The sequence below is a fragment of the Helianthus annuus genome, chromosome 17, assembly GCF_002127325.2.
Source record: "Helianthus annuus cultivar XRQ/B chromosome 17, HanXRQr2.0-SUNRISE, whole genome shotgun sequence".
NCBI lineage: Eukaryota > Viridiplantae > Streptophyta > Magnoliopsida > Asterales > Asteraceae > Helianthus > Helianthus annuus.
This window is the reverse complement of record NC_035449.2, coordinates 5838650-5910738: the sequence shown is the minus strand read 5'-3', so window position 1 is coordinate 5910738 and position 72089 is coordinate 5838650. Positions and strand designations below refer to the sequence as shown.

The 72089-nt window shown below is 39.3% G+C and overlaps 1 protein-coding gene and 1 long non-coding RNA gene across 2 annotated transcripts; one reads left to right on the top strand and one right to left on the bottom strand.

Annotated features, from left to right (window-relative positions):
* The first annotated feature begins 32365 nt into the window (after window positions 1-32365).
* Window positions 32366-33190, top strand: LOC110919457. Its single transcript, XM_022163722.1, has 3 exons — window positions 32366-32473; window positions 32569-33110; window positions 33184-33190. Exons 1-3 carry the CDS (start codon window positions 32366-32368, stop codon window positions 33188-33190), a joined length of 657 nt encoding a protein of 218 aa, XP_022019414.1.
* Window positions 33191-65074: 31884 nt separating this feature from the next.
* LOC110915995 lies at window positions 65075-67015 on the bottom strand. Its single transcript, XR_002579413.2, has 2 exons — window positions 66326-67015; window positions 65075-65590 (listed from the first exon to the last, which is right to left on the bottom strand). It is a non-coding gene; the product is annotated as an uncharacterized LOC110915995 (long non-coding RNA).
* Between the last annotated feature and the right edge of the window lie 5074 nt (window positions 67016-72089).

Sequence of the window (72089 nt, the reverse complement as noted above, 5' to 3'; positions counted from 1 at the left end):
ATAAGGAGTTTAAAATTCGGACAAGAGTTGGAGATTTGAAACTCAGAACAAGTAAGAGTTTCTCAAAACTCAGATCCAGAACCAATCTCCGGACTATCTCCCCAATGTGACTTCACACTGGTTCAACAATACCCCGGAGACACAAACACAGAATTTAAACCACGGACAAATCTTCCAAGGATCAAACTCAGGAATCTTTTTCAACTTTCAACACTGTATGAACTAGAACCAAAACCCCTGTAAAACCCAGATGAAGAACAACACTAAAAATCACCAAACTACTCAAAATCCATCATCAAATCACTAGATATGAATGAAGAATCATGAATAAAATACAAAAACTCACTAAACACTCACTAATCCTATCAAAGTTTGAACTTTTCTCACAAAAACCTTCAAACTAAGAAACACCTACAGTAGTATGAGCACACTGCTCTGATACCACTGTGAAAGCACCGGATCGATGACGAACATCAAACATTTCACTTGATTTATGACATGAAGAACAAAATAGGGTAGATGAAGAAGAAGATACAAGCAAACTCATTCATTTCAATACAATCAACACAGATTACATACCAAACGAGTATACATCATCTTCTACAAGCTGGTTTAGATCACAAAGATCTAAACCCTAGCTTTCTCTCACTAACACATAGTCTCTCTCTCTAGAATTCACACCAGGAGAATGAACAAGTTGGGAGAGGTGCACAAAGCTTCAAGAGTTGCCCTAATCTACAAAATACACACATATATATAGGCTAGGGACTAAACCCGGACAAAACACATTGTCCGGGATACAAATCAATACAATAATCCGAAACACTAAAAAGTCGTCCGGAATGTCTTCAGCAATTGATAATCTTCATTATCATTGACTTTAACTTGGACTTCTGCTTTGGTTGACACAGAACCGATAAGCGACAGTTACCCGGCAGGAACTGCACTTACACTAATAATCTTAAAATACAGATATAATTCAAAATTTGTCATTTATCTAATTGCAGTTGTCTTTCTGGTGGTTGTTTCTCTTAGGAAATATCTTTCTTCCTGGAGTTCTCTGTGTACTACAAGTATCAGTTTGAAAATTATATATTGCTGGACGACGTCGTTGTAGTTTTATATACATGTTCCTCTCTTGGTTTTATTTATCATTGTCATTGATATTACAACAAAGAATGGGATCAGGCAAGATAGAGAACACCATCAAGTAGTATGTATATTATTAGATTACTTTTGTTTTCAACAATCTTCCTACATCCACATAAAACCGATATGGCAAGGGATGGATTCAAGGTACACACCAAACACTGAAATAAACATGGCTTATAGTTGTAGCTAGCTAGCTAGCTTGAATTAATAAAAAAAGAAACCCTTACGGGCAGGCTTCCTTTTCGGATAATCCACAAGCACAGCCGCCCCATGGCCACCATACAATTTGTCCGCCTGGTAGAATTCTACCACCATGTCTATCTTCTTTGCTGGTACTTGTTGCACCAAATAACACTTTTGTTGGTGCACTTGTGTCTGTACTTTGTCTGTATTCGGTCATGATGTAAAACGATGTCCTTGTTAGTCCTGTAAGTTTGACCAAGTCAACCATCCTCCTGGTTTGACTTGGACAAACAGTTGATACATGATTGTAATTTGTCTGTCTCGAAGGATGAGACATCGAAGGTTGATTTAGATCCTTCGATGAGCTCGAAAGATGTCCTTCGATGGATGCTGATGGACCTCGAAGGATATACCATCCTTTGAGGTATATGTGTATCCTTCGATAGCTGGATGCTCGATAGATCATCTATCGATCAGTCAACATGATCCTTCGACCAGACATTCTGTGCTGGGTATAAATACCCATGCAGTGTGTTCATTTTATTAGGGACTTGGACAGACAACAAACACTCGAGAGATAGTGAGAGCATTCTGTCCAGAACACACACACACACTTAGAGAGTTTGCAAAACAGATTTGTAAACATTGAGCTTGTAACCGGAACCTTTCATTAGTATTAATACAAGTGGTGTTAATCGGTGAACTTTGTGTGTTGTGTATGTGCTTGTTTCAACTCGGTTTCACTCTAGCTTGGATTCCGCACTTGCTAGTGTGTTAACATAACAAGGTTAAGGTTTGACCTCATCCTCCGAGGGACCTACAAGTGGTATCAGAGCTAAGGCTCTTTACCTTGTTAAAAACCGGGTTTGTTCAAGGTCTTGGTGTGTTTGGACACTTGGTTTAGTACCCGTTTTTGGTGGTTTTCTTGCATTTATAAACATAAAAACGTGTTCTAAACCAACCGGGTGTGTTAAAAAGCGGGTTGGGTAACTTAAAACTTGTGTTTAAAGAATTTGGTGATTTCCGGCCAAATTCCGGTGTGTTCCGGTGACCGGTTTTTCTGGATAAGATTTTCCATTTTGGGAATATTTTATTTGAAAAATCAAAGTTGGTAGAAAGAAAGGTCTGAACATACCTTTCTGCCGAAAGTTGACTACCAACCCATCACCTTTTCACCAACCTGTCATCTCAGTGTCAGCTGTGTCAGAAGCAATCGAAGGATATCCTTCGACATCGAGAGATCATCTTTCGGTCAAAGACAGTTCGATAGATAAGCATCTTTCGAACAGTCTTTCGAAGTCTGAGATCTATCCTTCGATCCAAGGAATCTATTCGAAGGATATATATTCGAAAGATAAGGATATATATTCGAAAGATAAGGATCTTTCAAATTGTGAATCTTTCGAATTTGTGAATCTTTCGAAATCAATTGTTCGAAATTCAACAGTGATCTTTCGAACACTGTTGATCCTTCGAACAAGTGTTGATCCTTCGAACAAGGTGTTGATCTTTCAATTCTTGTCTGTTTAAATATAACAAGTTTCTGTTTGTCTTGTCTTTCGAGCTAGGATCTTTCGGCTGGCTGTCATCTTTCGGGCTATTCATATAGAATTCATTTTTCTTATCAAACATGAATCCGAGTTGGTGGGGAACTCCGACTCCAGACAGTGGAAAATATACAAGTTCGGGTTCAACACCCTCATGGTGGGGTACACCGGCTCCAGACACTGGAAAGTACACGAGTACAAGTTTATCTCCTTCATGGGCCGAGTCTCCAGTATCAACATCTTCACAAGCAAATGCCATATCGTCAAGTCAATGGGCATTAGTATCGAATCAAACTCCGAGCATTCAAAGTATTTTATTGAGCGAAAGCGAAACCGGAAGTTTGAATCGTCCTCCAAAGTTGATGCATTTAAATGAATATCCGGGCTGGGTTGACAGATTTCGTACATACGTACTTGGGCAAAATACCGAACTGTGGATACGTTTCACTACAGATTTTGATCAAGCTATACAGGTTGCTGCTTCAGACACTGCTACGTTTGCCGATCTTCCTGAAGATCAGAAGAAAACGTATGATCTGGAAAAGAAAGCATACGCCATTCTCACTCAGGCGTTAAGCAAGGATATCTACCACCAGTTTGTCAGCTTCAAGACGACTAAGAAGTTGTGGGACGGATTGAAAACCAGAGGAGTAGGGAATGAAGCAACACGTCAATTGCGTCATGATCTGCTCAAGAAAGAATTTGACTGTTTCACGTGCATGGATAAGGAGTCTTTGGGTGACATGACAAGCCGGTTTTATCACTTGCTTACAGAGCTGAACAACTTTGGAGTAGCGACAACTACAGCAGAGGTAGTGAAGAAGTTTGCTGATGCTTTGCCTCCCCAATGGAGTAGCTTCTTGGAAATCTTAAAGTATAACGGAGTGTTGAGAACTACGAATATCAACGACTTCGTGCAGCTTTTAGAAAACAAGGATCAGGAGGAAACATTAAAGGCAAAAAGAGTTCCATTGCCACAGAATCCAGAAATATATTATGGAACTTCCAGTTCTTCGTCTGCAAGAACCGGTCCACATGCTCCACTACAAACGGCGTTTTTCACAAGCACGGATATGTATGGCAATCCAGTGCAAGTTCCTGTTAAGCCACCTCCCACCACAGACATGTATGGAAATCCAATACAACCACCTCCTCCTCCTCCTCCTGCTCAACAACAACATGCGTGTTATGGAGGAACATCATCTGCTGGTCAGCAATCAAAGCCAAGTACAGTACAGCTCGACACTTCAAGCTTCTCTAAAGTCAGTGTAGAAGTAGCTAAGGAACACATGGAGCTGCTTAACACTGTAGTGAGCGCGTACTGTGGGTTAATAGAAGGTCAGATTGGCAACATTAATCTGACACAAGAAGACTATCGGCAGATTGATAAAGAAGAGATGGACTTGATGGATATCAAGTGGGCCTTTGCTAGTGCTGTGAGAAGGGCAAAGGATTGGATGGAAAGTACTGGCAGAACCAGCTTGGAAAGCAAGAAAGACACCAAGTATGGGTTCGATAAACAGGCAGTAAAATGCTTCAACTGTGGTGAACGGGGTCACTTTAAAAGGGAATGTACAAAGCCAGCACAGCACGGGAACCAGAACCCCTTCAGAAACCAAGGCACCCAGCAGAACCAGAACAGAAACAATGAGCGTACATTAGTGCCTGTCAACAACCAAGCCAACCGGGCACTTGTGGTTCAAGTGGATGAAGGTTGTGACTGGTCAATCCAGTTGAGTGGTGATGCTCCAGATGGAACAGCATGTTTTGCTCAAGTTGTGAAGGATTTAGTTCACACCAGTGGTGGAGAATCTTCCGCCAGTGGTGGTGAATCTTCTGAAGATGAAGACTCTTCTGGGTACAGCAGGAGTGTTGATGAAGAATCATCCAGTTCAGGTGATGATCATGTGGGTGAGACAGCAAATGTTTCGGTTGATGCTGACATTGATGAGCTTTTGGAGGAAGCTGCAGCACTAAGTGATAGAAGATCTATTCTGGTGGATCAAGCTGCTTATTCTTCGTCTTCTCTCCATTCAGCCTTTATGGCTAATGTCGACGGTTCATCAAGTCAGGTATGTGTCGATGAACCCACTGTTGTAAATTGTGATGAATGTGATAGGTTGCGTGCTAGATGTGCTGATGTAGAGAAAAGTATGTCTGAGTTGCAAGGCAAACATGATGCTTTACAAGCTAGTTTGTTTGACTTGCAAGACAAACATACTACAGTGAATGAGAATTTGTGTAACTTGCAAAGTAAGCATGAAGCTTTGCAAGAAAAGTATGATGTGACTTTTATTCACAATCAGAAATTGACTGTGGACCTTTCCAAATGCACTGAAGCCAATATGTTTTATGAAAACCATGAAAAGGAGTTTAAATCGGTAATTGCAAAGTTAAAGAAAGATAAAACCGAGTTAACTAAAATGGTTTCCAGAAAACAAACTGACATTAATTTGTATATATCTCGTCTTGAGACAATGCAAAAAGAGATGGCTTGTGTAAAAACGGAAAGTGAGGCAATCCAACTCAAGTTAGATAGTTATTTGAGTTCTAGCTATGTGTTGGATCACATCATTGATGTCCAAAAGGAGAAAAGGGACGTCACGTGCATAGGCTATAAGAATTGTCCACCACCAGTGAGACATAATTATGATGCCATGCCGGATGAGGAGGACAGAGTGTTCTTTGAACCATCTGTGCCTCTAGATGTGAAAGAGTTTGCAGTAGGGCTCGGATATACCAAGGAAGTATCATCAGATTCAGATGTATCAGCAGATACATGTGTGCCTTCTGCTGAACTGAATCAGGATCCTCCAGTCATTACTGAGGATGCTGATTCTTCTGATGATGAATCTGATGATGCTGTCCCAGCAAAGTCTGATGCGGTAGTCAAGAATGAGGACATACCTCTCGAGAATCACATTCTATGTGAGCCTTCTGCAAAACCCGCTAAGACTGTTGCAATCAAGTCCTCATCTGCAGAAGAGTCGGAGAGTGTGAACTTGCTGTACACTCTTGTTGGTGATGATAAGATTTATTCAGACAAAGATTTTCCTATTAAGAATGTTAATCAATCCTTAATCAGTAAAGTCTTTGAGAATTCGACCAGTAAGTTTTTGGGAAAGACAGGACCACGTGTTACAGTTACACAGTGTCCTCTTATTCCAAAGGACGAAATTCGAAAACAATATGGCAACAAGAAATTACCAACAGTGCAGAAACAGCAAAATCACACCATGCCAAAAGGAAAATCACCGACTCAAGCGCAAAAGAAGCCGAATCAGAAGAAAAACAAGAATGTAAACTTTGTGAAATCGACGGGAACGGAAAAAATTGAAACGTTTGAAAATAAATCTAACTTAGATTTTGTCAAGAAAGCTACAGTTCTGAAAAGAAATGAACAAAACAGTTCAAAGCCTAGTACCTCGGGTTCACAAAGTTCAACATCATCGGCTAAACGATCACATGATACTTCGGGGTTTGTTGAACGAAGATCATGTTTTGAGTGTGGAACAATTGGACATATAATTCGAAATTGTCCATATCTTCATAAACAAAAACAAAAGGTTGATGTTCCCCGTGACCAAACTGACCGTAAGCGATCTGTTTCTGCAAAACAAGATCCCCGCCTTGTAAAAGAAAGGGAAAAGAAACAGAAACGCCAACAGGTCAAGAAAATTGAAAAGGCAATTAAAACCGATGTGGTTAACAAAACAACTGTTTCTGTAAAACCAGGCAATTCAAAAACTTCAGACAACCATGAAGTTAAAATTTTAAAAGATAACACTGGTAAAACAAAACAGACCTGGAAACCAAAAACGGTTACTGAATCAGGGGGACCATCACAATTTACCAATCATCAAAGACAAGAAGTTATTGTTATTGATGAAAATGGAAGACCCAAGACCACAATGGCTTGGGTCCCCATCTCCAACTAATCATTTGAGTTTATGTGCAAGGTGTTCCAGGAGGAACTATCAGCAGTCATTGGATTGTTGATAGTGGGGCATCTAGGCACATAACAGGCGACATGAAGCTTCTCTACGACGTCAAATCTATTAGAGGAGGTTATGTTGCTTTTGCTGGAGATAAGGGTGGTTATATTACAGGTGAAGGAATGATATCCAACGGGATTGTCAGCTTTGACAAGATCAACTTTGTGCAACAACTTGATCACAATCTTCTTAGTGTTTCTCAAATTTGTGACAAGCAATTCTCAGTACACTTTGATGCTAATGGATGTTATGTGCTGAAACCCGGCTTCAAAATTCCAAAAGAATGGATTCTCTTGTCAGCTCCAAGGATAAATGATTTGTACGTCCTTGATATGAGCCAAGCTATTACTACGTCTGCACAAGCAACTTGTTTCGTTTCTAAAGCCACAGAAAAAGACTCTATCTCTTGGCACAGACGAATGGGTCACATTCACTTACGCAAAATGAATCATTTGGTTTCAAATGAATTGGTGAATGGTGTTCCTCTTAAAAACTTCCATCTTCAAGACGTCTGTGTCTCGTGCCAGAAAGGAAAGCAAGCGAAGAAGAAGCACCCTACTAAGAAGATCAACACGGTGGCAGTTCCTCTTGAACGTTTGCACATGGATTTGTTCGGTCCTGTCAAGCACAAGAGTATTCGGGGTGATCAATACTGCCTCGTGATAACTGATAATTATTCAAGATTTTCTTGGGTGGCGTTCATGGCACACAAGAGTGAAACCTTTGGTATTATCAAAAACTTGATCATTCAGATTGAGAATTTGTATAAGTTGAAGGTTAGGCGGATACGTAGCGACAATGGTACTGAATTTAAAAATCATGCCATGGCGGAGTTTTGCACTTCAAAGGGTATTCTTCATGAGTTTAGTGCAGCTTATACTCCTCAACAGAATGGCGTCGCTGAACGTAAGAACCGCACATTGATCGAGACTGCTAGGACAATGTTGGTAGAGTCGCAGTTGCCCATTCCATTCTGGACTGAAGCTGTGGCCTCTGCATGTTACACATTGAACTGAGTCCTTATAGTCAAAAGGCACAACAAGACCTGCTTTGAGCTTCTTCAAAAACGGAAACCAGATTTGTCTTATCTTGAACCGTTTGGAGCTCCATGCACAATCATCGATCCAAATGGAAAGTTTGGGGCAAAAGCAATTGATGGATACTTTCTTGGGTATGCCACCCCTAACTTACGAGTCTGGAATCTAGAGACTAAAAGGGTCGAGGAATGGTCACAAAGGCACACTTTGCCAGTCAAATGTCCGGGTCAGCCTTGGATGTTTGAGTACGATGACTTTTTCAGTTCGATCAATGTTGAAGGCGCTGAAGAAAGTGCTGCGGCAAGGATGTTTTTCGAGAGTGACAATGCAACAGTTTCACCGGTGGTTCGTCCAATTCTTGTCAATCAAGAACCATCTTCGGTGAACAACAATACTCTCGACAATGAGGATTTTCATGATGCTGCCGAATTGAACGAATCTTCAGAGGATGATGAATTTCTAGATGCAGATCAAGAAGCACCAACAACAGCAGTTCATGGTACTTCAGAGGGTACTCCTCCAGTGGATGCCCATAGAACAGCTGAAGCTACTGCATCATCCTCTTCGTCAATTCCGGGCATTGAGTTAGTTGTTGATCTCAATCTCAACAATCTGGGTATAAATATTCCAGTTCCAGATAATCCAGAAACAAGGATTCATAATACCCATCCTCAACAGAACATCATCGGAAATGTGCAAAGTGGCATTCAAACAAGAAACATGTTGCGAAACAACAACAATGCAGGCCTGTATGCAGCTCTTCGAGAATCCGGGCAACAAAACGATTGGTCTTTCGCGTGTTATGTTTCACAGGAAGAGCCAAGAACTTGGAAGGAAGCCATGAAAGATAACTCTTCGGTTGAAGCAATGCAGGAAGAACTGCAACAATTCCAGAAGCTTGGTGTCTGGAAACTCGTAGAGAAACCTGCTGGATACAAGAAGATTGGTACCCGTTGGGTTTTCAAATGCAAAAAGGATGACCGCGGAGTTGTTATCCGGAACAAAGCACGTTTAGTCGTTCAAGGTTTTCGTCAGATAGAAGGAATCGACTACAACGAAGTCTATGCACCTGTTGCACGTCTGGAAGCTATTCGGATCTTTCTGGCTTATGCCTCATTCAATGGATTCAAGGTTTACCAGATGGACGTCAAAAGTGCTTTCTTACATGGTGTGGTTGAAGAAGAGGTGTACGTCGAACAGCCTCCAGGTTTTAAAGATCCTATCCATCCCGATCGGGTTTGGTTGCTCAACAAAGCTCTCTATGGTCTACATCAAGCACCGCGAGCTTGGTATGCAACCTTATCTAACTATCTGCTGGAGAACGGTTTTCGAAGAGATCTTATCGATTGTACTCTTTTCATCAAAGAACAAGATGGAGATCTTCTTCTGGTACAGGTATACGTTGATGATATTATTTTTGGTTCTACTAATGATGTCTTGTGTAGGAATTTCGAGCGCATTATGCAGGATAAATTCGAGATGAGTGCTATGGGGGAAATGACTTTCTTCTTGGGCCTACAAGTACAACAAACTGAGTCTGGGATATTCATCCATCAGACTAAATATGTTGGTGACATCTTGAGCCGGTTCCAGATGTCTGATGCAACGCCCATTGGTACCCCATTGCCACAAAATCACGGAATTACTCCAGACTTGAAGGGTGAAGCTGTTAGCCCCTCATACTATCGCGCAATGATCGGATCTCTTATGTACCTCACAGCATCAAGACCAGACATAATGTACCCAACGTGCCTGCTTGCCAGATATCAAGTCAACCCGAAGGCCTCACATCTTGCAGCTGTAAAAAGGATTTTTCGTTATTTGAAGGGTTACCCTGACACCGGTCTATGGTACCCTAGGGATAATAACTTTGAATTGGTCGCTTTCAGTGATTCTGATTTTGGCGGATGCAAAATCGATGGCAAATCCACAACGGCTGGATGTCAGTTTTTAGGAAATCGCCTAGTCACATGGCAGTGCAAGAAGCAGACGTGCGTCGCTACATCAACATGCGAAGCTGAATACATTGCTGCCTCAAGTTGTTGCTCCCAAGTTCTTTGGATCCAACAACAATTGCGGGACAACGGTTTTGAATTCCTAACTACTCCTATTTACGTTGATAATTCTGCCGCATTACAGATCACTAGAAATCCTGTGCAGCACTCAAAGACCAAACACATCGAAATCAAATATCACTTCATACGTGATTGCTTTGAGAAAAGGCTAATCGATGTTGTTAAGGTCCACACCGATGACCAACGTGCCGACCTTTTTACCAAAGCATTTGACAAATCAAGATTTGACTTTTTATTATTGGTAAACGGCATTAAGGTCAAGCAAGAGTAAACCAACATCGGAAAATCATTTTTGTAAATACCTTTGTGTTTTAAATTTGTCTTAGTTTATTGATTTTAGGGGGAGTAAATCCAAAAATCTGAAAATCCAAAAACATCAAAAAATTTCAAAAACACAAAAACATAGAAAAACAAAAATGAGTTTCCTGGCGAGCAAAAGAGAAAATGATAGTACATCAGTGGTCTATCCAAACCTCTTTAAACCTTAAATGAAAAACGATAAGCAGCTCTATATAAGATGTATCGGTAGGCTCACAATCATTTTAAAGTGTGCAGGGTGATATAAATCTTAAATCGACTAAAGATCAGGTGGGAACCATTCATTGGCATATGGTCTTAGTACCGAAATTTCGTTTGATAGATTGCCGAGGTTCTGAGATATTCGGTCTTTATGCTGCTTATCATCTGGGTATCATGGTTGTATCTTTTACCGAAAAATAACGGGGACGCAAGTCTAGATCTTCCATGATACTATACATACGTGTACATATCTCATACTGCATTCGACCTCAATAAGTGATAAACAATCACATGTCCATATCAAATAAGTGATAATATATCATATTTATCCGTGAGTCAAGTTCGTCTCTCTGCTGTACGGAAGTACTGACCTGTTCACGGACTTGCTCCTGTGCCCTCATGCATATGAAAATCAAGTTCCTCATAAATAAGTGATTACATCACATAGGGCTTGTTTTCAAATCAAAATAAGTGAGTTTCTCACATCATATACGGTCAAACAGATGATAATCGGTATACTCACCGGTAAGATGAACCCTCGTGCATACCTTGATACGGGAATGTGTCGTGATGTGGATGAACACCGGTCGGTAAGTATAAATCATACCTTAACGTATCCCCTCGCCATGATTACAAATGATAAGTTGAGCTTATGTGGACAACAATACCGATAATTGTTATAGGATGCTTATCTTAATGTTAACTAAATGAACAACAAGAGTGTTTTGGCATGACCGTACACTGATATGATTCTCTTACCCTCGAAACTCGCAAAAAGAATGTCTGTATATATTTATTTACTGCTTTCAGTCTTTACATTTGAAAAATTCAAAAATACCAAAAAGATTTTAAGTGAGTTTTAATATAAACTTTATAAAAGCCAAAAAGATTTTTATTTCTATTTTATTTTCGATCGTACGATGTTGAAGCTCGAGTCTTCGTTATCTGAAACCTGAACGAAAACCGAATTGACTAAATCTTCATAAACGGTCGAAATTTGCAAGTTTTTGAAAGTTAGAAACTAAAACTGACAAATTTATTAAACTTTCAAAACTGTCGGACGGTGTTTGATTAAAACATGGTCATTCGTGTGTCATTTGTTTATGCTAACTATATTCCCAAGCAGTTGTTCTCATTACGCGTTTAGATTTCTTGCATGTGCAGATTCTAAAGGCAAGGAGAACATGGTCGATGACAAAGCTTCGGAATGAAGACACGACGTGAAGGCACTCAAAAGATGAAGATGATCGAGTTGCCGCTGACCATCATCAACACCACAAGGATCTCAAGCTGTAAAGATCAAGTCATTCACGAGCATAACTCAAGGGGGAGCTTATGTTAAGGGGGAGTTTGTCAACACACTTCCTACATGAAACGGGGAGTTTGTTGATACACTTTCTGCTTTCAAGACGTGAAGACCTTGAAGATCCTCCGACATTGAAGACTTGAAAGGACATCAAAATCTTGAAGACACGAAGATCAAAGATGATCAAGATCGAGAGAAAGCTACAGCCAAGGGGGAGTTTGTTGGTGCACTTGTGTCTGTACTTTGTCTGTATTCGGTCATGATGTAAAACGATGTCCTTGTTAGTCCTGTAAGTTTGACCAAGTCAACCATCCTCCTGGTTTGACTTGGACAAACAGTTGATACATGATTGTAATTTGTCTGTCTCGAAGGATGAGACATCGAAGGTTGATTTAGATCCTTCGATGAGCTCGAAAGATGTCCTTCGATGGATGCTGATGGACCTCGAAGGATATACCATCCTTCGAGGTATATGTGTATCCTTCGATAGCTGGATGCTCGATAGATCATCTATCGATCAGTCAACATGATCCTTCGACCAGACATTCTGTGCTGGGTATAAATACCCATGCAGTGTGTTCATTTTATTAGGGACTTGGACAGACAACAAACACTCGAGAGATAGTGAGAGCATTCTGTCCAGAACACACACACACACTTAGAGAGTTTGCAAAACAGATTTGTAAACATTGAGCTTGTAACCGGAACCTTTCATTAGTATTAATACAAGTGGTGTTAATCGGTGAACTTTGTGTGTTGGGTATGTGCTTGTTTCAACTCGGTTTCACTCTAGCATGGATTCCGCACTTGCTAGTGTGTTAACATAACAAGGTTAAGGTTTGACCTCATCCTCCGAGGGACCTACAACTTTGGTGTGAAGAAGATTGGTGGACCACTTTCAACTGGCTTCGACTTGCGCCTCCCACCTGAGAAATTATCATCCAGGAGAGCAAACACTTCAGCTCCAATCACAACAAGATCGGCTCTTTGTTTTGAATAATATGACATTTTATTATGGTTTGATTTAATTACAAGAAAAGATGGATATAGGTGTTTTTAAGTTATATTTTGCTATGGTGTGTATACCAAAGATGATATGCATTCATATATAGCCACCTAAAAAGCAACTGCACAATGGTAATGGTATTTTTTTTTCTTTTTTATATTCTTATTCTTTTTAGTTTAATGGAAACTAATATATTCTTATTTGTATGTTTTAGTAGTTTTTTGGGTCCGGTCTACCCATATCCATATTCGTTACTGGTTATCTGTAATAATTGTTGGATAACCTACACTTGCACCAATAAAACTGGAATACGTGCTTGGTTAAAAATAGAATTTTGAAAAGATATTTGTTCTCTCCAATCTTATAATTTAGCGACGACATGTCGCCGGTAAAGGTCAATAGCGGCGACAAATTGGACCAATACAGGCGACACCTGTCGCCGCTAAAGGCCTCCCTTTCTTGTAGTGAAACCGGTGACATGCCATTTCCTGACGTATTAGTAGCAAACGTCACTTTAGAAAGTTTAAAAAAGCTTAAGGGACATATTTTCTGAACTTGCTTTTAGCTCTTAGAAATTCATTGTTTTGGCTTTTTAACAACTTTTCCTTTATCCTTTCAAGAGATCTCATTATAGTGCATGGTCTTTTAGGCTTTATTTTCTTTGTGATTTAAGTTAAATATCTTTTCAAAATTCTATTTTCTGTGAATCCCTTAAAGGAACTAATTTGGACAAGTCCGTAAATTTATAACCGAGATATGGTACTAGACCAGGTGTTTCTGTTGGTTCAACGCACAATATCCTAACCCATTGGATCCAGAATGTGTCAGGTACACCCACGGTGCTTCACCCGTGGAGCACGCTTAGTGAAGTGCATGATTACGTGATCAACAATCGGGTTCCAAGATATCAACATCGGTTGGTGATGACCATTGTTGGCAGGGCTGGTCCAGGATTCAAGTGTCCTATGAGCCGGAAAAAAGGCGCTTTGGCCCAAACCAATTAAATTATTGATGTAGTGAGTGATACGATAAACGAAGATCAACACGTTGATTCTACGAATACCCGTGTGTCTCTTTCCCAACCCCCCAAATTGCAACCCAAAGGCCACAGAATTTGAAGTGAAAAATAACTTTTCTCAAAATTCAAGTCTGATTGTTTCATTCAGTCAAGGGACATATAAATAATGACAGAAATTCGAAACGGGCCTAAAAAAGACAACGGGCCAAACACAAGCCCAAAAACAAAATGCCCAAAATACTTGAAAAAACATAAAAATGGAAAAAACTAATAGAAATAAGCGTTTTTTCGGCCCGGACGATGACCCAAACCGCCGTAGGCGTTTGCAGCAAGATAGAGCTCGTTCTCCCGTTCGTTTTGACTGGTCACACGCCCCAAACGGACCTCCGTAGCCCAAGTTAGAGCCATTTCAGTGAGGCCCCTTTTGTGACGCGATCTTGGGCCTCCAAGTACCGGATGGCCCGCTCTTCTACGCTTGGGCCCGCATCAATTATATAAACTATTTATTTTATTAATGTTGTTATTACATATTTACTGGGCATTTCATATTTGAGCTAGGCTTTATAGATCAATATGAGTTAAATGCCATTGTAGTCTATGTGGTTTGGGCAGTTTTGTTAGTTTAGTTCAAATGTTTCATTTATAACCTGTGAGTCCAAAAAGTTTTCAGCATTGCCATTCTAGTCCGACTAACTATCTCTATCCATTTTTTAACATTAACACGAAAAGGGCATTTTTATCCTTTTCCTAATTGTTTATTTATATTACTATATTATTACTATTTGTTTATTTTTGTTATCAAGTTTTTAACCATATTAACCCCAGCCTATTCCACCCCAGACACAAACACTTTATCTCTCTATAACTATGAACACCACCACCACCACCACCACCACCACCAAGAATTATCCCCATCACTACCACCTCTATCCAACAACCACCACCACCATCTATATTCGACCATCACCACTTATGTTCGGCGACCACCATCACCATCAATTTCCGGCCACCATCACATGCCACACAATTGTTTGCAAAAAAATGTTTCTTTACATAAAGGCTCAAAATACTTTGGTGAGTGCCCTTTATAATAAAGCCACCTAAAGTTTGGGGGAGAAGTTAGATCTATCTCTGTGCTAGAAAGCAGTGTTAGAGTGCCTTCGGGGTCCTCTTGTCAAAGACTTCCTGACCGTCATCCCTATTGAAGGCCTAGGACAACACATGTCAGCGGTGGAGTATCGAGCCATCCTTAAATACCGTTTAATGATCCCTCTGTTTTCAGTCGATGAGCCTTGTCCGGTTTGCCACAAGGTTTGCTAGCTTAGATAACTTTGGGGAGCATGCGGTTCATTGTAAGGAGCTGTCGGGTTTTAAATACAAACATGACTTAGTTGATTAAGCGGGTTGGGATCTCTGCAAAGCAGGAGCCCCCTATGAATTTCCAGATAGACCCACTTGAAGGGAGATCCACTCGGCGGTCGACGAATGTTCTTGTGTTCGATTGGGCATGAGTGAAACACGCTTGTTTGGACCTCACTGAAGTATCCCCTCTTATGGGGCTTAGGGAAAACCACTTTGTGGCTGGTCGGACTATATTGAAGGCAACATCACGGAACATTGCTAAGCATGAAAAAGCTTGTGCTGAGAATCACCATGTCTTTATTCTTTTGGCCTTTGATACCTTTGGTTTATTTGCTCCTGAAGCGGTGGGGTTTTGGACAGAGTGCAGAGGGTCGTACACAACAATTTCATGACGCCAAAGAGCAAAAGTTTATTTTTAGTAGAACTGGATTTGCTATTCAAAAAGGGTTGCAGTGCAGCTTGTAGCCCGTTTGCATGCCATCCATATGTAATTTTTCTATTGACATATATCTAATTTTTAATTAGTTAAGATATTCTTTATATCACTGAAACTGCTTCCAAACTATGGACTAAGCTTAAGATCATGATGGACAAACCAATAGAGCAAAAACAATTAGAAAAGAATATGTGTGAAATCTGACATTGCACTTGCATAACTTCTTGTGCACTTGCCTGTTTTTTCAAGAGCGAGTTAAATGAGAAGAAGATCAAAGGCTTGTTAAATTTACCATGGGAGTCAATCCTGTTTATGACACGGTGAGAGGGAACATTCTTATGATGTAGCCTCTTCCTTTAGTAAGTTATAATATATGAATACATTTTCTTTATTAAGTTTAATTATTATACGAATTCAGCACAAACTTCAAAATTTAGATATGAGAATATTCATTTCAAAACCAATTATATGTTGAGAACCATGTAATGTACTTGTATCCATTTACTAAAAACAGAGGACTTTCAGCAATGGACGTATCTATTAAAAATCCTTTGGTGAAAGTGGATGTCCGAGTAATCCATTGGAAAAGATTGCTCAAGTAAAGAATTTGCGGATACTGTAGGTCCGGCTAGGAGGATCTAGTCGCCTAATCCTTGTGTACAAACCAACCCGGTTGTGCGGAATCCAACCGGAAAGGCAAACCGAGATAGAACACGCAAACACACGACACACAATATTCACCGATTAACACCTCTGTATTAATACGTATGAAAGATTCAGTTACAAGCTCAATGTTTACAGATGTACTCTATAAACTCTCTCAAACTCTCGTGAGTGTGTGTTTTTGCTCTCTATGTGCTCTCTCTAGAGTCTACCTTTTCTTATCCACAGACTGACTATATATAGCACTACACACTATGAAACAGAACTATCTTGGCGAAACAAGACCAAACTTGACGAATCACATGTAATATTGATGAAACAGAGTTGAGGTTGACGAAACAGACTTGTTTCGTCAACTATACTCTTGTTTCATCGATGTTGGGCTTGGGCCCAAGTGTGTTTCGCCAAAACTGTTAATAGCCCAAGTCATTCCTTTGATTCAGCCGATCTTGTTAGCCCATAGACCAAGTTCTTGTCTTTTGTCTTCTTGGCCCACTTGAAGATCTTGTACACGACGAAGGAAAATCGCGTCCTTGATCGAATCACGTCGCGTCGAGTCGCGTCCACAATCATGTATCAACAAACTCCCCCTTGGACGCTACTCGCGTGATTTGCCTTTCATGTCTTTTATGTCGGAGGATCTTCAACGTCTTCACGTCTTGAAAGCAGAAAGTGTATCAACAAACTCCCCGTATCATGTAGGAAGTATGTTGACAAACTCCCCCTTAACATAAGCTCCTTCTTGAGTTATGCTCGTGAATGACTTGATCATTAATGCTTGAGATCCTTGTGGTGTTGATGATTGTCAGCGGCAACTCGATCGTCTTCATCATTTGAGTGCCTTCACGTCGTGTCTTCATTCCGAAGCTTGTCATCGACTATGTTCTCCTTGCTTTTAGAATCTGCACCTGCAAGAAATCTAAACGCGTAATGAGAACAACTGCTTGGAATATAGTTAGAATAAACAAATGACACACGTATGACCATATTCCAATCAACTACCGTCCGACAGTTTGAATGTTTAATAAATTTATCCATTTCAGTTTCTAACTTTCAAAACTTGCAAATTTTGACCGTTTATGAAGATTTAGTCAATTTCGGTTTCGGTTTTCAGTCAGGTTTCAGGTAACGAAGACTCGAGATCCAACATCGTACGATCGAAAATAAAATACAAATAAAATCTTTTTGGCTTTTATAAAGTTTATATTAAAACACACTTAAAATATTTTTGGAATTTTTGAATAAGCAGTAAATAAATATTTACAGACATTCTTTTTGCGAGTTTCGAGGGTAAGAGAATCATATCAGTGTACGGTCATACCAAAACGCTCTTGTTGTTCAGTTAGTTAACGTTAAGATAAGCATCCTATAACAATTATCGGTATTGTTGTCCACTTAAGCTGAACTTATCAGATGTAGTCATGGCGAGGGGATACGTTAAGGTATGATTTATACTTACCGACCGGTGTTCATCCACATCACGACACATTCCCGTATCAAGGTATGCACGAGGGTTCATCTTACCGGTGAGTATACCGATTATCATCTGTTTGACCGTATATGATGTGAGATTCTCACTTATTTTGATTTGAAAACAAGCCCTATGTGATAGAATCACTTATTGATGAGGAACTTGATTTTCATATGCATGAGGGCACAGGAGCAAGTCCGTGAACAGGTCAGTACTTTCGTACAGCAGAGAGACGAACTTGACTCCCGGATAAATGTGATATTTTATCACTTATTTGATGGACATGTGATTGTTTATCACTTATTGAGGTCGAATGCAATATGTACACGTATGTATAGTATCATGGAAGATCTAGACTTGCGTCCCCGTTATTTTTCAGTAAAAGATACAACCATGATACCCAGATAATAAGCAGCATAAAGACCGAATATCTCAGAACCTCGGCAATCTCTCAAACGAAATTTCGGTACTAAGACCATATGCCAATGAATGGTTCCCACCTGGTCTTCAGTCGATTTAAGATTTATATCACCCTGCACACTTTAAAATGATTGTGAGCCTACAGATACATCTTATATAGAGCTGCTTATCGTTTCTCAGTTTAGGGTTTAAAGAGGTTTGGATAGACCACTGATGTACTATCATATTCTCTTTTGCTCGCCAGGAAACTCATTTTTGTTTTTCTATTGTTTTTGTGTTTTTGAAATTTTTCAATGTTTTTGGATTTTCAAGTTTTGGATTTTGGATTTTGGATTTACTCCCCCTAAAATCAACAAACTAAGATAAATTTAAAAGACACAAAGATATTTACAAAAATGATTTTCCGATGTTGGTTTTACTCTTGCTTGACCTTAATGCCGTTTACCAATAATAAAAAGTCAAATCTTGATTTGTCAAATGCTTTGGTAAAAAGGTCGGCACGTTGGTCATCGGTGTGGCAACATCGATTAGCCTTTTCTCAAAGCAGTCACGTATGAAGTGATATTTGATTTTGATGTGTTTGGTCTTTAAATGCTGCACAGGATTTCTAGTGATCTGTAAAGCAGCAGAATTATCAACGTAAATAGGAGTAGTTAGGAATTCAAAACCGTAGTCGCGCAATTATTGTTGGATCCACAGGACTTGGGAGCAACAACTTGAGGCAGCAATGTATTCAGCTTCGCATGTCGATGTAGCGACACAAGTCTGCTTCTTGCACTGCCATGTGACTAGGCGATTTCCTAAAAACTGATATCCAGCCGTTGTGGATTTGCCGTCGATTTTGCATCCGCCAAAATCAGAATCACTGAAAGCGATCAAGTCAATGTTATTATCCCTAGGGTACCATAGACCGGTGTCAGGGTAACCCTTCAAATAACGAAAAATCCTTTTGACAGCTGCAAGATGTGAGGCCTTCGGGTTGACTTGATATCTGGCAAGCAGGCACGTTGGGTACATTATATCTGGTCTTGATGTTGTGAGGTACATAAGAGATCCGATCATCGCGCGGTAGTATGAGGGGCTAACAGCTTCACCCTTCAAATCTGGAGTAATTCTGTGATTTTGTGGCAATGGGGTACCGATGGGCGTTGCATCAGACATCTGGAACCGGCTCAAGATGTCACCAACATATTTAGTCTGATGGATGAATATCCCAAACTCAGTTTGTTGCACTTGTAGGCCCAAAAAGAAAGTCATTTCCCCCATAGCACTCATCTCGAATTTATCCTGCATAATGCGCTCGAAATTCCTACACAAAACATCATTAGTAGAACCAAAAATAATATCATCAACGTATACCTGTACCAGAAGAAGATCTCCATCTTGTTCTTTGATGAAAAGAGTACAATCGATTAGACCTCTGCGAAATCCATTCTCCAGCAAATAATTTGATAAGGTTGCGTACCAAGCTCGTGGTGCTTGATGAAGACCATAGAGAGCTTTGTTGAGCAACCAAACCCGATCGGGATGGATAGGATCTTCAAAACCTGGAGGCTGTTCGACATACAACTCTTCTTCAACCACACCATGTAAGAATGCACTTTTGACGTCCATCTGGTAAACCTTGAATCGTTTGAATGAGGCATAAGCCAGAAAGATCCGAATTGCTTCCAGACGTGCAACAGGTGCATAGACTTCGTTGTAGTCGATTCCTTCAATCTGACGAAAACCTTGAACGACTAATCTTGCTTTGTTTCGGATAACAACTCCACGATCATCCTTTTTGCATTTGAACACCCAACGGGTACCAATCTTCTTGTATCCGGCAGGTTTCTCTACGAGTTTCCAGACACCTAGCTTCTGGAACTGTTGCAGTTCTTCCTGCATTGCTTCCACCCAAGAGTTATCTTTCATAGCTTCTTTCCAAGTTCTTGGCTCTTCCTGTGAGACATAACACGCGAAAGACCAATCATTTTGTTGCCCGGATTCTCAAATCTCTGCATACAAGCCTGCATTGTTGTTGTTCCGCAACATGTTTCTTGTTTGAATGCCACTTTGCACATTTCCGATGATGTTTTGTTGAGGATGGGTATTATGAATCCTTGTTTCTGGATTATCCTGAATAGGAATATTTGTACCCAGATTGTTGAGATTGAGATCAACAACCAAATCAATGCCTGGAATTGACGAAGAGGATGATGCAGTAGCTTCAGCTGTTCTAGGGGCATCCACTGGAGGAGTACCCTCTGAAGTACCATGAACTGCTGTTGTTGGAGCTTCTTGGTCTGCATCTAGAAATTCATCATCCTCTGAAGATTCGTTTAATTCGGTAGCATCGTGAAAATCCTCATTGTCGAGAGCATTGTTGTTCACCGAAGATGGCTCTTGATTGACAAGAATTGGACGAACCACCGGTGAAACTGTTGCATTGTCACTCTCGAAAAACATCCTTGCCGCAGCATTTTCTTCAATTGCTTCAACATTGATCGAATTGAAAAAGTCATCGTACTCAAACATCCAAGGTTGACCAGGACATTTGACTGGCAATGTGTGCCTTTGTACTCTGACCTCAGACCATTCCTCGACCCTTTTTGTCTCTAAATTCCAGACTCTTAAGTTTGGGGTGGCATATCCAAGAAAATATCCCTCAATTGCTTTTGCCCCAAACATTAGGATCAATAATTGTGCACGGAGCTCCAAACGGTTCAAGATATGACAAATCTGGTTTCCATTTGTGAAGAAGCTCATAACAGGTCTTGTTGTGCCTTTTGACTGTAAGGACTCGGTTCAATGTATAACATGCAGAGGCCACAGCTTCACTCCAGAATGGAATGGGCAACTGCGACTCTACCAACACTGTCCTAGCAGTCTCAATCAATGTGCGGTTCTTACGTTCAGCGACGCCATTCTGTTAAGGAGTGTAAGCTGCACTAAATTCGTGAAGAATACCTTTTGAAGTGCAAAACTCCGCCATGGCATGATTTTTAAATTCGGTACCATTGTCGCTACGTATCCGCCTAACCTTTAATTTATACAAATTCTCAATCTGAATGATCAAGTTTTTGATAATACCAAAGGTTTCACTCTTGTGTGCCATGAACGCCACCCAAGAAAATGTTGAATACTCATCAGTTATCACGAGGCAATATTGATCATTCCGGATGCTTTTTTGCTTGACAGGACTGAACAAATCCATGTGCAAACGTTCAAGTTGAACGGCCACCGTGTTGATCTTCTTTGTAGGGTGTCGCTTCTTCGTTTGTTTTCCTTTCTGGCACGAAACACAGACGTCTTGAAGATGGAAGTTTTTAAGAGGAACACCATTCACCAATTCATTTGACACCAAATGATTCATTTTGCGTAAGTGAATGTGACCCATTCGTCTGTGCCAAGAGATTGAGTCTTTTTCTATGGCTTTGGAAACGAAACATGTAGCTTGTGCAGACGTAGTGATAGCTTGGCTCATATCAAGTACATACAAATCATTTATCCTTGGAGCTGATAAGAGAATCCATTCTTTTGGAATTTTGAAGCCGGGCTTCAGCACATAACATCCATTTGCATCAAAGTGTACTGAAAACTGTTTATCACAGATTTGAGAAACGCTGAGAAGATTGTGATCAAGTTGTTGCACAAAGTTGATCTTATCAAAGCTAACAATCCCGTTGGATATCATTCCTTCACCCGTAATATATCCGCCCTTATCTCCAGCAAAAGCAACATAACCTCCTCTAATAGATTTGACGTCGTAGAGAAGCTTCATGTCGCCTGTCATGTGCCTGGATGCCCCACTATCAACAATCCAATGACTACTGATAGTTCCTCCTGGAAAACCCTGCACATGAACTCAATTGATTAGTTGGAGATGGGGACCCAAGCCATTGTGGTCTTGGGTCTTCCATTTTCATCAACAACAATAACTTCTGTTCTTTGATGATTTGTAAATTGTGATGATCCCCCTGATTCTTTAACCGTTTTTGGTTTCCAGGTATGTTTTGTTTTACCAGTGTCATTCTTTAAAAGTTTAACTTCATGATTGTCTGAAGTTTTTGAATTGTCTGGTTTTACAGAAACAGATGTTTTGTTAACCACGTCGGCTTTAATTGCCTTTTCAATTTTCTTGACCTGTTTGCGTTTCTGTTTCTTTTCCCTTTCTTTTACAAGACGGGGATCTGGTTTTGTTGAAACAGATCGCTTGCGGTCACTTTGTTCACGGGAATCATCAACTTTTCCTTTTTGTTTATGAAGATATGGACAATTTCGAATTATATGTCCAATTGTACCACATTCAAAACATGATCTTCGTTCAACAAACCCCGAAGTATCATGTGATCGTCTTGTCGATGATGAACTTTGTGATCCCGAGGTACTAGGTTTCAAACTGTTTGGTTCATTCCTTTTCAAAACTGTTGCTTGTTTAACAAAATCTAAGTTAGATTTGTTTTCAAATGTTTCGATTTTGTCCGTTCCCTTTGATTTCACAAAGTCCACCTGCTTGTTCTTCTTTTGGGTTTGTTTCTTCTGACCTTGAGTCGGTGATTTTCTTTTTGGTTTGGTATGATTTTGCTGCCTTTTCTCTGTTGGTAATTTCTTATTGCCATATTGTTTTCGAACTTCGGCCTTTGGAATAGGAGGACACTGTGTTACCGTAACACGTGATCCTGTCTTTCCAAAAAACTTACTTGTCGAGTTTTCAAAGACTTTACTGATCAAAGATTGAATAACATTCTTAATAGGAAAATCTTTGTCTAAGTAAATTTTATCATCACCAACAAGAGTGTACAGCAAATTCACACTCTCCGACTCTTTTGCAAACGCGGACTGGATCGCAACAGTCTTAGCGGGTTTTGCAGGAGGATACATAGAATATGATTCTCAAGAGGTATGTCCTCTTCTTTGATTTCCGCATCAGACTTTGCTGGTATAGTATCATCGGATTCATCATCAGAAGAATCAGCATCCTCAATGCTAACTGGAGGATCCTGATTCAGTTCAGCAGAAGACACACATGTATCTGCTGATACATCTGAATCTGATGACACTTCTTTCTAGTATCCGAGTCCTGTAGCAAATTCCTTAACGTCTAGAGGAACAGATGGTTCAAAGAAAGTTCTATCCTCCTCATCAGGCATAGCATCATAATTGTGTCTCACAGGTGGTGGACATTTCTTGTAACCTATGCATGTGACGTCCCGTTTCTCTTTCTGAACATCGATGATGTGATCCAACACATAGCTAGAGCTCAAATAACTATCTAGCTTAAGTTGGATCGCCTCACTTTCAGTTTTCACACAAGCCATTTCTTTTTGCGTAATCTCAAGGCGAGTTATATACAAATTAATGTCAGTTTGTTTTCTGGAAACCATTTTTGTTAACTCGGTTTTATCTTTCTTTAATTTCTCAATTACCGATTTAAACTCCTTTTCATGGTTTTCATAAAACATGTTGGCTTCTGTGCACTTGGAAAGATCCACGGTCAACTTCTGGTTGTGGATAAACGTCACATCATATTTTTCTTGCAAAGCCTCGTGTTTGCTTTGCAACTCACACCACTTGGCATTCAATGAAACATGTTTTTCTTGCAAGTCAAACAAACTAGCTTGTAAAGCATCATGTTTGCCTTGCAACTCAGACATGTTTGCCTCTAAATCAGCACATTTAATACTCAAACTATCACAATTATCACAATTTACAGCAGTGGGTTCACCGACACATACCTGACTTGATGAACTGTCGACATTAGCCATAAAGGCTGAATGGAGAGAAGACGAAGAATAAGCAGCTTGATCCACCAAAATAGATCTTCTATTTGTTCCTGCTGCAGCTTCCTCCAAAAGCTCATCAAAGTCTGCATCAACTGACGCACTTGACGTCTCACCCACATGATCATCGCCTGAACTTGAGGATTCTTTGTCCGAACTTCTGCTGTAACCAGAAGAGTCTTCATCCTCAGAAGATTCACCACCATTGGCGGAAGATTCTCCACCACTGGTGTGAATTAAATCCTTCACAACTTCAGCAAAACACGTTGTTCCATCCGGAGCATCACCACTCAACTGGATTGACCAATCACAACCTTCATCTACCTGGACCACAAGTGCCTGGTTGGCATTTGATGGTCCCTCTTGGCTTTGGTTGTTGACAGGTATCAACGTACGTTCATTGTTCCTGTTCTGGTTCTGCTGGTTGCCTTGATTCCTGAAGGGATTCTGGTTCCCATGTTGTGCTGGCCTTGTACATTTCCTTTTAAAGTGACCCCGTTCACCACAGTTAAAGCACTTTACTGCCTGCTTATCGAACCCATACTTGGTGTCTTTCTTGCTTTCCAAGCTGGTTCTGCCTGTTCTCTCCATGAAATCCTTTGCCCTTCTCACAGCACTGGTAAAAGCCCATTTGATATCCATCAAATCCATCTCTTCCTTGTCAATCTGCTGATAGTCTTCTTGTGTCAGATTAATATTGCCAATCTGACCTTCCACTAACCCACAGTACACGCTCACTAAAGTGTTAAGCAGCTCCATGTGTTCCTTTGCTACTTCCACACTGACTTTAGAAAAGCTTGAGGTGTCGAGCCGTACTGTATTTGGCTTTGACTGCTGACCTGCAGATGACGTGCTTCCATAACATGCTTGTTGTTGAGCAGGAAGTGGATTCCCATAAAGATCGGTTGCTACAGCAGGTGGCCGATAGACTTGCTGTTGAGGAACTGGCTGAAGAGGATTCCCATACAGATCTGTTGTTGGAGCTGGCTTGACAGGAACCTGTATCTGATTGCCATAAAGATCTGTGCTCGTTACAAATGTCGTCTGAAGAGGAGCATGAGACACTGGTCTTGCAGAATAGGTGCTGGAGGTTCCATAATACATCTCTGGATTTTGTGGAACTAGAACCTTCTTTGCTTTCAGAGTTTTTTCCTGATCCTTGTTCTCCAAAAGCTGCACGAAGTCGTTGATGTTTGTTGTAGCCAAAACCCCGTTGTATTTCAAAATCTCCAAGAAACTATTCCACTAGGGAGGCAACGCACCAGCAAACTTCTTCACCACCTCAACTGGAGTCGTCACAACCCCAAAATTACCCAACTCTGTAAGCAAGTGATAGAAACGGCTTGTCATATCTCCCAACGATTCCTTATCCATACACGTGAAGCCATCGAATTCTTTCTTGAGTAGATCATGTCGCAATTGACGTGTTGCTTCATTTCCTACTCCTCTGGTCTTCAACGCATCCCACAATTTCTTCATTGTCTTGAAACTGACAAACTGATGGTAGATATCTTTGCTTAACGCCTGAGTAAGAATGGCGTATGCTTTCTTTTCCAGATCATGTGTCTTCTTTTGATCTTCAGGTAGATCAGCAAACGTAGCAGCAGATGAAGCGGCAACCTCTATTGTTTGATCGAAATCTGTGGTGAAACGTAACCACAACTGTGTATTTTGCCCCAGCACGTAAGTGTAGAACCTATCAACCCATCCCGGATATTCATTTAAGTGCATCAACTTAGGAGGCCGATTCAAACTTCCGGTTTCACTTTCGCTCAATAGAATACTTTGAATACTGGGCGTCTGATTTGATACGAAAGCCCATTGACCGGTTGATATAGCGTTTGCTTGCGAAGAAGTGGATACCGGAGATTCGGCCCATGAGGGAGATAAACTTGTATTCCTGTACTTTCCCTCATCCGGAGACGGAGTTCCCCACCAACTTGGATTCATCGTTAATATGTATGAATGATAACCTGAGAATCACACCTCAAACAAACAGTTAAGACACAATTGCAAACCTTCTGTTAAAAAAAAAGTGTTTCGACGAAACAAGTTTCAACTCTTATGAGTAAGAAACAGGCCCAAGATTATCTAAGGCCCAAGTGATCGGCGAAACAAATATATATGAGCCCAACTGTTTGACGAAAGTGAGGGCAACAGAATTTTTGTTTTGGGTTTGACGAAACAGGGGGGTCTTTTTGGGCTTGACGAAATGGGTTTGGGCTATCAATGACGAAACGAGGCCCACTAATGTGAATTGATTTTCGAAACAGACTTATGTAATTGTTGCTTTGGGCTTCTAGAAGAAACAGCAGGATTGTGTTTCGTCAAACACACTTTGGCGAAACACTCATTTCTTGTTGGGCTTCAACGAAAATGGCCCAAAACTCAAAAATAAATTCCAATTTTTAACTTTGACGAAACAGATCTTGAGTTTCGTCGATCTTTGTTATGGATTTCCAAGTTTTGGGTTTCGTCAATGATTTTGTTTCGTCGAAAAAGTTTGATTCGTTGAAAATGCGTTTCGTCGGAAAAGGTGTCAGAGGTTGGTAGACTTTTCAACCTTATCTTCTACTGACACAATACACCCTGCTTTCAGCTAAGACATGCTGCTTTTCACCAAACAAGTAAGGTGAACAATATTATAATCAATTACCAGTTTCCAACACACAAACAACTTACACAAATACTTTTCAAAGATCAAAAAGTGTAGAACTTGAAGAACACTTTGAATGTCACAAGAACACAATGAACTTTCCGGAAAAACTATGAGTTTTCCGGTGACCCGAAACTTTCCGAACACGCGATTTTGCTAAAATGTTTAATAAAAACCAACAACTAACATGAGAACATGATAAACAACAAGGTTTTTAACAAAACACCAAGCAAAAACACAAGATATTTGAAGATTTGACCAGATTTTTCAAGAAAAATAAAAACTTCAAACACCCGGAAAGCACCCGAAAACACTCGGTTTTAACAAGGAGAAGAGCCAAGGCTCTGATACCACTTGTAGGTCCGGCTAGGAGGATCTAGTCGCCTAATCCTTGTGTACAAACCAACCCGGTTGTGCGGAATCCAACCGGAAAGGCAAACCAAGATAGAACACGCAAACACACGACACACAATATTCACCGATTAACACCTCTGTATTAATACGTATGAAAGATTCAGTTACAAGCTCAATGTTTACAAATGTACTCTATAAACTCTCTCAAACTCTCGTGAGTGTGTGTTTTTGCTCTCTGTGTGCTCTCTCTAGAGTCTACCTTTTCTTATCCACAGACTGACTATATATAGCACTACACACTACGAAACAGAACTATCTTGGCGAAACAAGACCAAACTTGATGAATCACATGTAATATTGATGAAACAGAGTTGAGGTTGACGAAACAGACTTGTTTCGTCAACTATACTCTTGTTTCATCGATGTTGGGCTTGGGCCCAAGTGTGTTTCGCCAAAACTGTTAATAGCCCAAGTCATTCCTTTGATTCAGCCGATCTTGTTAGCCCATAGACCAAGTTCTTGTCTTTTGTCTTCTTGGCCCACTTGAAGATCTTGTACACGACGAAGGAAAATCGCGTCCTTGATCGAATCACGTCGCGTCGAGTCGCGTCGCGTCCACAATCATGTATCAACAGCTACAACTCTTATCCGGAATCTTATCTTTAACGTCAACTCACCTAGGGAAAATTTGTCAAAACACCCTTTCCACCAACAAATACATGAAAACATACGAGAGAATCTTATCTAAAATTTTATCTTTACAGCTTTAGCGACAAATTAACGAGGGAACGTGCGTCGAAAATTGTAAAAGTCTCTTTCCTGGTTTAGGCTCTCCCTCAATTTTTAACATGTGGATTACCAATGAATAATTTGTTTTTGAACTATTTAAATTGTATTCAGTTTTTAGTGGGATCCGGATGTAAGTACCTACATATTTAGTTGGTTGATATCGGGAATCAGTGATGTCCATTCCTTGTAGTGATTGTTTTAAATGTGATGCAAAAGACACTTATGTAATCGCTAAATGTGATGTAGAAGACATAATCAAGTAACTATCTCTTTCTCTCTCTCTCTCTCTCTTTAGTTGAAGGCCTAGGACAACACATGTCAACGGTGGAGTATCGAGCCATCCTTTAATAACGGTTAAAGATCATTTTGTTTTCAGTTGATGAGCCTTGCCCGGTTTGCCCAAAGGTTTGCTTGGATAACTTTGGGGAGCATGCAGTTAATTTTAAGGAGCTGCCGGGTTTTAAATACAAACATGACTTAGTCATGTCCTATGTGATGTGATTAAGCGGGTTGGGATCTCTGCAAATAAGGAGGCCCCCGTGAATTTCCAAACCGATCCACTTGAAGGGAGATCCACTCTGCGGTCAGCGGATGTTCTTGTGTTCGATTGGGCAGGAGTGAAACATGCTTGTGTGGACCTTACCGAAGTATCCCCTCTTGTGGGGCTCAGGGAAAACCACTCCGTGGCTGGTCGGACTATATTGAAGGCAGAATCAAGGAACTTTGCTAAACATGAAAAATCTTGTGCTAAGAATAAACATGTCTTCATTCCTTTGGCCTTTGATACCTTTAGTTACTTTGCTCCTGAAGCAGTGGGTTTTTGGACCGAGTGCAGGGGGTCGTGCCCTGCAATTTCATGACGCCAAAGAACCAAAGTTTATTTTCAATAGAACTGGATTTGCTATTCAAAACGGGGTTGCGGCGTAGTTTATTGCCCATTTGCATGCCATCCTTATGTAAATTTTCTACCTATACATATCTAATTTTTAATTAGTGATGATATTCTTTATAGCACTGAATTCCAAACTTTGGACTAAGCTTAAGATCATGATGGACAAACCAATAGAGCAAAATCAATTAGAAAAGAATATTTGTGAAATCTAACATTGCAACTTACGTTACTAAAGTGAAATGGAATAGGGATGAACTGAATGCTTGAATAACTTCTTGTTGCACTTTTGTGTTTTTTCAAGAGCTTGTTAACCGAGAAGAAGATCAAAGGCGTGTTAAATTTATCATGGGAGTCAATCCTGTTTATGAAACGGTAAGAGGGAACATTTTAAGTTATAATATATGAATACATTTTCTTTACTAAGTTTAGTTATTATATGAATTCAGCACAAACTTCAAAATTTAGATACGAGAACGATATTCAGAACCACGTAATGTACTTGTATCCATTTACTAAAAATAGAGGACTTTCAACAATGGACGTATCTATCAAAAATCCTTTTGTGAAAGCAGATGTCCGAGTAATCCATTGGAAAAGATTGCTCAAGTAAAGAATTTGCGGACACAACTTTTATCCAGCATCTTAATTATCTTTAACGTTAGTGACAACTCACCAAGTGAAAATCTATAAAACACCCTTTCCACCAACAAATACATGAAAATATACGAGGGAATCTTATCTAAAATTCTATCTTTATAGCTTTAGCGACAAATTAACGAGGGAACATGCGTCAAAAATTGTAAAAGTCTCTTTCCTCGTTTAGGCTCTCCCTTGATATTTACATGTGGATTACCAATGAATAATTTATTTTTGAACTATTTAAATTGTATTCAGTTTTTAGTAGTATCCGGATGTATGTACCTACATATTTAGTTCATCGATGCCAGGCATCACTGATGTCCATTCCTTGTAGTGATTGTTTTAAATGTGATGTAAAAGACAACTATATAATCGCTAAATGTGATATAGTAGACATAATCAAGTAACTATCTCTCTCTCTCTCTCTCTCTCTCTATATATATATATATATATATATATATATATATATATATATATATATATATATATATATATATATATATATATATATATATATATATATATATATATATATATACTCACATCTATTAAATTAGTCACTAATATAAAGTTGTGATATACATTTTTTTATAAGTTGTAAGTTTTCCACTATAAAAAAATAAGTTCATATGTACTTTCAAGTATTGAAATTTAAATTTCATAATTTATTTACTCTTTTATATATTTTTAACAACCTTTTCTACCTAAATACTACATAATGTTGCATGGGTTATTGTTTTATATATGCAATGTTTAATTAATAACGTATTTTAATACCCTAAATTGAGAAAGTATTACCAATCTAATTTATATATTTAACGTTTAGTTTCCTTCATTATAATTGTTAAATTTATTAATAATTAGCAAAGTTTGGTAATTCTCTTATTTTTAATTAACATAATAATTTTTTAGTAGTCACCATGAAAATAATTAGCTGATTTTAAATTAGTAATTTGGTTATGAAATACATAGTTTAATATGAAAATAGTATAGTGAGGCTGATTAAGGACTTGTATTAATAACGTATTTTAATACCCTAAATTGAGAAAGTATTACCAATCTAATTTATATATTTAACGTTTAGTTTCCTTCATTATAATTGTTAAATTTATTAATAATTAGCAAAGTTTGGTAATTCTCTTATTTTTAATTAACATAATAATTTTTTAGTAGTCACCATGAAAATAATTAGCTGATTTTAAATTAGTAATTTGGTTATGAAATACATAGTTTAATATGAAAATAGTATAGTGAGGCTGATTAAGGACTTGTATGGTTCATGCCACATAAAGAAGAAAAAACTTTTTTCTATGTTGATTCTATTTAGCTAGCCAAGTCCCCATATAAACTGTTCTTTGGGGACTTTCGTTCACTTTGGTTTTCCTAAGTCTAATATAATCATTTCATCCTGCCTTAATACAATCGAAACAAAGAGACTGAGGTCTTGGCACGAAAAAAGATGACACAAACATGTTAATACAGCCACCAGTAATATTATTTCATATCATAAGGTGATTGATTTTAACAATCTTGGCACATCCATGTAAAACCAATTACTGGCAAGGGATGGATCCAAGATGTATATACATGCATATAGGATATATAGAGCTAGGTAGAACTACATATAAAAGAAACCTTTACGAGCAGGCTTCCTTTTCGGATACTCCACAAACAAAGTCCCACCGTACATCTTAGCAGCATCGTCACATGTTATCACTCTCTTAGTCACTGGGGCAGCATACACTTGTTGCTGAACCACATAAGCCTGTTGGGGTTGGTACTGATAGTGAGACATGTGCTGCTTCGAGTACTGACGCCCACGAGAATCTATGACATCAAACGCTTCTTTCCCAATGGTAGCAAGGTCAGTTTTGTTCTTGTAAGTATGTGCCATTTGGGGGTACAGAAATGAAGTTGTAGCTAGGTTTGGTCGATTGTTTGCTGTGGGTGTATGCAAGATATAACATGCGTTTATATAGACATAAATGCTTAATGAAATCACTAAGAAATTATTGATATTCTTGGAAACTTTAATATTCTTTCTTGCTTTTTTACCAGACTTAATATTCTTTTGTTTGGCAGTGGAATATATCTTTTTGAACTATTCCTTTTGGATTACACGTTGTAGAAATGCTTTACTTCCTTTCGTTTCAAGTTTGGTAATTTATTGTATATATTAGACTATTAATGATCATTTGTGTATATTGTATCTATTAGACTATTAATGATCATTTGTATATCCATATGCATAAGGACCTTGATATTCATACATCCATCAAATCTTATTTTCACACCCCCCCAAAGTGCCCCGCTTTGGCCAAAGCGGGGCGTTTTGGCCTGCTTTCCAGACAACCAGTGATGTGATGGTGTATGAGTCAGTTGAAGCGCCCCGCTTTGGCCAACGCGAGGCGTTTAGGGTGTGATCTGCAAACAAAGGGTGATGAGACTTGATGGGATTTTATATTTGTACGGTGTTGGAGAAAGTGGAACGTTTGAACCCTAAGCGTCGCGCTTTGGCCAAAGCGCGGCGCTTCGACCCTCATTTCATGCATTTAAGAGGCAGGTCATGCGTTCTGTCTCGTATTCTCAAAAAAAAAATTAATCCATTTCAAAAGATTGAGGTTGAGGTTCTGTTGGGTTTGTTGTTTTGAACTGTGAAAATTCTGTTGAGGAGAGTATTTTTCAGTAAGTAATTACGATGTCGTGGTTTAGCAACTATCTTTTCGGTGAATACCTTGAGGAGTCCGTTTTTCCAGATTCTTACGAGGCAGCCGCTATTTCTGCCTTGTACGATATACCGATCCCTTCTAACACGAGGGAGGGGGAGGTTGTATCTGGCATTCGTTATCATGATAATACGGTGGAGTTGGACTTGAATGTCCCTGTGGAAGACTCCGACGTACAATACGGCTATTTGGGTTACGGATACGGAGGTGAACCGTATCCTCAGGCTGAATATCCGTACGATCAGCCAAACTATCCCGACCACGGTTACGGTGGTGAGCCGAGCTATGTATAGCAAGACTATCTCAACCTCGGTTACGCTGGTGAGCGGAGCTATGTAAAGCAAGATTATCCCGACAATGGTTACGGTGGTGAGTCTAGATATGTACAGGATGACTATCCCAACCACGGTTACAGTGGAGAGCCTAGCTATGTACAAGAAGACTATCCCGAACAGGGAGAGGGTGGTTAGCGGGATGAGGAAGGCTCTTACCCAATTACATTTTCTTTTGATAGAAGCCTGAATTTTTCGTCACGTGATGAGTTGGTGGATTATGTACAGAAGACGGGAAAAGACAATGGCTACGTCATTGTGATTAAAAGGTCGAATAAAAAAGGAAGTAATTTCAAGATTTGGTTTCAATGTAGTCTTGGTGGGGAGTACAAGAGTGTAAGTAGCAAGAAAACAGGTTGCCCGTTTGAGTTGATAGGGTTTGCGGAAACAAAGGGAACTGTTTGGAAGATAGAGGTGAAGGATGCGAGGCACAACCACACTCCTATTGAAAAGATGGAGGGTCACACGTATGCGAGAAGGCTTTCTTCGGAGGATAAAAGACTGATTGAGCAGTTGGCAGAGCAGGATATGCCAAACCGTAGCATCTGGTGTACATTAATGAAAAAGAACCTGTATAAAAAGATTATTCCGAAAGACGTACACAACGCTGTTCAGAAGATCAATGCCGGAAAGAGGGTCGGAGAATATCCAATGCAACAACTCGAAAACCTTCTTGTCGAAAAAGATTTCACCTATTACATGTGCGTAGATGAGATGACGAACGCAGTTGAAGATATCTTCTTTGTCCACCCACTTTCATTTACTATGTGGTATGCGTTCCCGCATGTACTCATGATTGACGCCACCTACAAAACAAACTTGTACAATCTTCCGTTTGTGCAGGTCGTAGGTATGACATCTATAAACAAGTCATTTTCGGTTGCTCATGCATTAATTTCGGCAGAGAAGGCAGAAAACTACATATGTGTCACACCCCAACCGATGGCGGAAACATCAGGATGAGACGAAGTGTGTGTAGATTGCTAGAGACGTCATAACACTATGTGCCAATATTTAATTAAATTCAAATTTCATTTCAAAACTAAATGTCATACATAATTCAAAAGGAAATAACAACTTTGTTTCATAACGTAACATAACAAACAAAATGATAGATTAATCTAGGTGTGTATCTAGTCCACCCTAACTTGTTTCATCATTCATCCATACTTCAATAATCAACCTGCAACATGTATTAAAATAGAGTTCAATGCAAAAGCAAAGAGCGAGTATACAAGTTTGTTTACATAGCATAATAGAATAAAACTCATATCCAACATGAACATAATAAAATAGTTTCAACGTGCTAGTTTACGTAGTCCAAGTGATAGCCCAAGTTTCCCAATGCGTTAAAGTACCTAACCCAAAGTTTCACGGGAGGTTGATATGTCTCCTCCTAACAATACCCCAAAGACTAACGGGGAGGTGCATTACCCCTATAGCGCTACTATTGTTAAGGCGGAACTACACACAAGAATTAAACGTTCACATAGCACAAAATAGTCTCAAGATTCACAAGTTTCATGTTTCATGTTTAAATGGATAGAGTAAGTTTCAAATAAGTTTCAAGTGTCATGTGCGTTTAATATAGAATACATGTTGCACCCAAAGTGTTTAAAAGTAAAATGGGTTCGAGTATACTCACGGTTTACAAGTGGTGACTTGAAGTTCCGAGAGCAAGTTTGTAGATGAATTAGTTCGGAGCACCTTATCCTTCTACACAAGGAAACGTAGGTGTGTGAGTTCGGCGTATAACGGAAGATTATAGATTCGGAGTTTTTAAAATATATAGAAAGTAACATAGGTGAAAATAATCATCTTGTACACATAACTCTTGTTCTTGACACTATTAAAACTCAAAGGAGTTGGTATGATTTCATGGATTCTAAGATCCATTAGAGTCGTAACAAGGACATGGTCATAGATGATGTAACGTCCACTTAACAAATAACTATTAAGTCATCATCAAGTCTTAGTTACTTAGATGTATCCATATAGAATAACTTAGATATTATATAGTTTACAAGTCTTATGATTCAAGCATGAGGTAGGAGATTAATGTCTCCGTTTAGGTACCTCTTTGTGTCATAGAATACATACATGAGGTAGGAAGAACAAGCTTCCATTTAGGCACCTCTATTGTTCACCACTACACTTGTTGTTATAAACAACAAGGAGGGTCATGAACATACAAGTATTAAGGTAATAACAACAACTAATCTATAGAAAGACATCAAGTAATGAGTGGATTCTTATGAAGGGATAGCCTAGGCTAAACCAACCATCACACATACATCAAGTTTCACACTTGAACACCACTTGTGGGTAAAACCCTAATTAAAACAGAAGGTTTGTGAGGTTTTAACCTCTGATTTAAGTGTCTCAACCATGTTTTTAAGCTTAACCAACCATAAGAGAGGTTGTAAGCATTAGGACATTGGTGTGAGATGTGTTAGACACAAGTTGGATAGGAAATAACAAGTTGTTGATTAATATTAAACAAAACAGAAAGTTTTAGTCCATTTTAGGGCAAATCCAAGCATGATTCTTCCAAGGAAAAACCAAGGATTAAAACCCAAGAACATAACAAAGCATTAGAAAGAAGAACCAAGTAGTTTGGTTAAGAAATGAGCAAGTTACACTCACTTTTGTGAAGATACAAGAATCTGTCCAAAACTCAGATTTACTGCAGATTAGAGGGTGAATTTGTGAAGATTAGAGAGTTGTGAAAGTGTCAAATGGGTTGGAGAAGGTGGGTATTTATAATGGAAGAGTTAGAAGGTGATTGGAGGTGATTAGAGGTGGATTAAAGGTGATTGGGTGAATTGGATTAATGGGATTTCGTGCATGCAGCTCAAGGAAACACACATTCTGCCGAAACAAGGGGCTCGCGTGACGTCTAGGACCCTCGCGTCACGCGGCGCCCTAGTGCCGGCAAGTTCCATAACTTTGCATTTTACCCCCTGAAGTTTATGCTTGAGTCTATTAGGTGCATTTTTGATAGTTTAGGGACTTGTTTTGATATAAAAGCATAGTATAAGGTGTAGTTAAGCATGATGATCGTAACCAAGTATGTTTAAGCGTATAAATGTCAGAACCAAGTATCGTTCTCGTTCAAAAGACGTTCAATGCATAAGTTTAGATTAATTACAAGTTTCGCACATAGTTTCCTAGAATAACGATTAGACATTGATTGATTCACGAAGTCGAACATACGAGCATACATAGAGTGTGTACAACAATAATGTAACAAAATACAAGTTTCATTAATGATCCAAGTCTCGGTTTGATAATGATTACAACGAAAGGAACGATTACAAGAATACAAGGTTTCCAAAAATAGAAATACGAACAAAACTTTCTATAAATGGAAAGTACAAAAGAGCCGGGCGTTACAGTCTCCCCTCCTTTAGGAAATTTCGTCCCGAAATTTAGGAAGACGTAGGGAAAAGATGAGGATACTTTGACTTCATATCCTTTTTGAGTTCCCAAGTAAATTCGGCGCCACGTTTTCCTTCCCATCTAACCTTGACGATAGGAATCTTACTGCGCCTTAGTAACTTGACTTGCTGGTCCACGATTTCTACCGGTTTTTCCACGAAATGCATAGTATCGTTGATTTGAAGATCTTCGAGAGGAACTTGAAGTCCTTCATCAGCGAGACATTTCTTTAGGTTAGAGACGTGGAACGTTGGATGAACATTGCTGAGCTCTTGAGGTAAATCGAGTCAATAAGCCACCTTACCAATCCTTTCGAGTATCTTGAAAGGACCAACATAGCGAGGGGCAAGTTTTCCCTTTTTACCAAAACGAACCACTCCTTTCCAAGGAGACACCTTGAGTAGGACATGGTCCCCAACGTCGAATTCCATAGGTTTGCGTCCCTTGTCTGCGTAGCTCTTTTGACGATTTCGAGCCTTGAGTAGATTGTCACGGATTTAGAGAATCTTATCCGTTGCTTCTTGTATGATCTCAGGGCCAGTAAAATGTTTGTCACCAATCTCGTACCAGCTTAAAGGAGATCGGCATTTGCGACCATACAATGCCTCGAAAGGAGCCATTTGAATACTGGAGTGGTAGCTATTGTTGTATGAGAACTCGATCAAAGGTAAATGCACATCCCAACTACCACCAAAGTCGATGACACAAGAACGGAGCATGTCCTCTAGGGTTTGGATAGTACGTTCAGTCTGTCCATCCGTTTGAGGATGAAAAGCCGTACTAAGATTCAAATGAGTACCCATAGCGGACTGAAAAGTTTGCCAGAGACGCGAAGTGAATCGACCATCACGATCAGAAATGATGTCGAGAGGAACACCATGATGGCGTATGACTTCATTGATATAGACACGAGCAAGTCGTTCAACCTTGAAATCTTCACGAATGGGAATGAATTGTGCGGACTTAGTTAAACGATCAATGACTACCCAAATGTTGTCGTAACCAGAAGGTGTACGCGAGAGTTTAGTTATGAAGTCCATCGCAATGCTATCCCATTTCCACACGGGGATTTCAGGTTGTTCGAGTAGACCAGAAGGTCGTTGGTGCTCGGCTTTGACTTTCGAACAGGTAAGACACTTGGAAACGTACACAGCAATGTCTTTCTTCATACCGGGCCACCAATAGGATGTACGTAGATTATGGTACATCTTGTCAGCGCCAGGATGAATTGAGTACTTAGATTTGTGTGCTTCGTTCATGATAAGGTCACGAAGATTGTCACGATCTGGTATCCAAACGCGATCGCAACAATAGAGAAGACCATCAGGTTTTGAAACGAGTTGACTTTCAGATGCTCCACGTATTTCTACGGCCATGGAACCTTCATTGATAGATGAGTATTGCGCTTCACGAATACGATTGTGAAGATCGCTCGAGACATGAAAACAACGAATGACATCTACATGAGCCTTACGACTAAGTGCATCGGCCACGACATTCGCCTTACCAGGGTGGTAGCGAATCTCGCAATCGTAGTCGTTAAGTAATTCCACCCAACGTCGCTGTCGCATATTGAGTTCTTTTTGGTCAAAGATGTGTTGCAGGCTCTTATGGTCAGTGAAAACCACACACTTAGTACCATATAGGTAGTGTCGCCAAATCTTTAACGCAAAAACAACTGCGCCAAGCTCGAGGTCGTGGGTAGTATAATTTTTCTCATGTATTTTGAGTTGGCGAGAGGCGTAAGCGATGACTTTGTCTCGTTGCATGAGCACACAACCAAGACCACGATTTGAGGCATCACAATACACCACGAAATCATCATTCCCATCAGGAAGAGCGAGGATAGGAGCGTTGCAAAGCAAGTCCTTGAGAGTTTGAAAAGATTCCTCTTGCTCAAGACCCCAAGCAAAAGGTTTCTCTTTTTGAGTCAACGAAGTGAGAGGAACGGCGATATTTGAAAAATTCGAGATGAATCGACGGTAATAACCCGCCAATCCTAAGAAAGAACGGATTTCAGAAGGAGATTTAGGCGCGGTCCAATTCTTCACAGCTTCGATTTTTGAAGGGTCGACATGAATTCCTTTTTCACTAACAACGTGCCCAAGGAATTGAACTTCTTTGATCCAAAACTCGCATCTAGAGAACTTAGCGTATAAACGTTCACTACGCAAGAGTTCGAGTATAAGACGAAGATGACGCTCATGATCGTCTCGAGATTTAGAATAAATGAGAATATCGTCAATAAAGACGATCACGAAGCGATCCAAGTAAGGTTTACAAACACGATTCATGAGGTCCATGAACACAGCGGGTGCGTTGGTTAAGCCAAAAGGCATAACTACGAACTCGTAATGTCCATAGCGAGTACGAAAAGTGGTTTTGGGAACGTCCTCTTCGAGGACTCGAAGTTGGTGATAGCCAGAACGAAGATCGATTTTGGAGAAACAGGTAGCGCCTTGAAGTTGATCAAAGAGGTCGTCGATACGCGGGAGAGGATAGCGATTCTTAACGGTGAGTTTGTTGAGCTCACGATAATCGATACACATGCGAAAGGAACCATCTTTCTTTTTAACGAAGAGCACGGGAGCACCCCAAGGAGAGGTACTTGGACGAATGAAACCCTTCTCGAGGAGTTCTTGGAGTTGCGAGGATAATTCTTGCATCTCAGAAGGTGCAAGACGATAAGGAGCCTTGGCAACAGGAGTTGCACCAGGTACGAGATCAATACGAAAATCAACGGATCGAGGAGGAGGAGGACCGGGCAAATCTTCAGGGAAGACGTCAGGGAAGTCGCGCACCACTGAAACATCACTTAGGCTTTTTCCCTTGCCTTTTTCTTCCACCACGTGGGCTAAAAAGGCAAAGTACTGTTTGCGTAAGTACTTGTTTGCTTGTGTGCAGGACATCAACTTTAGTCCCCTTGAAGGTCGGTCTCCATAGACGTGTAAAACATCACCAGAGGGAAGAGGTAAGCGAACGACTTTCTCGTGACAAGCGATTTCAGCATGATTCTTTTGAAGCCAATCCATGCCTATGATGACGTCGAAACTACCCAGTTGCATGGGTATAAGGTCGATAGAGAAGACGTGCTCGTTAAGAATGAGACGACAATCGAGGAGAATGGAATCGACTAGGATAGACTTGCCATTGGCGACTTCAACGGAAAACGACTTAGGTAGCTTAGAGCGTGTGCAATTTAACAATGATTCGAATTCTAGGGACACAAAGCTTTTGTCCGCACCAGTATCAAATAGTATCGAAGCATAAAGATGGTTAACAAGAAATGTACCATTAACGACATCATTGTCGTTGCGTGCTTGATTCGCGTTTAGGTTGAAAGCGCGTCCACGAGGAGGTTGCTGCTGCTCTTGGATCCATTGAGGGCATTGGGGACGAAGATGATTAACATCCCCACATTTGAAACATGCCCTAGGTGGCCTTGCGTTCTGAGGAGCAGGTGCAGCTTGTGGCGCTTGCTGAGCTTGTGGTGCTTGCTGAGCTGGCTGAGCTTGCTGAACTGGTTGAGCTGGCTGCCCTTGGCGACAATAGTTGATGGTATGACCATAACGGTTGCAATTCTCACAACGACGACACCTAGCATTAGCGGGATGATGGAAGTTACAAGTGGTACACTTGGGGTGAATCCCAGTGTACGGCTTGGGGGCATCAACAGGAGCGATAGGATTTGGGTTAACAGGCGGCACAATCGCGTTACAAACGGGGTTGGATTGCTTTCGCTTCTTTCCCCTATTGTTATTCGATTGTTGGGTAATTTGATGGGCTGGCTTAGAAGAAACGGGGTTTGCGGCTTGCTTATCGCGAACGCGATTGTTGTTCAAGGACGCGGCTAATCGGTAAATGGCTTCGATGCTATCGAGTTTGGCTGCCTCGATGGTGTCTCGCATGGTAGGGGGCAAACCATTGATGTACTTGCTGTTCTTGCGATCAGGGGTTGAAACAAGGTGAGGGACGATGAAGCTAAGTTGTTTGAAACGGGTGGTGTAAGCTAGGTTGTCATCACCAACTTGCTTTAAAACCCAAAATTCTTCTTCCAACTTTCTTTGCTCATGCGGAGGACAAAACTCATCCATCATTAGGGCCTTAGTCTCCTCCCAGGTCAACGCATAAGCCAACTCGTTCGAACGGATGTTTCTTTCATTCGACCACCACTCAAGAGCGCGGGCTTGGAATACCCCCGTCGCGCTGCGCGTCTTGAGCTCATCGGGGCAATCGCTATTGATGAATGTGACCTCTATGCTGTCGAACCACTCGAGCATAGCGGTCACCCCATCATTGCCGGTGAATGGCTTGGGATTGCACGACGAGAAGTGCTTAAAGTTGAACGAGGCGGGTTTGCGAATTTCGACCTTAGAGTCGACGGATGAGTGAGGAGTTTCAGAGGCTCGAATCTCGGAAATGACCTTTGGAACGACACGCGCAAATTGATCGGCCATGAAAGCCATCATCTTCTTGGTGGAGCGAGACTTTGACTTCCTAGACGCGTTGGAGTGACGAGAAGACATCTAAGGTTCAAAAGAACGAATAGGTGAGACTTGGTCATAATGCTTGTTTTAGAAAAATTAAATTGATCACATAGCATAAAGGGTTCATGGCACAAAAGACTCATTGCATAAAAGTTTCATAGCACAAATGTTTAAACATCTCATATAGCATAATCATGGATTCCACATAGCATAACATGAATGAATGAAAGCATTGTAAATTTAGTTTGTTCACGAGGGATTATTATTGTTTGTGATTGCTTTAGCGTGCGAAATGTTTAAAACGACATTTTGAAATGAATGAACGTTCAAGTATAAAATCACATATAAATTGAGATACATAAAAGAGAGGCTCAATAAAACATCGGATTGTTTCGGGTAGAGAAACGTCGACTATTCCAAAGTGGGTCGAAAGTTCTTTCAATTTAGAGATATTGTGCTTTGGCCTATAAGTAAGATACTCTCATCGAGAAGCGACCAACGGTATCTTACCCTTCCGGTTACTACACTTCTCTAAATGATTGAAACATTCGGGACTTTGGCGAGAATAAAAATCGAGGAATGGGACTTAATCGACAAGATGCGGGTTTCACCCCTAACTTGACAATTTCGTACCCTAAATGTGGTTGGTACTCGTCGGCCAAAATAAAATTTCGACACTTTGACGAGGGTCCACTAGAGTTGAAATGGAAATTACCATTAAGTTGTGGATGTCACTCCTAGCTTAATGGTGAAATTTCGTGCAAAAATAGATTAAAGGTAGAATGAGAGTCGTTTACCAAATTGTGGGTTTCACGCCTATTTTGGTAAATTCTTCTCGTTGGTGTTACAAGATTATAAAAATAGCATAAGTGTATTCGTGTTAGCCTTAGGAAAGGCACATAAATTTAATCAAAAGTATAGCTAGGAAGCATGCATGGTAGAGTACAAAGTTTTAAACAACAAATAAGAGACAAAATTCCTAGAACTATAGATTAGGGCAAAAGCATGGCAATTTTCCTAATTCCCTATAGTTATGGCTCTGATACCAATCTGTCACACCCCAACCGATGGCGGAAACATCGGGATGAGACGAAGTGTGTGTAGATTGCTAGAGACGTCATAACACTATGTGACAATATTTAATTCAATTCAAATTTCATTTCAAAACTAAATGTCATACATAATTCAAAAGGAAATAACAACTTTGTTTCATAACGTAACATAACAAACAAAATGATAGATTAATCTAGGTGTGTATCTAGTCCACCCTAACTTGTTTCATCCTTCATCCATACTTCAATAATCAACCTACAACATGTATTAAAATAGAGTTCAATGCAAAAGCAAAGAGCGAGTATACAAGTTTGTTTACATAGCATAATAGAATAAAACTCATATCCAACATGAACATAATAAAATAGTTTCAACGTGCTAGTTTACGTAGTCCAAGTGATAGCCCAAGTTTCCCAATGCGTTAAAGTACCTAACCCAAAGTTTCACGGGAGGTTGATATGTCTCCTCCTAACAATACCCCAAAGACTAACGGGGAGGTGCATTACCCCTATAGCGCTACTATTGTTAAGGCGGAACTACACACAAGAATTAAACGTTCACATAGCACAAAATAGTCTCAAGATTCACAAGTTTCATGTTTCATGTTTAAATGGATAGAGTAAGTTTCAAATAAGTTTCAAGTGTCATGTGCGTTTAATATAGAATACATGTTGCACCCAAAGTGTTTAAAAGTAAAATGGGTTCGAGTATACTCACGGTTTACAAGTGGTGACTTGAAGTTCCGAGAGCAAGTTTGTAGATGAATTAGTTCGGAGCACCTTATCCTTCTACACAAGGAAACGTAGGTGTGTGAGTTCGGCGTATAACGGAAGATTATAGATTCGGAGTTTTTAAAATATATAGAAAGTAACATAGGTGAAAATAATCATCTTGTACACATAACTCTTGTTCTTGACACTATTGAAACTCAAAGGAGTTGGTATGATTTCATGGATTCTAAGATCCATTAGAGTCTTAACAAGGGCATGGTCATAGATGATGTAACGTCCACTTAACAAATAACTATTAAGTCATCATCAAGTCTTAGTTACTTAGATGTATCCATATAGAATAACTTAGATATTATATAGTTTACAAGTCTTATGATTCAAGCATGAGGTAGGAGATTAATGTCTCCGTTTAGGTACCTCTTTGTGTCATAGAATACATACATGAGGTAGGAAGAACAAGCTTCCATTTAGGCACCTCTATTGTTCACCACTACACTTGTTGTTATAAACAACAAGGAGGGTCATGAACATACAAGTATTAAGGTAATAACAACAACTAATCTATAGAAAGACATCAAGTAATGAGTGGATTCTTATGAAGGGATAGCCTAGGCTAAACCAACCATCACACATACATCAAGTTTCACACTTGAACACCACTTGTGGGTAAAACCCTAATTAAAACAGAAGGTTTGTGAGGTTTTAACCTCTGATTTAAGTGTCTCAACCATGTTTTTAAGCTTAACCAACCATAAGAGAGGTTGTAAGCATTAGGACATTGGTGTGAGATGTGTTAGACACAAGTTGGATAGGAAATAACAAGTTGTTGATTAATATTAAACAAAACAGAAAGTTTTAGTCCATTTTAGGGCAAATCCAAGCATGATTCTTCCAAGGAAAAACCAAGGATTCAAACCCAAGAACATAACAAAGCATTAGAAAGAAGAACCAAGTAGTTTGGTTAAGAAATGAGCAAGTTACACTCACTTTTGTGAAGATACAAGAATCTGTCCAAAACTCAGATTTACTGCAGATTAGAGGGTGAATTTGTGAAGATTAGAGAGTTGTGAAAGTGTCAAATGGGTTGGAGAAGGTGGGTATTTATAATGGAAGAGTTAGAAGGTGATTGGAGGTGATTAGAGGTGGATTAAAGGTGATTGGGTGAATTGGATTAATGGGATTTCGTGCATGCAGCTCAAGGAAACACACATTCTGCCGAAACAAGGGGCTCGCGTGACGTCTAGGACCCTCGCGTCACGCGGCGCCCTAGTGCCGGCAAGTTCCATAACTTTGCATTTTACCCCCTGAAGTTTATGCTTGAGTCTATTAGGTGCATTTTTGATAGTTTAGGGACTTGTTTTGATATAAAAGCATAGTATAAGGTGTAGTTAAGCATGATGATCGTAACCAAGTATGTTTAAGCGTATAAATGTCAGAACCAAGTATCGTTCTCGTTCAAAAGACGTTCAATGCATAAGTTTAGATTAATTACAAGTTTCGCACATAGTTTCCTAGAATAACGATTAGACATTGATTGATTCACGAAGTCGAACATACGAGCATACATAGAGTGTGTACAACAATAATGTAACAAAATACAAGTTTCATTAATGATCCAAGTCTCGGTTTGATAATGATTACAACGAAAGGAACGATTACAAGAATACAAGGTTTCCAAAAATAGAAATACGAACAAAACTTTCTATAAATGGAAAGTACAAAAGAGCCGGGCGTTACAATATGGGTGTTGGAGAGTCTATGTTGAGGATCAAGTCTATGTTGAGGATCAACTCTATGTCGGTGGACTGTTTAGAGCCGCGTGTCGTCATAACAGACAGGGACTTTGCGCTAATTAACGCGTGGGAACAAGTTTTCCCAAAAGTGAACAAGTATCTTTGTTGGTTCCATATTAGTCAAAATATCAATAAGAACAGCAAGAAGAAATTCACTAAAAAGGAGTGGAAAGAATTTCTTCGTTCGTTTAATACATTGTGTGAGTCTTCCACCGAGGAAATATACAGGTATAGTCTGGCAAACCTTGAAGCACAGCTGAAAGAAGTTGGTCGTGAACGTGAGTACTTCTTACATAATTTTTTAAATACTTTTTCACATACATACGTAGATACATACCTAACAAGTTATGGTTATATTTTTAGAGGTTTTTGACTATATGAAGAAATCATGGTTGGATCCGTACCGTGAAAAGTTTGTAGCTGCATGGACTTACAAGACACTTAACGTTCACCAGACTACAACCAACAGAGTCGAGTCCATGCATGCATTGGTAAAAGGTCACTTTTCAAGTCATCGCAACTCGCTGGTTAAACTTGTGGGGATTGTTGAACATATTGTTGAGCAATAACATACGGAGATTAGAAAAAGTTTTGAAACAAGCCTTAGAAAAGTAATGAACCACCACAAGGCTCACCCCATACTTGCAAATGTACTTCGAAAGGTTTCAATATATGCTATTGAGCTTATGGCTTTCGAGCTACGACGTAAGGAAGACAGGTTAAGAGCCTACGGTTCAACTTGTGGTTGCCAGCTTTGGACCAGTTGTGGTTTGCCATGTGCTTATCGTCTGGAAAAGTTAGAAAAAAATGGTACGTTTACATATTGACTCTTGGCTATTATGATTTCACTACCTAATTTACTACCATATGTTTTCGTTGGGGGCAAATCCAAATTGATTCGATAGATGTGTTCTGGAAGAAGCTTGACTTCGAGCCGACAAGGAGGGGGACTGAAGATATCGATGTAGACGCGGAGTTTGAAAAGCTCAAACAAAAAATCAATCCAACACCTCCTCAGGTGAAAAGGAGCTACCTGGAAAAAATTAAAGAAATCGTCATGCCAGGCAAGAATACCAAAAAACCTCTTGTTGTTCAAATGAACACCCGTGGTCGTCCAACATTAAAGACGCAATAACAAGGGAAGGCAGAAACTACAAGAAAAAGCTCGTATATATCGTCCGAAGAAAGTTGGTTCGACGGCTCGTTCGATCTTCCTCGTCACAGCACGTACGCATCATCCTCCTCACAGAAAAAATAACAACCGATTGACCTTCACCCCGATTTCCCTAATATCACGTTGGGTCCGAAGTCAGAAATAGCTATCAGGGACTATGGATCTCAAATTCTAAAAGTGTTTCACCCATACATCTCGAATATAAAGGATGTGGGTTTCGATCGGTAGCTATGGGGTTAGGACAGAAACAAGGAAAGTATATGAGTATCCGGCGACAACTTTTGTTGGAGATACGTCTAAACGAGAGTATTTGGAGGCAAGTCTTCGATTCTGAAAATGTAGGACATTACAATGAGCTGTACAACAGGATATATTTTGAGGGAGTGGGTAGTGTAGGGCCCGAACATTATATGCGGATGCCTGAGACGGGATTTCTTATTGCTCAAAGATATGGTGTGATTGTTCACACGTTGGACATTCGTGGCAGCGACACAGTTTTCCCTCTGTTGGGCGGTCTAGAGGACGCTGAGGAGCCTCATCAAGTGGTTGCGGTTGTGTTCGTCGACGTGGACATTTCTGTAGGTCCCTCGGAGTTTGAGGTTAAACCTTATCCTTGTTGTGTTAACACACTAGCAAGTGCGGAATCCAAGCTAGAGTGCAAACCGAGATGAAACAAGCACAAACACAAGACACACAATATTCACCGATTAACACCACTTGTATTAATACGAATGAAGGGTTCGGTTACAAGCTCAATGTTTACAAATCTGTTTCGTAAACTCTCTAACAGTGGGTGTGTGTTCTTGACAGAATGCTCTCACTATCTCTAGAGTCTATCTTTCTGTCTCTGCTCATCTTAATGAAATGAACACACTACATGGGTATATATACCCGTCACAGATTGTCTGTCCGAAGGATCCGATAGATATCTCAAAGGATCATCTATCGATGTTAAACCTGTCGAAGGATCTATGTTTACCTCGAAGGATGATCTATCGAGGTCCATCCATCGAAGGTTCAACTTCCGAGCTCATCGAAGGATCTAAACTATCCTTCGATGAGACATCCTTCGACACAGACATGTGATTATCATGCACTAACTGTTTGGCCAAGTCAAACCAGGAGGATGGTTGACTTGGTCAAACTTACAAGACTAACAACGAACATCGTTTAATATCGACACGATACAGAGTACAGACAAAGTACAGACACAAGTGCACCAACAAACTCCCCCTTGGCTGTAGCTTTGTCTCGATCTTGATCATCTTTGATCTTCGTGTCTTCAGGACTCTGATGTCCTTTCAAGTCTTCAATGTCGGAGGATCTTCAAAGTCTTCACGTCTTGAAAGCAGAAAGTGTATCAACAAACTACCCGTATCATGTAGGAAGTGTGTTGACAAACTCCCCCTTAACATAAGCTCCCCCTTGAGTTATGCTTGTGAAAGACTTGATCTTCAATGCTTGAGATCCTTGTGGTGTTGATGATGGTCAGCGGCAACTCGATCAACTTCATCTTTTGAGTGCCTTCACGTCGTGTCTTCATTCCAAAGCTTGTCATCGACAATGTTCTCCTAGCCTTTAGAATCTGCACATGCAAGAAATCTAAACGCGTAATGAGAACAACTGCTTGGAATAGTTAGTATAAACAAATGACACACGAATGACCATGTCACAATCAAACACCGTCCGACAGTTTGAAAGTTTAATAAATTTCTCAATTTTAGATTTAACTTTCAAAACTTGCAAATTTCGACCGTTTATGAAGATTTAGTCAATTCGGTTTTCGTTCAGGTTTCAGGTAACGAAGACTCGAGCTCCAACATCGTACGATCGAAAATAAAGTAGAAATAAAATCTTTTTGGCTTTTATAAAGTTTATATTAAAACACACCTAAAATCTTTTTGGTATTTTTGAATAAATTAAAAGACAACAATTTTAATATCCTTTGAGTGTTATCAAACGACATCACCGCTAATGTCGTGCTGATATGCACCAAACGACGAAACTGTTTAAAATAAGACAATAAAAGTTAAGTAGTAAATAAATATATACAGACATTCTTTTTGCGAGTTTCGAGGGCAAGAGAATCATATCAGTGTACGGTCATGTCAAAACACTCTTGTTGTTCAGTTAGTTAACATTAAGATAAGCATCCTATAACAATTATCGGTATTGTTGTCCACTTAAGCTCAACTTATCAGATGTAATCATGGCGAGGGGATACGTTAAGGTATGATTTATACTTACCGACCGGTGTTCATCCACATCACGACACATTCCCGTATCAAGGTATGCACGAGGGTTCATCTTACCGGTGAGTATACCGATTATCATCTGTTTGAACGTATATGATGTGAGATTCTCACTTATTTTGATTTGAAAACAAGCCCTATGTGATAGAATCACTTATTGATGAGGAACTTGATTTTCATATGCATGAGGGCACAGGAGCAAGTCCGTGAACAGGTCAGTACTTCCGTACAGCAGAGAGACGAACTTGACTCCCGGATAAATGTGATATTTTATCACTTATTTGATATGGACATGTGATTGTTTATCACTTATTGAGGTCGAATGCAGTATGAGATATGTACACGTATGTATAGTATCGTGGAAGATCTAGACTTGCGTCCCCGTTATTTTTCGGTAAAAGATACAACCATGATACCCAGATGATAAGCAGCATAAAGACCGAATATCTCTGAACCTCGGCAATCTATCAAACGAAATTTCGGTACTAAGACCATATGCCAATGAATGGTTCCCACCTGGTCTTCAGTCGATTTAAGTTTATATCACCCTGCACACTTTAAAATGATTGTGAGCCTACCGATACATCTTATATAGAGCTGCTTATCGTTTTTCATTTAAGGTTTAAAGAGGTTTGAATAGACCACTGATGTACTATCATTTTCTCTTTTGCTCGCCAGGAAACTCATTTTTGTTTTTCTATTGTTTTTGTGTTTTTGAAATTTTTCGATGTTTTTGGATTTTCCGATTTTGGATTTACTCCCCCTAAAATCAATAAACTAAGACAAATTTAAAACACAAAGTTATTTACAAAAATGATTTTCTGATGTTGGTTTACTCTTGCTTGACCTTAATGCCGTTTACCAATAATAAAAAGTCAAATCTTGATTTGTCAAATGCTTTGGTAAAAAGGTCGGCACGTTGGTCATCGGTGTGGACCTTAACAACAACGATTAGCCTTTTCTCAAAGCAATCACGTATGAAGTGATATTTGATTTCGATGTGTTTGGTCTTTGAGTGCTGCACAGGATTTCTAGTGATCTGTAATGCAGCAGAATTATCAACGTAAATAGGAGTAGTGAGGAATTCAAAACCGTAGTCGCGTAATTGTTGTTGGATCCAAAGAACTTGGGAGCAACAACTTGAGGCAGCAATGTATTCAGCTTCGCATGTTGATGTAGCGACGCACGTCTGCTTCTTGCACTGCCATGTGACTAGGCGATTTCCTAAAAACTGACATCCAGCCGTTGTGGATTTGCCGTCGATTTTGCATCCGCCATGATCAGAATCACTGAATGCGATCAAGTCAAAGTTATTATCCCTAGGGTACCATAGACCGGTGTCAGGGTAACCCTTCAAATAACGAAAAATCCTTTTTACAGCTGCAAGATGTGAGGCCTTCGGGTTGACTTGATATCTGGCAAGCAGGCACGTTGGATACATTATGTCTGGCCTTGATGCTGTGAGGTACATAAGAGATCCGATCATTGCGCGGTAGTATGAGGGGCTAACAGCTTCACCCTTCAAGTCTGGAGTAATTCCGTGATTTTGTGGCAGTGGGGTACCAATGGGCGTTGCATCAGACATCTGGAACCGGCTCAAGATGTCACCAACATATTTAGTCTGATGGATGAATATCCCAGACTCAGTTTGTTGCACTTGTAGGCCCAAGAAAAAGGTCATTTCCCCCATAGCACTCATCTCGAATTTATCCTGCATAATGCGCTCGAAATTCCTACACAAGACATCATTAGTAGAACCAAAAATAATATCATCAACATATACCTGTACCAGAAGAAGATCTCCATCTTGTTTTTTGATGAAGAGAGTACAATCGATAAGACCTCTTCGAAAACCGTTCTCCAGCAGATAGTTAGATAAGGTTTCATACCAAGCTCGCGGTGCTTGATGAAGACCATAGAGAGCTTTGTTGAGCAACCCAAACCCGATCGGGATGGATAGGATCTTCAAAACCTGGGGGCTGTTCGACGTACACCTCTTCTTCAACCACACCATGTTAGAATGCACTTTTCACGTCCATCTGATAAACCTTGAATCCTTTGAATGAGGCATAAGCCAGAAAGATCCGAATTGCTTCCAGACGTGCAACAGGTGCATAGACTTCGTTGTAGTCGATCCCTTCTATCTGACGAAAACCTTGAACGACTAAACGTGCTTTGTTCCGAATAACCACTCCACGGTCGTCCTTCTTGCATTTGAAAACCCATCGAGTGCCAATTTTCTTGTAGTTCTCAGGTCTTTCAACAAGCTTCCAAACACCAAGCTTTTGAAATTGCTGCAATTCTTCCTGCATGGCTTCAACCCAAGCATTGTCTTTCAACGCTTCTTTCCACGATTTTGGTTCTTCTTGTGACACGTAACACGCGAAGGACCAGTCATTCTGAAGACCAGATTCTCTTATAGCTGAATACAAACCAGCATTCCAGTTGTTTCTCAGCTGATTACGCGTCTGCACACCGCGATGGACATCTCCTATAATATTCTGCTGGGGGTGGGTATCATGAATCCTCATTTCAGGATTTTCTGACACACGTGCATTGATACCCAAATTGTTAAGATTAAGATCAACAACCAACTCCACACCAGGAATGTGTGTAGAGGTGGATGCATTCCCTTCAGCAGTGTCTACATTCTGCACATGAGGTGTATCAACAGAGGCACCTTGAACAGGAGCAGCTGGAGCCGAAGATCCTTCAGCTGCATCATGATATTCATCATCTTCAGAAGATTCATTATAATCAGCAGCATCTTCATAAACCTCATTTTGAACCATATTGTTGACAGACGAAGAAGCTTGTGGGTCAACAACAATAGGTCTAACCAAAGGCGAGTCAGCAGCGTTGTCACTTTCCAACAACATCCTAGCCGCTGCTGACTCTTCGTCAAAGGTTGGCAGATTGAAGGAGTCAAATAGTTCATCATAATCGAACATCCACGGATCACCCGGAGCCCTAACAGGACTCGTGTACCTTTGAACCCTCACTTCACTCCATAGCTCAATCTTTTTGGTAGCCAGATTCCAAACACTAAAATTCGGAGTAGCATATCCAAGGAAGAATCCCTCGATAGCTTTCGCTCCAAACTTTCCATCCGGCTCAATCATAGTACATGGAGCACCAAACGGTTCTAGGTAAGAAAGATCCGGTTTCCTTTTCTGAAGGAGTTCGAAGCAAGTTTTGCCATGTCTCTTTACTGTAAGAACTCTGTTTAACGTGTAGCATGCAGCCGATACAGCCTCCCCCCATAATTGAATAGGGAGTTCTGACTCTACTAACATTGTTCTTGCAGTTTCTATAATCGTCCGATTCTTCCTCTCCGCGACACCATTTTGTTGTGGAGTATAACGAGAACTGTACTCATGAAGAATACCTTTAGAAGTACAAAACTCATCCATAAATTGATTCTTGAATTCGGTTCCATTGTCGCTTCGGATCCTCTTCACTTTCAACGAATAGAGATTCTCCAACATTGTAAGAAGATCCTTGAGGATGCCAGGAGTTTCACTCTTGTGTGCCATGAAGGATACCCAAGAAAATCTAGAATAATCATCAGTAACAACTAGACAATAAGCATCTCCGAATGTTGTCTTGTGTTTCATAGGTCCAAAAAGATCCATATGAAGACGTTCGAGAGGTATGCTGACAGTGTTGATTTTCTTCAAAGGGTGAGACTTCTTTGTTTGCTTCCCCTTTTGGCACGAGACACAGATATCTTGTAGATGAAAACTTCTCACAGGCACACCATTCACAAGATTATTTTTCACCAAATGGTTCATCTTTCTCAAGTGAATGTGTCCCATTCTTCTGTGCCAAGATATAGACTCCTTTTCCGTGGCTTTTGAGACAAAGCAAGTGACTTGTGCAGATGTTGTAATCGCTTGGCTCATGTCGAGAATATAAAGATCATTAACTCTCGGAGCCGATAAGAGAATCCATTCTTGTGGAACTTTGAATCCAGGTTTCAGCACATAGCAGCCGGCATCATCAAAATGCACGGAGAATTTTTTATCGCAGATTTGCGACACACTGAGAAGATTATGATCGATTTGCTTAACATAATTGATCTTATCAAAGCACACGATGCTATTGGAGATACTTCCCTCTCCAGTGATGAATCCGCCTTTGTCTCCAGCAAATGCGACATACCCTCCTCTAATATTTCTCACGTCGTATAAGAGCCGTAAGTCGCCAGTCATGTGTCTGGATGCTCCACTATCAACAATCCAGTGACTATTAATAGTTCCTCCTGGAACACCCTGCACATGTCATTTAAAAACATCAGTTGAGGATAGGGACCCAAGCCTTAGTGGTCTTGGGTCGTCCCTGAGCATCACGAAACGTGATATCAATCTCTTGATGGTTTTCAAGAACAACTGCTCCCCCTGAATTGTCACCCGCCTTAGGTAACCAAGTTTGTTTTTGCCTACCAGTTTGAGTGTTGTAAACAGTTTTTGAAGCTTCTGGTTTTACAGGTTGTGACACACTTGGTTCCCTTTTAACTGTTTTAACTTCAGATTTCAAAGCTTTTTCAACAGTTTTCATGTTCTTACGTCGTTGTTTAGTTTCTTGTTCTTTTACAGTTCGTTTATCATGTTTAGGTGAAACTGACCGACGTTGAGGATGAACTGTTTCAGGTGGAGCTTTCTCAACAATTTTATTCTTTGGAGCATTTGGGCAGTTTTTGATGATGTGCCCAAATTCTCCACATTTAAAACATGTTCTCCTTTCAACAAATTTAGGAGAACTTGATTGACCACAAGATGTCGAACCCGTGGAACCTGAGGTACTAGCCTTTTCATCACACCCATTTGTGCGTTGAGTGTAATTGTTATCAATGTTACGTTTCAAGATCGTGACCTGTTGTACAAAATCTGTGTTTGATTTATTCTCAAAAGTCTCAATCTTATCAGTACCTGTGGATGCCACGAATTTGACACTTTTTGCTTTCTTTTGAGATCGAGCTCCTTTTGTTTCAGATTTCATCTGAGAGACTTTATGCTTTTGAGCTCGTTTGACTGGTTGTTTACCATTAGAAGCACTAGGTTGTTGAGTGGTTGAAGATTTTTGATTACCAAACTGTTTTCTAATCTCAGCCTTAGGAATTGGATCACATTGTGTTACAACAATTCCCGGAAGTGTTTTTCCCAAAAATTTGTTTGTGTTGTCTTCAAAGACTTTATCAATCAAAGATTGATTTACATTTTTAATTGGGAAATCATGATCTGAGTAGATTTTATCATCTCCAACCAATGTATACAACACATTGCTGCTTTTAACAGTAGACACACATGTCTTATCAACTTTGACAGAATCAATCACTTGTTTCTTAACAGATGAGACATCAGGAGTATCAGGATCACAAAGAATGTGATTCTCTCGTGGAATAACTACTCCTTTCATCTTGTTAAGTGATTTATCCTGATCACTTACATCCACTTCTGATTCATCATCCGATGTCTCATAGTCCTCGATAATTGGAGGACTTTGCTTCATGGATGATGAAGTTTCTTGTTGCTTAGAGGATGTGTTTGAAGAATTGTCCGGTTTGAACCCTAGGCCAGTAGCAAATTCCTCAACATCAAGAGGCACACTGGGTTCATACCGAGGCATTTCCTCCTCATCAGGCATCTTGGTATAGTTATTCATCAAAGGGGGCGGACATTTCTTATACCCTATGCCTTTCTGATTTCCCTTCGGTTGTTGAAAATCGATGATGTGATCAAGCACAAATTGGGAGTTAGAATAACTCTCCAATTTTTGTTTGATCGCATCATGCTCGCATTGGGCAATGGCTAATTGCTTCTTAGTTTCTTCCACAATGTTAATGTATTCATTTATACTTACTTGCTTGTGGTAAACTACTTTGTTCACTTCGGACACATTTTTCTTTAATGTTTCAATTACTGATTTAAAATCTTTTTCGTTCCGAGTTAAAGCCATATTTGCCTCTTTGCATTTGGAAAGTTCAATAACCAAATTTTGATTATGACTATGAAGCTTTTCTAGTTCAAGCTTCATTTCAGCACATGATTCACAAACACTAGGAGCAGGAGGTTCAGAATTTACCTGACTCGAAGAGGCTGACACATTTGTCATAAATGCAGTTTGAAAAGAAAAAGATCCGTCTTCAGAAAAGAACTTTTCCATTTCCCTGGATGTAGTAGCAGCCTTCTTGATCAGAATTGATTTCTGACATATAAGTTCATCAGCTTCATTCAATAAATCCTCAACACCAGAACCTACTTCCTCCTTCACATCAGACTCTGATTGATTATCCCCAGAAACAGAGCCTTCTTCATCAGAACTTCCAGAATAACCAGAACTGTCATCACTTTCAGAGGACTCTTCTTTATGAACATGCTTGATGTGATTGATGATCTTTGCATAACAAGCTGTTCCACTTCCTTGATCACCTTCACCAAACTGCACAGACCAGTCACATCCCTCATCAGCTTGAACAGTCAAAGCCCGATTGGGATTTGAAGTTCCAGGCTGGCCCTGATTGTTATTAACTGCCACAATCCTCCTATCACGGTTTTCTTGCTGGGCATTCACATTTGTATTACTCGTCTGGTTTCTGAAAGGGTTGTGATTGCCTTGTTTTGTTGGTCGAGTGCACTCACGTTTGAAGTGCCCTTTATTACCACAATTGAAGCATGTAACGGCGTTAATATCAAACCCATACTTCATATCTTTCTTTCCTTCCAACGAAGTTCTTCCAGTTCGAGCCATGAAATCTTTTGCCCTTCTCACTGCACTAGCAAAAGCCCATTTGATATCCATCAACTCCATTTCTTCCTTGTCGATCTGTTGATAATCTTCATTGGTCATGTTGATGTTTCCAAGCTGACCTGCTACCAAACCACAGTAGGCACTGACCATTGTATTGATAATTTCCATATGCTCCTTAGCAACTTCAATGCTGATGTGTGAGAGGTTTGAATTATCGACTCGGATTGTGTTAGGGTTTTGAGGTTGAGGACTGTTTGTATAATGAGCCTGCTGTTGTTGTTGTGGTGGTTGGACTTGGACTTGTGGCTGTGTTGGGACGGGAATGTAAGACCTCGGCTCAAAAGCCGGAGCAGCAGTTGATTGAGGAAACGGAAGAGAACTTGTGTTGGACACAAATGCAGTTTGCAGTTTAGGTTGCTGAGCTGCAGCAGATCTTGCCAAAACATCGAAGCCTGGAAGGTACATTTCTGTATTCTGAGGAGCGGGAGCTCGCTTTGCTTTCCTGATTTCTTCATCATTTTTATGTTCCAGTTTCTGAATGAACTCATAGATGTTAACCGTGTCTAGAGTTCCAGTATGCTTCAACAACTCAATAAAAGAACTCCATTTTGGAGGTAAGGCGTCAACAAACCTATTCACCATGTCTTGTTGAGTAGATACAACCCCATAAGCACACATTTCACTAATCAAATGATAGAACCGTGTTGTCATATCATTTAGAGTTTCGTTTTCCAAAAACTGAAACGATTCAAACTCTTTCTTCAACAAATCATGACGAGACTTTCGAGTAGCTGCATTGCCTTCTCCTCTAGCAACTAAGGCATCCCACAATGTTTTCGTGGTCTTGCAGTAGGAGAACTGATGATAGATATCTTTGTTGAGTGCTTGTGTAAGTGTAGCAAAGGCCTTTTTCTCCAATTCATAAGCCTTCTTGTCATTTTCGAGCATGTTAGCATAACCTTCTGAAGTGGACGCTGCAACCTCAAGATTAGCATTGAATGCATTGATGAAACATGTCCAAAGATCGGTGCTTTGCCCTTGAACATACGTGTGAAAGCGGTTTTTCCATGATGGAAAGTCGTTCATATGGTTCAACTTTGGTGGACGATTGTTGCTGCCCGTTTCACTCTCACTAATCAAAAGATTTTGAATGCTTTGACTTTGATTGGATACCAATGCCCATTGACTTGGACTGATTGATGGCGGTGGAAACATACTTTTCGCCCAAGCTGCAGCAGAGGTTAGTTCTTGACTAGATTGTGAGTCAATACTCCAGTCCCAAGGACTTGTACAACTCATTTTGATGAAATACTAATAGAAGACCTAAACAAACACAAACTGTTAAATTCAAACAGACTAAGATCGAAGGATCAACACCTTGTTCGAAGGATCAACACTTGTTCGAAGGATCAACAGTGTTCGAAAGATCACTGTTGAATTTCGAACAATTGATTTCGAAAGATTCACAATTTCGAAAGATTCACAATTGAAAGATCCTTATCTTTCGAACAGTGATTTCGAAAGATTCACAATTTAATGATCCTTATCTTTCGAATATATATCCTTCGAAAAGATTCCCTTGGCTCGAAAGATAAATCACAGACTTCGAATGATGTTCGAAGGATGGTTATCTGTCGAACCTCCTTTGATCGAAAGATAATCTTTCGACTTCGAAGGATATCTTTCGAATGGATCTGACACAACAGACAAAAGGTTGACAGGTTGGTGAAAAAGGTGATTGGTTGGTGGACAACTTTCGGCAGAAGGTATGTTCAGACCTCACCTTTTCACCAACTCAGATTTGACTTTTAAAATATTGCCCAAAAAGGAAGCTTCTTATCCAGAATCCGGTCACCGGAGTAAGCCGGAATATTGGCCGGAAATTACCAAACCTTTTAAAAACAAGATTTTTAAGTTACCCAACTCGTCTTTGAACACACCCGGTTAGTTTAGAACACGTTTTTATGTCAAGAAATGCAAGAAAATCACTAAAAACGGGTGCTAAACCAAGTGTCCAAACACACCAAGACCTTGTACAAACTCGGTTTTAACAAAGAAAAGAGCCTTAGCTCTGATACCACTTGTAGGTCCCTCGGAGGTTGAGGTTAAACCTTATCCTTGTTGTGTTAACACACTAGCAAGTGCGGAATCCAAGCTAGAGTGCAAACCGAGATGAAACAAGCACAAACACAAGACACACAATATTCACCGATTAACACCACTTGTATTAATACGAATGAAGGGTTCGGTTACAAGCTCAATGTTTACAAATCTGTTTCGTAAACTCTCTAACAGTGGGTGTGTGTTCTTGACAGAATGCTCTCACTATCTCTCGAGTCTATCTTTCTGTCTCTGCTCATCTTAATGAAATGAACACACTACATGGGTATATATACCCGTCACAGATTGTCTGTCCGAAGGATCCGATAGATATCTCGAAGGATCATCTATCGATGTTAAACCTGTCGAAGGATCTATGTTTACCTCGAAGGATGATCTATCGAGGTCCATCCATCGAAGGTTCAACTTCCGAGCTCATCGAAGGATCTAAACTATCCTTCGATGAGACATCCTTCGACACAGACATGTGATTATCATGCACTAACTGTTTGGCCAAGTCAAACCAGGAGGATGGTTGACTTGGTCAAACTTACAAGACTAACAACGGACATCGTTTAATATCGACACGATACAGAGTACAGACAAAGTACAGACACAAGTGCACCAACAATTTCATCCACGTAACACTTGAAGGTTCCTACCTAATGCCTCCCACGAACTTAATTTGGAATTCGAATAGAACTGAGAGGGCAGCAGCCTGGTATGACAGATATAAGGATTAAATCGACGCATATGAAAGGCTAATGTACCCACCCGTTGTACGTAAACTTTTCCCAGATGTTCAACATATAGATTAAGTATGTATAATTATAATCCTATTAAATCAGTTATAATCCAAAAGTGTATTGGTGATTGTTATTGTTAATAATACATCATAATACGAACAAATGCATATCCAGCATTCAAACGATGCCTTACGACAATTATAATCCAAAAGTGTATTTGTGATTGTTTTTGAAATAAAATGATTTAAAAAACTCAAAGCGGGGCATTTAGGGTTCTTTCTGCAGACAAAGCCTTGATTTGATGTTATATTCTGTACGATGTTCCAGTTTCATAAAAGTGTCACGTTTGAACCCTAAGCGTCGCGCTTTGGCCAAAGCGGGGCGCTTTGGGGGGTTTTTTAAATCATTTTAATTCAAAAACGCACCTACAATTGTCGTAAGTTGACGTATTTTTCCATTTTAAACACATCCAACTCATACCTAATTTCAACAAATTACAACAACAATAACAAAAAGGGATATTAATTTACAATAACATTTAATCAACCAAAAAACATAACTAAATTTAAACACACAATAATATCAAACATCACCCACATTTTTCTTTATAAATTCAAGAAACTTGAAACACTTACTGTGTGGATTGTTGGGGGTTATTTATCATGGTTTCAAAGTTTCTCTTCAAAGGGTTTGTTGGGGTTGTTGAAATATCTGGTTCCGATGACTGCATGTTTCCGATCAAATTGGGAGATTTTTGTGGGTTTTATAGGGGAAAAGACCAATTGTTTGTGTGCATTATCATTGTGCAGAATACTGTATAACATTTGAACGATTGCGAATAGGACCTTGATCAAATTTCTTCGTTTCCCATGATTATGAAACCTCGTTTGTTGTTCTTGTTCATGTTCATGTTCAGCAAGTTTCAGTTGGTTAAAGTTTTGTAAAACGGGGTGTTTTGGAGCGCGACTGCCTCATAGCCCATGGAGCGTCAGCTAACCTTCACGAGCGTCTTTTCACTCTTGGTGACTGGCGACTGCTCAGAGATGCATGTCTGCAGAAGGTGCAAGAGAATGGCGAGTGTCAGCTAACCTTCACAAGCCTTCCTTTAACATGATCCCTGCTGGTGGTAAACCTTTTCAGGCTTGTTTTCAACGGGGATGTAATGCAATGATTCCTCTCAATTGAATAGACAAATACTTGCTTCATAGGACTCACTTGAATCGTCTAGGATGTAATAATAGTACAGTTAGTGGATGTAAATTGCCACTACAAGAGATGCATGTCTGCAGAAGGTGCAAGAGAATGGCGAGTGTGAGCTAAACTTCACCACCAATATCTTTTGTGAAGCTTCATGTTCTCAAGTTCACAATGAAGGTTCGTGTCCGTTTAAGTTCGTGAACTATTCGTTTAGGCTTTAAACGAACGAACATAAACGAACACGAACAAAAAAATGTGTTTGATTTTATGTTCGTGTTTGTGTTCGGTTTGAACTATGTTCGTGTTCGTTCGGTTCGCTTACAGGCCTAATTCAGGGTTCTAAGGTTCTAGTAGAACCATAACTTGCTCACCCCTAGTGATAGTTCAAACCTATAGCAGCACATAGTTTGGTCCTACTCTTAACAATAAGTTTCTATAAATAACTGAATAGTTAATCTAATAAAGTATATAGTTTTAAAATATACTAAACTACAATTAAGAAAGAAAATAAATATAATAAACTATTGATTAACAAATGGAACTAGACAAGGAGCAGGCAACAAACAAGCAAGGGATTGATTGAATTTCTGATTCACAAAAATTAAAGGAACAAAGAACCAATTGCAAGTCAATATTCCTGCTGTCCAGATTTTACTTTGCTGCCAGCCTAAGATCACGAATAACGCGGAAATCCAGAATAATGCTCACTCTTTTGGGGATCATCATTTACAATCCATGAAACCAGACCCTGCTTTGATTCCATCTTTGACAATTGATGAAAATTAGATGGAAGATTGGAATGTATCTGCTTTGATTCCATCTTTGACAATCAATGAAATCAGACTGAAGATTGAAATGTCCCTGCTTTGATTCGACTACAAACAAAATGGATCCACCGATCGAGTGGTCTAGTGGTAGGTGTTTAAAATTTGTTCTTAAAAAGAAAAAAAAAACAAAATAGATTGGACAGTAATAATACACAATTGCGCAAGAAACAAGCCAATAACACACTTGGATACCTTGAGTAACAGCCTAATTCTGTAACATTTTCTTTTTGTGGGTAAATATCTCAGAGATTTGAGAGCTAACCTACTTATGATATATTTAACCAAAATACTTTTAGAGAAATTTAGGAAAATAGCCAAGAATAAGTTTGACTTACCAAAATGGCCACCTCATGCGTCGATGGAGGGCATCACTGATTACGAGAGAGCTTATGCGTCTGCAGGGCTCATTCATGCGTCCGCCAATGTAGAAGTGACACGTGTCTCAATGACATCATGTGTCCCATGCGTCCGTGACTCATCCCATGCGTCCGTGACTCATCCCATTATCCCATGCGTCCGTGACTCATCCCATGCGTTGCCGACTCATCCCATGCGTCCGTGACTCATCCCATGTGTTCGTGACTCATCCCATGCATCCCATTTTCGTACTTGCTGCTTCATCCATACACGCATCCATTTAAAGAATTAAGGACGCATAAGAGGGGTGATGCCCCGTTCCAACAACGCATGAACTGGCTATTTTGGTAAGTCAACTTTATTCCTGACCATTTTCGTAAATTCCTCATACTTTTAATGTACCCTCAGTGGTTAGAATTTTCCAAACCAAATAGACAAATATAAAGGATACATGCACGGATCTAACCAAGATATACAAATGCAAAAACAATACTGATTACAAAAGTTCATATATAACCAACACGTAAAATCGTATTCCATCTTTTACATCAGCCTAGCTAATTCATATCCCAGTGAGGTAATCAAGCAGTGAATGTATATGTATAACCAGTATAGTGTGTAAAGTAAATTGATTACATATCAAGAAGTTAAAATTAAAGACGCAGAAAGAATAGTGGAACATTTAAAATGCTTCTTTCAAAAGTGATTCAGGTGTTATAAGTTTGTTCCTCCAACACGTATGATTCTCCTAGTATTCTTGGAAGCAAATTGTTGATCAACCACTATACAATAAGCTTTGTTGAAATGGAAGCCAAACTTAAATTTGGGAACCAGATGCAAGCTCTCACAAAACGCGGTTGAGGAACAAGATCGAGATATATGAACTATCATGAAAAACTGCGAGCCCAGTAAGAAAGAACATCTAATCCCCGTTAATTTTTTATACTTGAGTTCAGGTGTCTCCAGAATCAACTATACCTAACTAAATATAGCCACAAATTTTCTGTTAAAAAAGATTAACTAAACTAAATAAGCATGCACACCACTACAGAAAAGCCTATTGCAAATGCAAGCAAAAAGTTTGTTTTTTTAATTGTAATGATTTTTTTCATCCCTAAACTAAGGCTTCGAGTCATTGAACCAGTCTCTTACAAATCAGGCCCAAGTTGGCCAGACACACTCAGACATGACAGATGCGGGAGCCGCGGGTTTACCATTATTTTGACATGCAAGTCACTATTTTTTTGACGAGACCGGCCGTCACATTATTAGCCACAGATTATTCCATTACAACCCCTTTTTGTAGTAGTGGCAAGACGGCATACAAGCATCTGCCTCTCCACATTGATAAAAAAAAAAAATCAAAGACATCATTTCCATTTTAAGAAAAGTTCATTTGCAATATACATCATTGAAAACCACTAAATATATGCAAGAATTAACCTGAGAATTAGGTTTTGGTAGGGTCACTTTCGTAGAGCACAGGCGGGAGTACCAAGCAAACTACCATGTACAAGATCGAGATCGTCCAGCTAAGCAATTTAAATGTATGCCTTTTGTTTTACGAAGTCCGTGGTTTGCTATAAAGTACCATCTTCCAATAAACCAGGTATACGAGTTGCATTATATTTTATCATGTGATTATTGTCGAGTGTCGACATTGTATTGTTGAGAAGCTCTAATCCTGTTATTTTTACGAAATCTTTTCATATTTTGATACAAAATGGCTTATGTAAGTGATGTATAGTCATCCGTTGGTTAATAAAATGTGGTATGTAAATTTTCTAAAAACCACCCGAGTTTTGATGACAGCGGAAGTTGGTGTTACTTCTATCATCGTAAGCATCATCATTGTAACTTGTATGAATGTGCGACTGTGTGTGTTTAATATGAATGTGTTTGTATGTACAGAGAATAGTGATGCATACAGATTTGGATATTTTATTGAAATATCTTGGTAATACAAAAGTTCATAATATGGAGATATATATACTAAACAATGGAGGGATAACCGTTTCTTTAAGTTAACTGCCGACCCCATCTTTAACTTAACTAATTACTAACCTATGTTACATATAATAATAATAGTAATATTAATAAATTCCTAATGCTAAGTTTATATACTAATAAGTTTTTACACCGGTTTTACATCTAGTTTAATTGATTAAGGAAACGAAAAAAATCACAAAAGAAATTCAGCCTATCGATCACTAATTCAGATATCATGTTGAAACCCTCTTTGTGAAATCATGATGAAAGCACGCCTTGTGAAATTGTCTTACAACTGTTGGGCTGGCCTGGTTAGTGAATAAGGGACTTGATGGGTTAGTGGGTTATGGGCTAATAGTAATATAAGCCTAAAAATTGGTCATCCTGAGAATTGAAGGCCGGCTTGCTCATGCCCTATATATTGTTTGACCCAGGTTATTATAAACTAAACTAGTAGCTAGAAACTACTGATTATGTTCGGTATGTGATATATTGAAGGTTTTTCATATACTCCCCTAGAGAGGTAACCGGATTACAACCTAACGAGATAATGATAAAACGTCAATAACAATTCTAATATTCAAACTAGAGATATCGAGACCCCTTGATTTGCATGGCTCTTGATGAGCTACTCGACGTGGAACTGGCATCGGGGGTGGCTTGTTTGTCTTAATATTAAGCAGGATCAATACTTTAGATATGATGAAACACTAGAAAGCACTCTTTATGAAATCATCTTGCAATGTTGGGCTGGGCTGGTTAGTGGACTTTATAGGTTAATGGGTTATGGGCTAATAATTTTTATAAGCTTTAAAAATTGGTTGTCCTTAATTATTGAAGGCCGACTCATTCCCTATATAATTTGACCCGAGTTATTATAAATTAACAAGTAGCAACTACTGATTATGTTTTCTGTGATATCAACTCCCACTGATAACTAATTAAGGTATGTGATGAATTCAGGGTTTTTCATGTATTCATCAGCCAGGCTTCACCTAGAGAGGTAACCGAATTACAAAACTAATGAGATAATGATAAAACATCAACAACCATCTTAATATTCAAAAAGAATATCCTAATAAACAAGGTTTTAGATCAAATAAAAAGTCACCTAAAAATAAAAAAAATGTACAAAAGGTATCAAACGGACTCCGATTGACCTCATCAAGCGGTATTGGAACCGTCTTATCGAACTCTACGATGTGAGATTTTAGATTTTCATTTTTTGGATTTCTAGGTTGTAGATTTTAGAAATGTTTTATTCATTATCATTATGTCTTTTATTTATAATTGTTTCTTTTCTATATTTGAGTCATTATGTCTTTTTTGTGACTCATTGTGTCTTTTCATTGACATTGTGTTATAGTTTTCGGCATTGTGTTATATTTTGCTCGACATTGTGTCATCTTGTGCCATCCATTGTGTCATAGTACACTTCTTATTTTTAGAAACCTTTGTAGAATAACTTAATCAATAAACAAACTTAAAAAATAAATAATAATTTAGATAATAATAAGTATGATAGATAATAAACTCCACTAAAAGTATGTCAGCCTGAGCAAATTTTAGGCCTTTTATTTGGCAAACATGGTCCTTAAGAGATCGATAGTAAAAGATGTTGGGGAATTTTTCGAGAAAACAGGATGATCAGCGAAGCGTGTAATCACTCTCAGATCAAATTATTTCAAAGGTTCATCCGAATAATTTAATCGGATACAACTCTGAATTTCGAGAAATTGAACAAGGGTATGTATGTATGCGAAAATTGTCTTAAACAGAAAAACTGTTCAAAACTTGTCTACGAATTTCTGGGTTGGGGGTGATTAACTGCCTAATGGCAGTTATCTCAATTTTAAGACAAAACCGCCATTAAAACTCCCATTATTTAATGTTTCGAAAATAATGGTATTTTCCAGAAAATAAATTTTATGATGCAATTTTAGTAAAGCAATTTAATTAAAAATAAAATTTTTCCAAGCTGACCTAGCAGCTCTGCCCCTTGGACCCTGTTCCCAAGGGCGTTGCCCCCTTGGAACCCCCGTAGAGTACGGGATCCGCTCGTACACTTCGAATTATAATAACTCAAACAAGCGTACACTCACGCACCTCCTAACTTGCTTGATGTGTATTATTATTCACTTTGATCACCAAGTCACTCCCAATTACACTAGATATCTAACAAAAGATCCAAAATTCTCATGTCGAAAAAATGGCACTATATGGTTCCATGTGAGATATCCTAAACATATAATTATGTTTACTTAAAGGCAGTGGCGGAACTAGAACATTAATTCAGGGGTATCCAAAATAAAAAATTTTTTTACCGTGCAATCATACAATATTAAAAAAAAACAACAATACATAAAATAAAGTAAAACAAATACCTAATAGATTTGTCCTCTTCTTTTTTTCATAGCTTGAAATCGTTCCATCACATCGTCGTCTTTTACTTCACTAAAAAATCTTTTTCGACCACACAAACCATAGCATTGTTCAAGAATTCCGGACCGATTCGATTGCGTAAATCCGTCTTCACAAGCTTCAATTTCGAAAAACATCTTTCAATGGTTGCGGTTGCCACCGGTAAAATCAAAGCTAGCTTAACTACCTGATAAACTGTAGGACAAGAACTGTGCGTTCCCGTTTCAACGATAACACGCGCAAGATCACTTATTCCATTCAAGTCTTCAAAGTTATCATCATCGCTTATTGTGTGACAAAATGACTCAATATCACCCAAAAGACTCCCAATTTCTTGTGTAGTAAAATCATCCGGGTACATCTTAGCAAACGTCAATATCTTCGATGGGTCAAACTTAGAAAAACCGTTAGAAGGATTTAAACCCGACATATTTTTTATCAACGTCACCATTTGCTTGATCAACATTCGGACTTGCATCAACGTCACCGTCATTTGCTTGGATATTATCATTATCAACATTCGGACTTGAATCAACGTCAACATTCGGAGGAGTTGTTTCATCATCATTAATTTCTTCATATTTTCGTTTGAAAAAGTTCCCAATTAAAGCTTGTTTTTTGGATTTTGATTTCGTCATCACTTCAAAGAATTCAAACAATCATACAATCAATTCAAACAATCAAAGTCTTTATTAAACAAACTAATAAAACTGGTCAAAGAAATAAAGAATTCAACAATAAAAAACTAATGAAAGTAATGAAACTGAAACTAAAAAAACTAAGAATTCAACAATTAAAAAACTAAGAATTCAAGTATTCAACAATAAAAAAACTAAGAATTCAATTCAACAATAAACAATTCAACAATAAAGAAACTAAAAAAAAAACAACCTCCTGCGGCTACAATGTCAACCGAATAACCGATTGTAATTTGTAATCCTCCTGCGGTGCGGCTGCGATGTGCGAGATGAAGGAGACAAGGAGTAATCTTCGATTGTAATCCTCCTTTGATTGTAATCCTCAGTTCGTGAGTTCGATAGTCTCCTGGACCTTCTGTGAATTCTGTATTTCTGTTCCTGACCGACGTTTGATTATCCCTGCAACCCAGTGCACTTGGGTTATTATTTTATTATTTGGGCTAACTAGTATTGGGCTATCATTTGGTTATTTGGGCCAATATAATCAATATTTTTTTGGGCTTAATTTCAGTTTGTAAACTTTTTTGAGGGGTGTCCTAGTTGTTGTTGAGGGGTGTCCTAAGTATAAAAATCGAAAAAAAAAATTTACACTAACGGATAAAAGTTGAGCCGTAGCCCGGGCTACGCCTCGGACTATATTAGGTCCGCCCCTGCTTAAAGGCTTGTGTAATTGGTCATCTTGAGATAGGCGAATGTATAAAAGTGAGTAGACAATGAATAGAGTTGAGATTAATTGTTTCCAAAACAACTAAAGGTCCACGTAAAAAAGATGATCTTCAATTCCCTTAAATTTATACATAACTACGGGGAGAGAGATAGAGAGAGGGACATAGCATACACAGAGAAAGTTTTAACTTGTATATATCACAGGGATATAAGACCCTCAAACTAGCTAATTAAGGCTCAAGCGTGTATATATACATACTGCTCAGGACACCGAGCCACAGATACTAGACAGATTCCTTCATCACCCTGATTACATATGCTCCATACATAAAAACATATATAAACCAACAAGGCATAGTACAACTAACATGACCACCTCAAGATGTTGCCGCTTGGTAAAAGCCAACCACCGCTCTTGTTTCAGAAGCTGGAAGGATCAGTTGATGAATAGTGGAGCATTGTGGTCGATGCCTATAACGGCATAGCTGTTGTTGAGGTTGTTGCTGGCTATTAGGCTTATTCCCCTTTTGCCGGCGTTCATCCACCATCATGGAACATTCCAACGACCCTACCATAGCAAGATTAGTCTTTGATGACATTAAGAGAAAGGTTGTATTAGAGTTCTTCAAAGATGTACTATGAGTTAAGATAGAAGTTTGTTGCTTGTTCTAGGATGCATATGAAGTTTGAAACAAAACTCCTTTTATAGACAACATAACAAATTTCACCTTTCTTAAAATTAATTATTTACTACAGGGAATAAATATTAAAATAGAATCTAATCATTTCTAATCAGATATGCCATCCAAGAGGGCTTTGAATCAATTCCATTCGGATAAGTAGATGGGATTCTAATTCCATAACAGATCATGGCCCTTGCAAAAAAGAAATGCCTGCACCATGGTTTATAGATATCCTGCAATTAACCTTTACATATTCTGTAAACTAGAATATTATAATTATATATTCGAAGACTTAAGGGATAAACTTCAGCTTCAATCAAAAGCCATTTCCTCCAGAATCAATTCCTTCAACAAGCACAAAGTTACCCGATAGAATCTTCGGCAGATGCTCTATCCAGATTGGATCCCAACTTTTGCATGTCCCAAATATCTTTCTACAGAATTGTGTATAATCTCTCCTTGGAGATAAAATAACCAGAGGCAATAATTGCTTGAGAACTATAGATTAACTTCATCAAAATGGATATTCATGAATTTGGTATTTCGTATGAAGGTATCTAAAAAGGCGTAACAGATTATCTCGGACATTTAGAAAGTCAAGAGCAAAAGAAGTAGCTTACTAGAGTTAAAGGCTTTTGGGATCAAAAATCATCTAGGAGATGGAGAGACTTTCATACACAACCATTGTGCTTTAAGAAACATCAATTTCGTTAACAATTCTACGATTGCCGCATGTAGGACCGTGTTTCGGGACCGAAACCGTGATTAGTGTGAGATTAGTTCAAGACGGGAGAGATTAGAGATGGATAAACACAACTTCTTTGTATTAATCGGTAGTAAAACATTACAAATCGGCCCGATTAAAAGCTAACCGAACTAATACCAAAGGAGTATACATCCGGGGAGAGACCAAGTGGTGATCTCTCCCCCACACAATGAAGCTCACAGGGAACTCTCTCAAATGAGTTCACCCTCTTTCACTCTCTCTAAGTTTTGCAAATGACAAAGGGTTGGTATTTATACCCACACCCACTTGTCTAGCAAAACCCACACGGTCAAACAGGGGCGGATCTATAGCTATCCCAGTGATAGCCCGGGATACCCCTCAACTTTCTTGGCTAAGTGACTTTTTCTTTCTTCGTTTTATATATCGGTGATCAAATTAATACTAGGATACCCCTAATTACATCCACAGAACCATGGGAGAACAAAAAAAGTGAAAGATAATAGATTAGAAGTGGATAGCATCATGGTGGCGTTTTTTGTTTTCTGGGTGAGGAGCTTTGGTTATAAGCAAAGAAAGAAGAAGATGACTAGTACTAGTTTTTTAATTATATTTATTTTGTAGAGTTTGGAAAAGATAGTACAACGCAAGTTGACTGACAGTACATTTCTATAGTCAAAGCAGCTTTATTTTTTATGGTTTGTTTATTGTTTCTTGATATATTTATTTTTTATCGTATTTTTGTGTTAGTTTTAAAAAGTAATAAACCAATTAAGTTTTTTGATTACTCGACTATAATATAATATAATAGGTTATTATTTTATTTTGTTAACTTATTTAATATCGTTTGTTCTATTTTTATCTAAGATTTTTTTTTTATCAAGATGTAATTTAAAAAAATCATTAGAACTCTAACCGAGTGTTAAAGCTTTGTTAGATTTGTTAAATGCTAATAACATTTAATAACAACAAAAAAAGATAGAGTTAAAGGTGGATTATAAGATTTTTTTTTTTTTTAAAGGAAAATTTCATTAACAAGACGCCCGATGAGTCCTCAAAACAAGGACCAACGAGCCACCCAAAAAAGATACATCAATCCAAGGGGTACAAATACCAACTAGACCATTCTATATCTTTCCATCTAGACCTATTACAAACCCAGAGGAAAGTCGTATATTTAATGGTCTCCACAATCTCGATCGGCTTCCGATACTTGCTATTAAAAATACGATTGTTACGCTCGGTCCAAATAGCCCACAAGGTCGTGTAAATAATACCTCTTAACAAACCAACTAATGATTATTAAGCTAATGAAATACGGTTGTAGGTCCCTTTTGTCGGATGACGAACCTCAAACCTTGTTATACTAACCCACTAGCGAGTGCGGAATCCAAGCTAGCGAGCAAACCCGGGATTAAGCAAATACAAACACAACACACACGGGTTCACCGATTAACACAACTTGTATTAATGCAAATGAAGGTTTCGGTTACAAGCACAATGTTTACAAACCTAACTTGTAAACTCTCAAAGTGTGTGTGTGAGTTTCGGACAGAAAGCTCTCAAAGCTATCTCTCGGATGTGTGTGTTCTATTTGTCTGTCTCTCTCTGTCTAATGAACTCAACACAATGCATGGGTATTTATACCCATACACAGCAGGTCATGTCCGAAGGATCCGATAGATGGTCCGAAGGATCATCTATCGATGACAATATGTTCGAATGATCAGCAATGACCTCGAAGGATGATCCTTCGAGGTCTAACAATCGAAGCATATCTTTCGAGTACCTCGAAGGATCAACAGTATCCTTCGAGGAGCTATCCTTCGAGACAGACAACTACTTTCTAACTGTTTGACCAAGTCAAACCGGAGGATGGTTGATTTGGTCAACTTACAGACTTAGAACATCGTTTATATATACAGACCGAATACAGACAAAGTACAGACACAAGTGCACCAACAAACTCCCCATTGGCTGTAGCTTTGTCTTTATCTTCTATAGTTGTAGACTCGTCTCGAACTTCGACGGTCTTTGGTCTTCGAGTTCTCAAAACTCTGATGTCCTTTCAGGTCTTCATTGTCGGAGGATCTTCAAAGTCTTCACGTCTTGAAGGCAGAGAGTGTATCAACAAACTACCCGTATCATGTAGGAAGTGAGTTGACAAACTCCCCCTTAACATAAGCTCCCCCTTGAGTTATGCTCGTGAAAAGACTTTATCTTTATGAAGTGAGATCCTTGTGGTGTTGATGATGGCCAGCGGCAACTCGATCATCTTCATCTTTTGAGCGCCTTCTCGTCGTGTCTTCATTCCAAAGCTTGTCATCGACCATGTTCTCCTAGCCTTTAGAATCTGCACATGCAAGAAATCTAAACGCGTAATGAGAACAACTGCTTGGAATAGTATAAACAAATGACACACGAATGACCATGTCAAAATCAAACACCGTCCGACAGTTTGAAAGTTTAATAAATTTATCAATTTTCAATTCTAACTTTCAAAATCTGCAAATTTTGACCGTTTATGAAGATTTAGTCAGTTCGGTTTTCAGTCAGGTTTCAGGTAACGAAGACTTGAGCTCCAACATCGTACGATCGAAAATAAAGCAGAAATAAAATCTTTTTGGCTTTTATAAAGTTTATATTAAAACACGCCTAAAATCTTTTTGGTATTTTTGAAATTAAAAGACAACAATTTAAAATCCTTTGAGTGTTATCAAACGACATCACCGCTAATGTCGTGCTGATATGCACCAAACGACGAAACTGTTTAAAAGAAATAATAAAAGTTAAGCAGTAAATAACTATATACAGACATTCTTTTTGCGAGTTTCGAGGGTAAGAGAATCATATCAGTGTACGGTCATGCCAAAACACTCTTGTTGTTCAGTTAGTTAACATTAAGATAAGCATCCTATAACAATTATCGATATTGTTGTCCACTTAAGCTCAACTTATCAGATGTAATCATGGCGAGGGGATACGTTAAGGTATGATTTATACTTACCGACCGGTGTTCATCCACATCACGACACATTCCCGTATCAAGGTATGCACGAGAGTTCATCTTACCGGTGAGTATACCGATTATCATCTGTTTGACCGTATAAATTGTGAGATACTCACTTATTTTGATTTGAAAACAAGCCCTTTGTGATATAATCACTTATTGATGAGGAACTTGATTTTCATATGCATGAGGGCACAGGTGCAAGTCCGTGAACAGGTCAGTACTTCCGTACAGCAGAGAGACGAACTTGACACCCGGATAAATGTGATATTTTTATCACTTATTTGTTTGGACATGTGATTGTTTATCACTTATTGAGGTCGAATGCAGTATGTAATATGTACACGTATGTATAGTATCATGGAAGATCTAGACTTGCGTCCCCGTTATTTTTCGGTAAAAGATACAACCATGATACCCAGATGATAAGCAGCATAAAGACCGAATATCTCAGAACCTCGGCAATCTATCAAACGAAATTTCGGTACTAAGACCATATGCCAATGAATGGTTCCCACCTGGTCTTCAGTCGATTAAAATTTATATCACCCTGCACACTTTAAAATGATTGTGAGCCTACCGATACATCTTATATAGAGCTGCTTATCGTTTTTCATTTAAGGTTTAAAGGGGTTTGGATAGACCACTGATGTACTATCATTTTCTCTTTTGCTCGCCAGGAAACTCATTTTTGTTTTTCTATAGTTTTTGTGTTTTTGAATTTTTCGATGTTTTTGGATTTTCAGATTTTTGGATTTACTCCCCCTAAAATCAATAAACTAAGACAAATTTAAAACACAAAGGTATTTACAAAAATGATTTTCCGATGTTGGTTTTACTCTTGCTTGACCTTAATGCCGTTTACCAATAATAAAAAGTCAAATCTTGATTTGTCAAAAGCTTTGGTAAATAAGTCGGCACGTTGGTCATCGGTGTGGACCTTAACAACATCGATTAGCCTTTTCTCAAAGCAATCACGTATGAAGTGATATTTGATTTCGATGTGTTTGGTCTTTGAATGCTGCACAGGATTTCTAGTGATATCTAAAGCAGCAGAATTATCAACGTAAATAGGAGTAGTTAGGAATTCAAAACCGTAGTCCAGCATTTGTTGTTGGATCCAAAGAACTTGGGAGCAACAACTTGAGGCAGCAATGTATTCAGCTTCGCATGTTGATGTAGCGACACACGTCTGCTTCTTGCACTGCCATGTGACTAGGCGATTTCCTAAGAACTGACATCCAGCCGTTGTGGATTTACCGTCGATTTTGCATCCGCCAAAATCAGAATCACTGAAAGCTACCAATTCAAAGTTATTATCCCTAGGGTACCACAGACCGGTGTCAGGGTACGCCTTCAAATAACGAAAAATCCTTTTGACAGCTGCAAGATGTGAGGCCTTCGGGTTAACTTGATATCTGGCAAGCAGACACGTTGGGTACATTATGTCTGGCCTTGATGCTGTGAGGTACATAAGAGATCCGATCATGGCGCGGTAGTTTGAAGGGCTAACAGCTTCTCCCTTTAAATCTGGAGTAATTCCGTGATTAGTTGGCAATGGGGTACCAATGGGCGTTGCATCAGACATCTGGAACCGGCTCAAGATGTCACCAACATATTTAGTCTGATGGATGAATATCCCAGACTCCGTTTGTTGTACTTGTAGGCCCAAGAAGAAAGTCATTTCCCCCATAGCACTCATCTCGAATTTATCCTGCATAATGCGCTCGAATTCCCTACACAAGACATCATTAGTAGAACCAAAAATAATGTCATCAACGTATACCTGTACCAGAAGAAGATCTCCATCTTGTTCCTTGATGAAAAGAGTACAGTCGATAAGACCTCTACGAAAACCGTTCTCCAGCAGATAGTGTGATAAGGTTGCATACCAAGCTCGCGGTGCTTGATGAAGACTATAAAGAGCTTTGTTAAGCAACCAAACCCGATCGGGATGGATAGGATCTTCAAAACCTGGAGGCTGTTCGACGTACACCTCTTCTTCAACCACACCATGTAAGAATGCACTTTTCACGTCCATCTGATAAACCTTGAATCCTTTGAAGGACGCATAGGCAAGAAAGATTCGAATTGCTTCGAGACGTGCAACAGGTGCATAGACTTCGTTGTAGTCGATCCCTTCAATCTGACGAAAACCTTGAACGACTAAACGTGCTTTGTTTCGGATAACAACTCCGCGGTCATACTTTTTGCATTTGAAAACCCAACGGGTACCAATCTTCTTGTATCCAGCAGGTTTCTCTACGAGTTTCCAGACACCCAGCTTCTGGAATTGTTGCAGTTCTTCCTGCATTGCTTCAACCCAAGCGTTATCTTTCAAGGCTTCTTTCCACGTTCTTGGTTCTTCTTGTGAGACATAACACGCGAAGGACCAATCGTTTTGTTGCCCGGACTCTCGAATAGCTGCATACAAGCCTGCATTGTTGTTGTTTTGCAACATGTTTCTTGTTTGAACGCCACTTTGCACATTTCCAATGATGTTTTGTTGAGGATGGGTATTATGAATCCTTGTTTCTGGATTATCTGGAACTGGAACATTTATACCCAGGTTGTTCAGATTAAGATCAACAACCAAATCAAGGCCCGGAATTGACGAAGAGGATGATGCAGTAGCCTCAGCTGTTCTATG

Excerpts from the sequence above, each read along its gene's own strand:
- LOC110919457 (XM_022163722.1), top strand. The coding sequence starts at position 32,366 with ATGGTTACGGTGGTGAGTCTAGATATGTACAGGATGACTATCCCAACC. Across the intron at positions 32,474-32,568 it reads TCCCGAACAGGGAGAGGGTG|AAGACGGGAAAAGACAATGG; the intron begins GTTAGCGGGATG and ends GATTATGTACAG.